We start from the raw sequence: 60,000 nt of genomic DNA, 5'->3' as shown, positions 1-60,000 counted from the left end.
GAAAATGAACTGAAAACTGGACTGACAAAGTTTCAATTTACTAGAACTTCCATGTTAAGCTGTTTTGACACAATCTATAATGTAAAAAAGAAATAAACATGAATTTAATTGAATTATAATCTTCTTACCGAATAACACAAGCTGATGCTGTCAGTTACAAAAAGGGGAAAGGAAAGAGCAAAAGTTGTGTTAATTATTAAAATGGTACTTCAATGTATTGTCCGGAGCCACTTGTATTGTATTATTTTATTTATATCTAATTTTATTTGATGGCGGTTCATTTTGTTGCGGCAACCCCTGACAAATAAAGGGACTGAGCCGAAGGAAATTAAATGAATGAATTTTATTTATTTGTTTTACACTTTTTAGTTTTTTATGAACCACATTTTCAGTGACTAATCTTCTCTTATGTTCTACAGAAGGAAAATGATACCTACATGTTGGTTAACTTGAAGGTAAAACATTTTCAGCAAATATTCATTTTTTTAGGGGATTTCTTCCACTTGAAGTATCCAAAGACTTAAAGGGCCACTGTAAATATATAAATCAGAGCCACATGTATTATTTTATTTATATCTAATTTTATTTATTTTTTGTTTACTAATTAATTCATTTGTTTGTTTATTTATTTTTACACTTTTAGGTGTTTTATGTACCACATTTTAAACCTTCTCTTATGTTCTTCTGAAGAAAAAAGTTCACTTGAAGTGTCCAAAACTTAATGGCCACTGTAAAACTTCTGAAATAAATCGCTATATAATTATACGCGTGTTATTTTACAGTTACACATTTTATAAATGACACGAAACTGTTGGTATAGTCTAATTTAACCTACCAATAAACTGCTTATGGTGTTCCTCGCGAAAGACGCAATGGATACAAGCGTTTGCTAAATGGCTAAATAATTTCAGTAATATTAAAAAACAACATTGAAAACATACTCACACACAATACTAATGTCATGTTTAAATTTCATGACATCGTTTTAAACTACGAAACCAGTGAATCCATGAAGCTTGTTCTTCCCTCTGCGAGCGAGTCGGCGACAGACTGCTGTTTACCACATGTCAGCTCCAGCTGGCCCCCGCTCTCGCGATATTGGACGCGTTCTTGTTAGCGCAATCTTCAGTCTCGCGAGATCTCACCCAGTCGTCCGCCATCGCTGTAGAGACAGAGGGAAAGAGTAAGCTACAGGGACTCAAACCTGGGGGGGAAAGAGGGCGAGATTTGTCCGTGTTTCCCCTCAAAACACCCACCCTAACATTTGTTGATGGCATCGCTCCCTAACCCAAACATGTCCAACCTCAAACCCGGCACGAAGAAGGACACCAAGATGCGGATCCGCGCCTTCCCCGTAAGTATCAGCCGGAATGTGCGCGCCACAGGCGCTCGTGGTGGGGACTCGAGTGCCGGGGATCGAGCAAAGCAGCAGGCCTCCGCATGTTTAGATGTTTTGAGGCTGAGTTTGAGATATTAGCGGAGACTTTTGATTAGGAAATGCGTATAACGCTGTTAATACTAGCGTTAGCGTGTTAAATATGTCGACATGGCTTAATTAATTGAGAGATTAGGGATTTGAAGTATTGAAACAGCCAGTGTGGAAAGTGTTCAAAACTCATTGATTCTTTCGTTCTGGCTTTATCCGTTTTGAACACAAAGCTGTTAATATCATTATCAGTTCATATCCAGCAGATAATATGGGATCTTTTCTTTGATCTGCTTGTTTTGTTTCAGTGTTTTGATCCTTGGGTCTTGTGTTGTCAGACTAGCCGTTAGTGTTTTGTTGTCACTCAAATGGTTGATGTTGTGCATTTTGTTGGACCATGTCTGTGGTGTTGATGGTCGATTTTTTTTTTTAGTACTGTTTTTCTGTCGTCATCGGTGTCCTACATATTTGCTGTAATGTCTGGTTAATTAAGTTCATTGTCAATTAATGACGTTGTGTGTTTTCTTGACACTCTGGTGTTTGTGTGATGTTAAAAGATAAAGTGCTTTCAACCGTTTAGATGCTAACTTTACCTACTTTAAATTCTTAAAGAGTCAATTCATATTGTATAGATAGTATATGTAAATAAATAATTATTTGGAACAAAAAGTTTGCCTCCTTTTGTTTTGTTGCCTATTTCTGCAAAATACTTTTAACTGCACAGCTTTAACCCCCTAGTTCTGCTCACATTTTAAGATTTTATTTGATTAATTTTTTAATTTTAGTAATATTAGATCGTTTCCCAGTACTGGATTGCAGCTGGAAGGGCATCTGTTTTGTAAAAACATATGCTGGATAAGTTGGCAGTTCATTCCGCTGTGACGACCCCTGATGAATAAAGGAAAATGAATGAATATTAGATCCAACTTAAACTGTTATAAAGTAAAAGTTACTATTTGAGTGAAAGTATTTTTTTTTTAAATGCTGTTTTAAAATGTGTTGTATTAATATAATTCCATAACATGTTTTAATCTAAACCGTGCACTACACTCAAAAAATAACTCATTGGATGAACTCAATTTAATTAAGAGCAGAATTTCCATCCAATAAATTTGTTTAGCACCAACTAAAAAATTATTTCCACAATTAAATGCAACTGAGTTGGTCCAACATTATTTTATCAAATAAAAAATGAATTACATTTGTATTTTTATTTAACTTAAAGATCGGATAATATCATGCATGTCTGTTATGTGTTATGTGTTATTCTTAATTAACTAAAAGATAAATTTTTAAGCATATTACATGCATTACATATACAGGTGATTGAGACTTGATCTCAGATCTTAGGACAGTTATTGCTCACTGAGCAAAGCAACAAAAACTGCATTTCTGTTAATTAAGCTGCCAACACCCAGAGCATAGGTGCTTCTGCAAGGTGGAAATCTCAAAACTCAAAGCATTACTTGTAAATCTTCAAACTAAAGTAAAGATTAAACTCCTAACAAGTCTTTCTATTAAGTTTAAACACCTAAGATTACTTTTATCATCAATATTTCCCTCTCTTAATTCAATCCCACTCGAGCCATGCTGGAAACTACAAATCCCCCAACCAGGTGGTTGGACCAACACAATTCCTTCATATTCTCCCAACACAAAACGCTTAAGTTAACTTAATTGTTTACAAATTTAAGTTGATTGAACATAAAACAAATCAATTGGCTAAAAATATTACAATAATTGTTTTGTTTTAGCTCATTTTAAATTGGTATTCTGAACAGGCAACAGTAATCATTTTTTGAGTGTAGTCTAAGCCATGACTTCAAATTTGAAGCTGATATCTCAAAAAAAAAAAAAGATTTACCATAAGATCTTATGTGGATGCATTCCCACATATTTATGTAAGAAATGTGTTTTTTTATTATTTGTAAGGTGTTAAATTGTTGGGGAAGGGGTTGTTCTAAAATAATCTATATATTTATTGAAAGATCTTTGGCAAAGCCCTCGCTTTAGCTGATGTCGATGCTGACGTGCACCTCTCGAAAAATATCTACACTTTGCAGTGACATGAAGCGCAAGCTCTGTGATTGGTCGGCTTGGTAGCTGTGCTGAGTGTGGGTGGTGCATAGCCACGAGCCCAATGGAGTGAGTGTTTACAAGTGTCGAGTTCCATGAAGTAGCTCTTGATGGAAACTTTTGTTTTGCGTTTACCTTTTGATTAAAGTTGTTGCACGTCTCAAACCGAGTTTTAGCTACGTGTACATTAAGGTAGCGTTTAGAAAAAAACAAAACACCCACAAAGAAACTCGACACAGAGGAACATAACCTACTGTCTGCTAGAGTTTTGTTATTGCAGAGCAACACAAACAGCACGCAGAAATATAAATGCAAGACTACGCACAAGGCAGGTCCTGTGGATCACGGCCCTCACTCGACGCAGAACTATAAACATTATAAATTTTAATTTAATTTAAACTTTGAAGGATATTTTATATTTTACTTCAAGTGCCAAACCTGTTTAAAGTTAGTAACTAAACTTTTATTGCGGTATTAATTGTAAGATTCTGTTGAACTGAACAAATTCTGTAAAAAAGAAAAAACACAAACAAAAAACAAAATATTATTGGGGCGAGTTTTTTAGAACAGCACCAAAGGGTTAAGGTTTGTGAAATATCATAGGGCTTGTTTGGTGTTTTCTAGATTATCCCACTGATGATTGACGTCCTGGGCAGCTGTGTTTTTGTGTTTCAATGTCACTGCAGCACATTTTGCATCAGCATGACGTGCATCACTCTGCAATTTTCTGCAGTTTTCTGTTCTTTTATTAGCTCCACTCAGATCAAATGATGTGCATTGCAGGATTGTCCATGGCGGTCTGGTGGAATGAATTAGGTCAGAATAAACTTAATAACAGGCAGGAAAGGAAAAATGTTTGCATGCCGTTTAATTTTCCAAAGTCTGGAAACCCCCTTCCCTTCTTCATCTGAGAGTGTGTGACACCTGTCAGGACATCCACAAAAATACCGTTTTGGTTCAGATAAGCAGTAATATGATAACGCATCACTCTTATTCAAAAGCTACATTTGCTTCTAGGATCAGACATGCCTCACCCTGTCAGAGGAATTCGCTCGAAATCTCACAGCTGCCTTCATTTTTTTCGTCATAGTATCACTCTCTTAATAGTAATACGCATATTCTCATTTGAAACATCTCACGTGCTCTCAGCTCTCATGTAAATTCACACTGTTTGCCAAGTTTCTCGTCAGCTTTGCATAATGTTGGCTTTAGTTTGCTGTTTTTTCCCCCTCAAAAATCCTGGTTTATCCACAACAAGGACTGCACAATATTGGGAAAAAAACGACAGAAAAATAATTATTTGACAATATTGAGACATCTTTTTCAACAAAAGAAAAAAGTATTTTAGGAATTACTGTGAAAAAATGATTGCTCAGTTAAATATCATTTGGACAAAAAAAATTCACAGGAGGGATAATATGTTTGACTTTAACTATCTATTGTGATATGAATGTCATTTTACAACTTGACTATTATAAAAGAATTCATCATTTTTTTACATTGATTGGGATTATTTTGTAAGAGAGTGCATCTGCAAAAAATGTACAAATGTTTACAAAATAAAACAAATTAAAGAAGAGATAAAGACAACAAAATAAAGATAAGAATTTTAAAAAATTAGCTTTTTGGTTTTCAAGCTTCATAATCTAAATAAGGGCTGCACAATATATTGTTTCAGTATTGATATCACAATGTGATCATTTGCAATAGTCACATTGCAGCATATGCAGTGTTGCGTCTGGATTATAATTCGTCATTTGCATGTGTTTTTGGGGCATCAGGATTGTAAAAGCAGTCAGGCATAAGAAATTTTACCCTTTGTGTCTTTAATAATGCTTATTTTTATTGAAATATTTTGTCAGTGAAGACTATGCAGTATTATTTTACACGTTATTATTTAATTATTGTACCTGATTACTTCCAGACTTTTCAGAAAACCATTAATTTCATTTGTAACTTTTTTTTTTATGCTTGTAGGTTGTATTTTTATTTATTTTTTTTAAATGAATGATTCACATTCCATACAGTATCATTTCAGTTAATCTAAAACTGTTAATTCTTTCCTAGTAGAGATATTCAAGTCATCTGGTGAAATTTTATTCGTATTACAGAAAAACAAAATATTGCTATGTTTATTGTTTTTTTTTTTTTTTTGTAATATCCTGCAGCCCTTATCGAAGTAAATAAAGAGTTAATGTTTGTTAAAGTGGCAGACTTCTTAATTTCCTGTCCAAATTGTTTAAATTCAATTGAAATAACTATTAACTATTGAAGATTTGCACATTGTGATATCGATGCTGAAATGATATATTGTGCAGCACAATCCAAAACTAAGCACATTTTGGTTCATTTGTTCTACCTCAAAAACCTAAAACAGTAATTTTTGTGATCCGATTTCATATGGACTTTTAAATCATTTTGTTGACCCACTCTTCGGTTTCAATGAGTCACTTTTACAGGGTTCCTCTTTCATTTTGTAATGTAGAAAGTCTCGGGCTGGAGACAGAAACAAACAAACAAATAATTAACTCCAATTCGGTGAGGATGCAATAAAAAGAGCGAGATTGAGTACAATTACAATGTTACAAAACAGACTTTCAATAAATACGGTTCTTTAAACTATTGCTGAAAGAATCCTGAATCAAAATCAATCAAATTTTAATGAGCATGACATTTTAATGATTGCCAGAGGAATATGCACATTTGCCTTTTTTTTTACCTGGTGATTAATTCAAAGGCAATTTTCGTACACATTTTGTCAGTAAAGCTGGTTCGGGTAAACCTCCAGCATGTCCATTAAATGGAGCAGAGTTTACTACAGAGTTGTTGTTCGCTGATAAGCTACGCAAAATTCATTTATAAAATCAAATTCAATTTAATTAGTCAATGACATCGAGAGAATCATTCTGAGATAACAGATATTTTCGTAGTTTCTCAGTGATCTATGTAGTAAATGCTGCAATGAAATTACCACATATAATAACATGCTTTTACTACAAACTCACTTTATAACTTTAGTTCAGTGCTTGAAATCAAACATTCTGTATGATGATTCCACAGTCTTGTGTTTATTAATCATGCTGAATCATTGAAAGCAGTTAAATATTATGCTTATAATGCAACACTATAGCTTCTTTTAAATTCACGTTAAATATGTCAATACTGATATGATCTGTTTTCTGCTTCAGTTTTTTTTTTTCTCCGGACTTTCTACATCAGGGCCTTTGCATCGACATGACTTGATCCCACAGAAACCCAGTTTAGAAACCTGCTTGCATGCCTGACACACATACGCACGTTTTGCTGGAGGGATTTTTGTTCATAGAAGAACTGGTTCCTCTTCTGTTTTTTTATAGTCTTCTGCTGGGTCCAGTAATTGCCAGAGCAGGTGTGATTAAAGAAATAATTTAGCTAAATTTTGCGCACTCACACCCATTCCTACCTACATTTATAACTGTTATAGCTTTCTAAATGACTTTAATCCACAGACTAGTTTGCACAGGCCTATTAGTCTCAAGACCTGTCTGTCTGAACGCTTAGCAGATAGAGACAGGCGAGGTGTTTTCTGTCTGTGAATCTACAATTGCTACGTTTTCATGCAAAGATGCTAATTGAACTTAAATGCAAATCTGAAATGGCGTGCAACATTTTTATGAATAAAGCACCTTTTGCATCCAACAAGTCCAAGAGAACAAAATCATCACTTCCTGATAAACTGGCATGAAAACATCAAAAAGAAAAATGGAATTTGCTCTAGTTTTAAAAGCCACTTTCGGCCCTTTTTTGATATAATATAAATACTTACACCTCAAAAGACGAAATGCAATGAACACGTGGTGGCTTTTGGAGGTGCGAGAAGCTCTGTTCTGGAGATACTAACACTGAACTTTGACTTTTGACTGTCCATATTCACAGCGCCAGCATCAAGAGCGGCAGAATTTGCACTCTGACAATCGAACGTTTACAGTAGTTCTATCAAAATAAACCAATTAATAGCTGTTTTTGTATCGAGGCTTTTGTTTCATGTTTAAATGCTAGCCTTATTTCAACCTGCTGTTTATAGAGGTTGCTTAATAGCCTTGCTCTTTACATTTATGCTAATATGTGCGCATCCTGGCGACGCAGTGGCGCAGTAGGTAGTGCTGTCGCCTCACAGCAAAAAGGTCGCTGATTCGAGACTATTCTAGGTCAGTTGGTGTTTCTTTGTGGAGTTTGCATGTTCTTCCTGCGTTCGCTCCGGTTTTCCCCACAGTCCAAAGACATGCGGTACAAGTGAATTGGGTAGGTTAATTGTCTGGAATGTATGAGTGTGAATGACTGTGTGTTGATGTTTCCCAGAGATGGGTTGCGGCTGGAAGGGCATCCGCTGCGTAAAAACGTGCTGAATAATTGGCGGTTCATTCTGCTGTGGCAACCCCAGATTAATAAAGGGACTAATCAGAAAAGAAAATGAATGAATGACTGTGCGCATTCTACATTACAGTCTGGTAAACCTGCATAGCAATTATAAACCTCTGCTTTGTTTTGCTTGGAAATGTGTTCAGAACCGATCAGCATGCGATTAGTCGGTTCGCAAACAGCCATTCTGCAATATTGACAGTCATTTTAGTAGCTTCTCAGTGAACTACAGCCTTTTGTAGTAAATTTTGCTAATGTTAAACCTGAAAGCATGTGCAAATACCATGTATAATGATGTATAACTCAGCACCAGACATGGGCTGGTATAAGATTCTGACAGTATGATAGCCTTGGAATAATAAATTGGATATTACTAAGTTGTGATTACTGCTCTAAAATATGCTCTTTTTAAATGTCTCTGTAAAAAAGAAAGTCCCCATTCAACAATATATTTCATTACAGGGAACATTTATAATATTTTGGAGCAGTAAACATGTCAGGCTTAATATTTCAAATAAATCATGGACTTCTGCTGTCTTCATAAGTTTATATATATACATATACATAAAAAAGCTTTAAAAAACCATTTACATACAGTATACCTTAGGAATGGTATAACAGAACGATTTTAATATTTTGAATTTTCCAAACCTTGGTAAACCTTTATTAAACCGTTTATTATCCCATGCCTACTGAGCATGTTTCATAATAGCATTCTAATGTTACCCCACCGCTCCTACACTACCCAACCCGCTCCAAGCTGGCATCGAACCGGCGACTATTTGCATGGGAGTCGATTGCTCTAATAAGGAGGCTAAAGACCATGGCCCCTAGCTTCTGTCACTAGAACACCTTTAGGGTGTACTCTCACATTTCTGAAAACGATTCGAACACGGGCCTTTGCACGGTTCGGATAGCAAAGTGTGTGCTCTGAATCAGCCTCAGGTGTGGTTCACTTGGCCGGCCCTGGCCCAGTTGGAAGAGGTGTGCCAGAGTGCGGTTCACTTGGTGTGAACTGTAGTGTGAGTGCAAAGCGCACTTGACGTGACTTTTCGTATGCATTTATTAATCATTTTTACTGTTCAATGAACGCAAACTGTTATATTTTATTAAAGACGCAAACCCCTGTCTCCATGACAGCTTCAACTTTAGCAAACCTCCTAATTTCTGCCGCACTTTATAATTGTTTATGAGCATCAAAAGTGGCTGATCTGTTTAGCAAAATATTTGACTGCTTGTCACTGCATCTCAAATGACTTAAAACGATATAACTAAAGAAATCTCCCCTGTGCTGAGCGAGAGCGCTTTTGACCAGCACATCATCGATGACGTAAGCCCGAATGCGATGTGAGTGCAGGCTGTCGGTTGAGACGAAGTGTGATTCGGCCCGGTTCAAGGCAACTGTACATAGTGTGAGAATGCCCTTATGCCCCATTTACATGGGGCATCAGCTTCAACGCTTCCCATTCACTTTGAATTGGTGACGTCAGGCGTTGCCAAACTGCATTGTGGATTTATCAGCGCTGCTTCAGTGGCGTTGCTCGCTGCAGAAGTTGGGACTTGCTCAACTCTATCAAGCGTTGACTCTGAAGCCCCATGTGAATAGAGCGTTAGAGGTCAGAGGAGTGAGGTCTACCTGCACAGCACATCACTAGCTGGCCGTCTTCTGTTACACTCATCCCCCTAAACCTCACTCCCATCCTGGTCACGGCACCAATGTAACCCTGCCGGTCCTACACCACCCAACCCGCTCCGAGCTGGGATTGATCCGGCGACTCTCCGCATGGGAGTCGGTTACTCTAACAAGCAGGATAAAGATCATGGCCTCTAGCATAGCCTCGTCGGAGATTTACTACGGATCACATCACCGTACTTTCCTCACACGATGTGCAAGACAATCACGGCTTTTGTCTATATATCGATTATTACGCACCAAATGTAACTTGTTTAAAACTCGTGCTGGAAATGTCCATTGTAATTGATGCATGTTATTTTTTTTCGTAATGGAGAAAAAGTTATTGACGTTATTGCATGTTATTAAAATGTATGTACATCTTGGCATATTTATTTCATCTATTTATTTTTCCAATATTGCGAAATGTGTATAAAAATAGGTGGATGGAAACCTAGCTAATGCATGTTGATCCATCATGACAGACCAGGAGCTGTATATAATGATTATGCATTATATTATAATTAGCATGAGCTGTGCTGAAGTATTGTTTTGACATGCACAATTAGTCACGGCTGTTTCAAAATGTAATTCACACATATGATTAGCCATCAGACCTGTTCTTTGCCAGATTAGCTCTGCTGAGTCACTTGAAGCAATCTGGAGATGTGCTGTAGGTTTGCTCGTAAAGGGAAATCGATTTTCCTGGTCCAGTATCAGCCAGGGGTTGAGCATATGAGCGAGTGACCTGCAGGCACTTTAAATGCACATTAGATTGTTGTAAGTCAGTTATTTAACTTTTAACAAGCCTGAAACAGCCTGCATTTGTCCCTGTTTTGAATAAATCTCCTTTTATGTAATTCCAAGGTTGTGATGGTGGGTCTCGGGGTCTGAAAAATGTATATAAGGCGATACACTGCCTTTCAAAAGGTTGGGGTTTCAGTATAGTTTTGTATAGCAGGGCAGGGGTGTCTACTTTTACTTTTAAAGATCAAAGATTAATGTTTCAAGTAAATGCTGTTCTCTTGAACTTTCAATCCATGAAAAAAGTCTTGGTTTCCACAAATATATGAAACAGCACAACTGTTTTCTACAATAATAATGCTGTGTTTTTGGCACCAAATTAGCTGAATGACGGTGTTTATTTTTTCATGCTGAAGTAAGCTTATTTCATGCTTGCGAATTTCAGTGTTATGCTAACAATGTCTGATCTGTACAAAACGAGTTCTCAATACAATATCCTAATTGTATTGAAATGTAGTATTATAAAGAAGGATTTTAATGTTACACATGCATGCTGTTTTAATTCAAACTGATTGATGTTGTCCAATAGCAAAGATAATTAGTATGGGTCAAAATGAGGAAATAAGGTTTCATTAGTTGATGTTAGATAATGTGCTCACTAACATGAACTAATAATAAATACATGCATTGCATGTATTAATCATTGTTCAACATGTAATAATGCATTTTTAAAATCCAAATTCATGTTTGTAACATTAGTTAACAACATTTTCATTGACAAGCATTAACAAAAATGAATTAATACTGTAGTAATAGTATTGTTTATGTCACATCATGGCCTACTCGATACATTGTAAAGTATTGTAACGTGTAACATAAATATGTATAATAATGACATGGCTATTGAATGGCTACTGTCTATTTTTCAGTTTTATCTCTACTAAAAACATGCTATAAGGCTGCTTAATATTGCAAATTTCCAGTTGGTGGAAAGTTTCTAAGTTATTTTAATCATAAGCACACTGATTTGAAGTGCAAATAATTTTACATTTTCCTATACTTATTATTTTAGTTTTTTCCTTATACTTACTAATGCACATTCACATAGGAAAACAATTCTGCTTTGCAAAATAAGATTATTATGAATCCCTCCAAAAAAGTTTTAATTTTGAGAAATTCCATGTTTTATTAACGGCACCTGTTTAAGTTTTCCTGACCAATTACAATTGTTGTGGTAAGTTTTGCCAATTTGGATTTTCCCTCTAAAAACTATAATTGACAGCATATACAAACACAAATATTTTGTTTTTATTCCATTATACTTTTATTCCATAATTTTTTTTTTTATACTAAAAAATATTTTTCTTTCAAACTACATTTGTAATTTTCCACGGTTTATATATTTTTTCCCTTTTCTTATTTCGCAAAGTACAAGGACAAGCATGTGCTAATAATATATTTTAATAATTGTATGTATAGCTTTTTGCTTTTGTTTTATAGATATTTTGTGAACTTTTTTAGGCAAAGCATCTTAAACCTGACTGGTGTTTTCTCTGTCTAAACGCAATTATGACTGATATGCAAAATTCTAGCAGAATGTTTTCATTTTGAAAAATACCTTAAAAGAAAAATGCTAAAAATGGAGATGTTTAACTGATAGCATAAATCTATCAGAATTCTTAAAATAAGCATCCCTGACATGGAGCAGAGAGTTCAGATTTAATGCTCAGCCGGGTGACAGTTATGAGGTTTGTTCCACCAGATATGTATAGGACATATTGTTCAGATGTTAAAATGCAGCTGTAGGTGAGCACAAGCATCTCTATAACACATTATTGCCTGTGAGGGCTGCACGATACTGGAGAAATATACTATATTAGATATTTATTAAGATATAACATTTCCCCAGTAAAATTCTGTTTTATCTGCTTTTTTTTTTAAATCATTTATTTATTTGACACTATTAAAATAAACAGGTAAAATATGTTTTTCAGATATAATTAATTTAATTCATATTAAAAAAAAACTCAGTGTAGGTGCAAACATTTATTCGTTAAAACACTATGAATGAGTGAAAACTCCTGTCTTGTCTCGACTCCCGCCAGTAGTGTTTATTTTCAGCTTTGGGTCACTTCAGCCAATAGCAGAACAGCAACTTTTGCGCAGGTGGGAAAAAAGATTGAAAGGTCCCATCTGATTGGTCAAATTTAGAATAAAAAAAACATTGCATAAAATATATGTAATTCATATTTATGTCAAAACTGTAGTTCATCATTGTCTGCTCTATATTGCATATATTATTGCGTTAATAATTGTGTTACGATTATATTGTGCACCCTTATTGCCATCACCGCTGCTAACATAACAGACTGGCTGGAGGTCAGGTCAAATCATGCAGAAAGCCATTGAAATCCAGACTCTGGACGGACAATCTTTGCATGTCTATTATTAAAGGTCTCGTGAAGTGCTTTGAAATGTGCATTTTTCATTTAATGTTTGACGTAATCTCAACCGAAACACTAAGGGAGGGTTGGACATAGAGTAGCTCCTCCCCCTTTAAAAAACAGTCAGTAACATTTTGTTTTAGCACCACTCTGCCAATGAGAGGTGCGTTAAATGAGAAGCGTCTTGAAGGGGGCGGGATTCTAGAGAGCATTTGATTGGTCAGGATTTAATGAGAAACTGAAGTATGAGGTGACGTGGTTAAAACCATTGATCAATTTGTTGTAAGTGCCAAATTACAAGCTTTAAATGTTTATATCGGTTTCACACTTGATTATATATATCTTAAAGACTAACAGTACTGATGCTCACGACAAAAGCTTTATTTTAGTTTCATAGGACCTTTAAATATTTTGTTTTTGTCGTTTACGCAGATGACCATGGATGAGAAGTATGTGAATAACATATGGGATCTTCTGAAGAACGCCATCCAGGAGATCCAGCGAAAGAATAACAGTGGGCTGAGCTTCGAGGAGCTCTACAGGAACGCCTACACCATGGTTCTGCACAAACATGGGGAGAAGCTCTACACGGGACTGCGAGAGGTGGTCACCGAACACCTCATCAACAAAGTATGAGCTCCTCTGTCACTCTCACATCTGTCTCAGGGAAGAAATAAAACACGGGGTTTTAGAGATTAGAATGTATCATTTGAGCGCTAATGCAAGACACGACAAAATGCTTTGAGATTTTGAGCTTTTTGCCATTTCATAATGTTTTGTAAGGGAAGGTAAAGAAAATACCCACAATACGCTTACAGATATTTCTTTTGTACTTTTTTCTTTATTTGTCTGTATATTTCGATCACAGTTTATGTTTTTAAAGATGATTTCTCAAAAAGAGTCTTCACTGAGCCATAAATCTTCACAGCATCATAGTTTTTATATATATATATATATATATATATATATATATATATATATATATATATATATATATATATATATATATATATATATTTATAAATAGCTAGATTCTGACAGTTTTTAACCGAGAAAAGAAATTTCCAAAATCCTCTAATACACTGTAGAGATAAAACAAGAATTTTAAAACTAACTTGTATGCAAATGAGTTCATGTTTTTGTTTTATTTATTTTATTTAACAGGGACAATACTCATTAATCAACAGTACAAACTGTTAATAAGCCATAGATTGCCACACAAGCTAATTTTCATCTGTTGCCCCTGCCAGATTTTAAAGGTGCATTATGTAAGTTTGACACCCTGTGGTTGAACTGGATATTGCATTTGTTTTGATCCAGGAATGCAAGTGCAGGTTGCCAGATTATGGACTAACTGGAGCGACCTCGACTTATTTAAATCATGTTCTATATAAAAGCAACAGCACAAGATAGGAATATTTACCACAATAAAAAAAGAGTGTTTTGTTGTAACCAACACCTCAAATTGTTACATTAGAAACTGACAATAATCACCTCAGGTACACCTCATCTGCTTTATTCAGTGTTAAATGCTAATAATGTGAGTTTGAATGCCATTTTACATGACATTTATTGCCATACTACTGAAAGCAGCAGCAGATAGTTCACCTCAGATCTTGTAAATAAATTAAACCATTTGACATTGAACTTTAGAACTGTGACTGAGTGCAAGCCAACACATACCAGTGATTCAGCATCTACATTTAATAATGTTAAAGAGGTTTAGTATGTATTAATTAGATTATAAACCTTACCATTTTGTGATTGAGTACATATTCTGTGCTTCTTAATGGCTGTATTTTAATTTCTATCATGTTTCGTCTAGTGCAAACTAGTGCATCACTGCAAATCCCGTCACGTAGTGTGTTGTTAGGACACGGGGCTACAATGTAACATGCTCACCTAATGTTTACGCTCGTAATATTTATATTATGTGCTAATTAAATAACCTCATGTTATTTAACATGATTAACCTCTGAATCTGTGTCTCATTTCGGAGTCTGCCACTGTCCACCGGAGGTCGCATTTTGGTCATGGACGCATGCTTTGAGAGCCTTTCTAAATGAATGAATGAAATATGTGGTTTTCCAACATGGCAACCCGGTGCTGAAATATAATTGGCTAAACTGGCATTGGGCAGGTAAACGGAACCAAAACAAAGACAGACGCTCCGGCATGTAATGCACATTTTCAAAGCAGAATATGTGACTCAAGTGAATTTTTTTTTCTCAGATAAACATGTTCACTTAGCATGTTTCTTAAATATCTGCAAACATATTACGGTATTTTTATGCTTTAAAGGAGTCAAAAACGTACATACAGCACCTTTAAAAAAGACAACCTTAAATCAAAAACACATTACACACATAATATTAGTAAAATTACATACATTTAAATAATTAGAATAAGCAATTCATAATAATGAAATTATTGTCAATAGGTATATAAATAATAATAGTTTCATTTTAAAAAAATGCAATAATGGCTCATTTTTATATTTAAACATGGCATTTTAGAAAACCTGCAGTTCTTTGTGCTATTATTGAACTGGGGAATTATGTTGATGAATACTAGTTAACTTGAGTTAGTATTTTATTTATGTTCTTCCTATTCACCTGGAGTTTCTTGTCTCAAAGCATTTATTGATTAGATCCTAAATGTTTTTATTAAGCTGTATGCCACAAGAGGCTTTGTCCTAAAGCGATTTCCCCACTGCTTATGGTTTAAAAGACCCTTTAGCTGCATGTGAATTTAGAACAAAGAGATTGTAATGATCAGATCTGTCTCACGTCTTCGCTATACATATATATTTATATATAGCTTAATGAGGACTCTGGGGTTTTGTCTCTGGTGCTGGCTGTTAATGATGTCAGTTCTGGAGGTGAAGCAGATGGTGGAAACCTGCCTGTCCCGGTGGACCTGTTCACAGGGTGATGTCATCGTATGCACAGGTGGATAAAAAAATCCATGTGCTTGAGCTGCTCTTATAACAGCTTGGCTTCTTTTTCCTCTCTTCAGGTTCGAGAAGACGTGCTTCACTCGTTAAATAACAATTTCCTGCAGACTTTAAATCAAGCGTGGAATGATCATCAGACTGCCATGGTCATGATTCGAGACATCTTGATGTACATGGTAAGAGATTTAGTTTTTTATTATTATTATTATTTTTTTTTTGGTAGGGGCTGAGATGTCAACTAATGCCAAAATTAATTAATGTAGTGTAAGAATGAAAAAATGTTTGAGAAGTTTTGATAATGGTAATTAGGAGTGTAATGCTGTGTTCACACCAGATGCAGAAGAAGTGGCAAGCGCAAGTGATTTACATGTTAAGTCAATGCAAACGCGCGAATAGACATCCTGCGGTGCGAATGGCGCAATACGCCCGAATTGAGCATTTTGCGCGAATCGCTCGAGTTCGAAAATCTGAACTTCAGCTGACATTCGCACTGCGTTAACCAATCAGTAGCTTGCTCTTGTGGGGGGCGTGATTATGACGTAGCACCTGTTGTTGGTGTCCCGGGGGAAAATCCTCCTGCACACACCGACAACAGTTCATCAAACTGGGCTCGGCTCAGTCAGACGCACCGCTGAATTCTTCTTTCCTCCAGGTTAAGTTTCTGGAGGAGTTTATGAGCTCACAGAGCTGGGTGCACCTTCGAAAGGATGTAGTGAACATGGCGCCAAACGAATTCACACTGTTTTTCAGCCTTTCTAAAGCACGTAAAGCACAACTTCTGTCTGAATAAAATCCATGTTAGCTATTTAGTAATTAAGCTATCTTCATACCCAAACCATGCCCATGACGCAAATCCGTGTCTATTGTATAGTGAATTTAATGCGGGAATGAAGCGAATTTGACGCATGAATGACCGCGAATAAACTCCAAAGTATTTGATTTATTTGTGAACACGGCATAAGGTTATTAAATATGTTTTCTGTCACTACTTGTATAGCCTGCATTTATAAATTCATTTTAAACCTGCACAATCAATAAAAGATTGGGATCTTAATTCAAACACTCACGCAACATGAATTATAAATGATGACGATTTGCATATTTTCATTAATCCTTCTGTGTGCTCCATTCAAATCTGTGTTTGATCGAGAAAGAGATTCGTTTTTGACACTTTTCAGTTAGTCACAAACAATCAAATAACACAGAAGTACTTGGATAACAGTTTATAGTTGAGATGTTTATGGTCGTATGTTTTTGGTAAAGATAAAAATCACTGCTTAATGCAATTTGACGCTGTTAAAAGTTGTAGCAATTACATTGTTTAACCAATAGATGGCAGTAGATCAACAATAACCAAAAATATGCCACTGAATAAGTATTTAAAAATAAAACGTATAGTAATATAATTTAAAGTTTTATGAGTGAAGTATTGAATCATTAATTGAAAATTAGACAAAAAAATAACATGATATGTTGTACAAGGATTATAATCAAAGCTTGACACCACCTATTTTGATCACCAAGCCACTGTGGCTAGTAGTTTTCCAACGTTACTAGCTCACGCAATTTCAGAGTGGCTAGTAAAAAAGCCACAATTTTATTGTTGGGAAAATATGTTTTATATGCATAAATTTGACTTTAACATGCTAAGATTTCTTGGTTTAAATTATCTGTTATGTCCACATGCCTCCTTAACTTTTTTTTTATTTCACATGACTTTTTAGGGCTCAACAGGCTTTTAGGGGTTTATCTTTTTTTTCTCTGGCCACACCAAACTAATTATTTCCTTGCCACAAATTTTTTAAAAATGCATCAAAACAAGTTAAAAATATCTGTATACATAAACTTTTTATTCAACAAAAACGTTCTTAAAAAAGAATTGACATTTTAAAAAATGTATTCTCATTTATCTAAATCTATACACCGTAGTTTGTCCTGGCTAAAGGTCCAATATCAGCAGGTAGCTATACATAAATTAAGAGTTTATCTCCTATTAAAGCAACGTTACTGTAAAGGGGGATTAAACCATATTAACTGCGTGCAAAAGAAAGCAGCTGCAAAACATTCTGTGTGCGATAGTGATAGGATGATCACGTGCACATGGTTAACATTAGGCCCAGTAATAATCTGTTAAAAGCAAATGCAGCAACAGTTTTTCAATCTATTTCAAACACAAACTATCGCATCAGTTGTGTTTCCAGGCACAGTTCTTTTGCGCAAGGAAACGGGAGCTTTTAAGCACTCTCGATCATGGCAGTGAGCGTGGATCGCTTGTATCTCACCATGCCTACCTGCATTTGACGGGCTGGTGGGCGTTAATATCAAGCTCTGATCATAATGTTAGATTTATACATTTAGCATTATCAGCAAAGATCATTTTTCACAGTATTGAATATTCACTTTTATTTATTTATCTGGTTATTGATTTTTATTTTTAGTTATGTTTGTTAAAATCAAAAGTTTTTTGCAGTAATGTTTTTGTAATAAAGGGAAAGCAAATAATATTTGTTGTCTTTTTTTTTTTTTTTTTGCTGAAATGGTTCGCTCTGTGACTCAAAAACTGTAGTGTGTTCCGAACCATAAGATTTGTGATCCGTTACACCACTAGCGACTGTGTATCGAAGGATATGCGACCGCTCAAAGAAATCGCTGAACCATCCACGCGTATTCGTTGCAGAAGTATAAATCAGCCTACAGACTGAATTTGCACCTTCAAACCTGTATGAAGATTATTATTATTTTTTTTATTATCTTTCTCTTTAGGACCGTGTGTACGTCCAGCAGAATAATGTGGAGAACGTCTACAATCTGGGCTTGATCATCTTCAGAGATCAGGTTGTGCGGTATGGCTGCATCAGAGATCATCTCCGACAGACTCTGCTGGACATGATCGCTCGAGAGCGCAGAGGAGAGGTGGTCGACAGGTCTGTCACCTCTTCTGTTCATCAGCTTTCAGCCGACACATGCCCAGTAGAAGAAGAACTCATTTTTTGTCCTGTTTGTGATGTTTTTTGGCAGGGGAGCCATCAGGAATGCCTGTCAGATGCTGATGGTTTTGGGCTTAGAAGGTCGCTCCGTCTACGAAGAGGATTTTGAAATCCCGTTCTTAGACATGTCTGCTGAGTTCTTCCAGGTGGGTGATGCTTTAATAGCAGCTTTAATCTGTTTGTCATCGATTTGGAAATGACAAAAACGTGATACAATTTTGGTGTTGTATAACTAATATTAGAATTAACCATTTTTTTATTTTAATATATTTTTAAATCAAAGTTATGCATGTGATGAAAGGTAGTTAAATTATTATTATTATTATTATTATTATTATTATTGGTCACTATTACTATTATTTCAACGTTTTATAACATTTATAATAATAATAAATATAATATAATAAATATAATATATATAAATTATATTTATATAATAAATATAAATATAATAATTGTTTTAATTACTGTTAAAGTAAAAACAAATTACATCAGGGCGACTAGCTGAAATAGTGTGTGTGTGTGTGTGTGTGTGTGTGTGTGTGTGTGTGTGTGTGTGTGTGTGTGTGTGTGTGTGTGTGTGTGTGTGTGTGTGTGTAGTTGTTTTTGTGACATATCAGGACATGGGTATGATATAGGTATTACAAGAAGATGGTGAAATATGAGAACATGTTTGATGCTGATGTCTGTTTTTTTCATGTAAAGTAAAACTGTATGCAGTTTTCTTTGAGGGTTGGGTTTAGGGGTAGGGTGGGGTTAGAGCAATACAAAAAACAGTTTGTGCAATAGAAACACAATGGAAATTTATGTCCTCACAATTCACAAAAACATACATGCGTGTGTTTGTCTATGTATACATGTGTATTTGTTTTCCTCTTTCAGTTAAACAAATGATTTAAGCTTTAATGTGCATGAAACTTCTTATTCTAATATACTGTTTTGTTTTTTGTAATGAGCAATTGAATTCCTCTAAAGAAAAGAAACGTTTCAAAGACTTTTAAAAATTAATGTAATTTTTGTAAGAAGTCAAATGAGTTAGAAATGGTATATATACATTTTAATAAAATACATTATTCATATTCTGACAAACAGCTTTCCAGTTGTCATAACATTAAAAAAAAAAACCATAATGTATAAAAAGTAATTCCTGTTGCATAAAAATATTGACTAAAACATCTTTTTTTTCAATTAGACTATTAGATCAATTAGACAAGTGCATCAAAAAATACAGTTAGTCAAAATCAACTACTAACAAGAAAAACTCATTGTTCAGACCTGAATTGATCAATTTGCTTATTTATTATTGGCTGGTTGTTTTGACTGAAATATCTCTGTGTTTCTGTGTAGATGGAAAGCCAAAAGTTCCTAGCAGAAAACAGTGCCAGTGTCTACATCAAGAAAGTAGAGGCTCGGATAAACGAAGAGATTGAGCGAGTGATGCACTGTCTGGATAAATCGACAGAGGAGCCCATCGTGAAGGTGGTGGAGAGAGAGCTCATCTCCAAACACATGAAGACCATCGTGGAGATGGAGAACTCGGGACTGGTCCACATGCTCAAGAATGGAAAAACAGAAGGTGAGCAGCCGCTTGTGCTTTTGGAGCATCATCTATCCCTGATTGAAAGCAGGATTCTGACAGGTCATGGAGTTTTGTGGAATTTTAAAAGATCCATTCTAGACATTGAAAATCAGGGAATTCATTTTTTTTTTTTTTTGTCCAAGTCATGGAATATCAGGGTTTTTGTTTTAATTTTAGTCTCCATTTTTCAAAATTAGGGCAGGGCAAAAAGTAATTGCGACTAATCGCATCCAAAATATAATTTTGTTTTGGCATAATAAATGTTTGTATATTGTATATATTTATTATGGAAATGGGATGCAAACTGTATAAATATAAATAAACATTTTCTCAAATATATGCCTTCGTGTTATTGCCTACGTTTATTTATATATAAAGGTACATAAGAAGTATACACAGTACACACTTAAATTGTCAAAACAAACTTTCATTTTGGATGCGATTAATCTGGATACATTTTTTGCCCAGCTTTAAAATTTGTATTGATTTATGTAACATTTTCTGTTGTTGTTTCATGCCTTCTGTAATGGTTAGTCTATTTTTAGCTCCATTTTAAGGCTAATCAACTTTGAAGTCAAATGCAGTCACCAGACCCTACCTGTACTTAACTAAGCCAAACATGTCAGGGTAATCTACATTTTAGCGGTTTTGGCTTCTAAATGACTACTTCAAGAACTGAGTGTTAAAAAGTATATGAAAGAAAAGCTCAATTTAATGTTTGTAAAACTGCTATAATGCTATTTAACTTTGGAGAGAGAGCATTTCACAACCACGCAAACGGCAAATGCTTAACCAACAATGGTAAAATATCCATTGTTGTTCTCATAATGGCTATAAACATATATTAGAATATTGTGTTTTTGTTTTACTATTGTTTTAATATTATGTAATTATTACAAGCACAACAACAGTCTGTTTTTATGTTTAAGAGATGTCATGGAAATTAAAGAGATAGTTTACCCCAAACATAAAAATGTACACTGTATTTGCTTCAAAACCTTTATGATTTGCTTTCTTCTGTTAAACACAAATAAGATATTTTAAACAGAGCTGAAAACCTGTAACCATTAACTTCCATAGCATGGAAGTCAAAGTTTACAGATTACTAATATTCTTCATTTAAAAAAAAAATCATGAACATTTTGAACTGCTTAAGTCTGAGTATATCAGGGGTGTCCAAACTCGGTCCTGGTGGGCCGGTGTCCTACATAGTTTAGCTCCAACTTCCTCCAACACCCCTGCCTGGAAGTCTAGTATACCTAGAAAGAGCTTGATTAGCTGGTTCAGCTGTGTTTAATTGAGGTTGGAACTAAAATATGCAGGACACCGGCCTGCCAGGAATGAGTTTGGACACCACTGAAGAATATGATGAGTAAATGTACATTTTTGGGTGAACTATCCCTTTCAGATTTTTTAAATGCCAGGGAATTTAATGTTTGGCTTAAAGTGGGAACCCTATAAAAAGAATAATGTGTTTTTTTATTGTCCCACACATTGTGTTTTACTGAATTTGTCTTGTGTTTCTCTCTCAGACCTGGCGTGCATGTATAAGTTATTTGGTCGAGTTCCTAATGGTCTGAAGACAATGTGTGAGTGCATGAGCTGGTACCTCAGAGAGCAGGGGAAAGCACTTGTTTCAGAGGAAGGAGAGGGGAAAAACCCTGTCGACTACATTCAGGTACACATTCACCAACATGAGGACTTGAAAGACTGAACAGAGGGATATTGCACAAAAGCAAAACAAGAAATTACTTCATGATTTATCAACCTATCCTGGCTGTATTTAGCCTCGACACAGTAGCATGTAAGCAGGCTAAATTAAGTTATTGTGGAGACTTATTATTTTTTACTCCAGAGCAGGCTAACAAACAGGCAAGTTCTTGGCTATTTATAAATACTTTCCATTTAAAGAGCCCATATTATGGGTTTTTGAAAATTCCCCTCCATGTAGTGTGTAACACAGCTCTAAGTGAAGTGAAGTATCCAGCTAAGGCTGAAATCTGTAAGAATACAGTGTTTAAAACTGTTGATTCATCTATAAAAGAGTCGATTCATAGTGCTTCAAACGAGTCGCCTTGATACCGACTCATTAGGTGTTTCGCCATGACGTACGAACGAAACAAAGTTTTTCACGTGCACGCGCAAACCCGGGAGATTTCAAACCTGAGGCCCCGCCCTCTGACGCAGTAACCCAGACACACACACACACACACACCCACAAACACACGCACACAAACATGCCGGTCGATTGAAGTCACATTGCAGATAGATATATTGAGTCTCTACCCAAAGATGAAACCTCAGCATTATAGCCAAGCAGTTGGAAACTACTGGAAACTTCTGGAAGCTACATGCTACAAAGAATACTTCATCTGCGTTTGTTAAAGGAAGGATCAGTAACTTACTGATGGACATCAGGATGGGTTTCTTCCATTTCTCAAGTGTAAGTACGTGCGGTTAAAGTTGTTGCCTCGTTGACTCTAGCTTGCAAATGTATTTAGTTGTGATTTGTTACTTGTAACCGAGTGTACTGTATCAGGTTAACTGGCTATATTCTCTTATCGCGTGCAAAGTCACGTTAAAAACGCGACGCGTGCTGCTTTGTTTATGGAGCTCCGTGGTAACGTTAGAGGTGTGCATACCCGCGGCTGTCCCCGCGCCAGATTTCTGCGGCGCGGGAATAAATTTCCGAATAAATCGCCGGAGCGGTCGGTAACGGGTTTGATTTGGGACGGGAGCGGGCTGCCTGAGAAAGAGAAAGATGTGTCTGCTTGGTGCTTGTGTGTTAGTGCGCACGCGCGCGTATGAGAGAGAGAGAGAGAGAGAGAGAGAGAGAGAGAGAGAGAGAGAGAGAGAGAGAGCGAGCGAGCGAGCGAGAGCTTTATGCTTGGTGCTGTGTGTGTGTTTATACAGATTTTCGGTTTTGTTCTCCCCCGCTCTTTAGCGGGATCGGGCGCGGCGGGCAGAATACGGGGCGGGTTCTAAGGCTAAAACCTGGCGGGTGCGGGCGGAAGCGGGAGCGTTCTCGTCCGGAGGTGTGTGTGTGTGTTTGTGTGTGTGTGGCAGCTAAAATCCACGCCTACACTATCTAGCGTGTATGAACTGTGATTACTTTTTAAATTGCTGATTAGCTATTGGCCATTTCACTCTCTGACTGAAGGCAGTCGACCAATCGCGACAGACTGTCATCGGTCCAATCAGCGCAGATTAGCTTCGCGCTAAGGAGGGGTTTGGGAACAAATGAATCACTGAACGATTCATACAGGAGTCGCTGGGATAATTAGGTAAAAATAAATGCAGATTATAAGACCATGAAAGTGTTTTTTGACCTTGCATGCATATTAGACTGTTGTTGGAGACCCTTACAACCAAGATATGACCCTATTTCATGTATAATATGGGCTCTTTAAAATATATATGTTAAATTCTATTAGCAATAATTGTATATATGTTCATATTTATATTTGGCTTTTCAGATTTCTGTATTGAGAGATAAGATGGATAAAATTGATGATCAAACTAATCCAGGATATTTTAAACTAAGTTAAGCCAAGCTTTTTAGGTTATCCTGACTTTTTAAAATTACAAACAAAAACAAAATTATTAAAAATAATAAAAATACAAGTACAAGTGTTTAAATAAATAAATTCATGTGCATACAAATACAATATAAAGGTATCAAAACAATGGTAAATTAATAGCAGGTTATATGGATAAAAGATTCATATCCGCTTTCTACAGAAATCCTATAAAAGGATTCCATATTTTCGGGTTTTCTCTTAACTATATACTTACATTTTTCTAATGTCAAACAATTCTTGCAACGCTTTTATAATTTGACTTTTGTGCAATACCCTACTGAACTGATCTACTCATATCTGCTGTGGTTTAGCAGGTCAGACTTAATAATATAAGGATTGTGTTTTTCTTGTTGGTCATTTAGGGTTTGTTGGACTTAAAGTCTCGCTTCGACCGGTTCCTTCAGGAGTCTTTCAACAATGACAGGCTCTTTAAACAAACTATCGCTGGAGACTTTGAGTATTTCCTCAATCTTAACTCCAGATCGCCAGAGTATCTTTCACTTTTCATCGACGACAAGCTTAAGAAAGGAGTGAAGGGGGTAAGACATTTTCTGTAGATCATCTTTAGCACCTTTAGATAAAAACTTGGTTTTAAAGTTGGTAAATTGGTATTTATGAAATTGCCAAATGAACACTAATTTGCTAGTTTGTCTTGTAAAGTTGGAAATAATGTTATAAATAGTTTATTTTATTAAAGATTGATGTAATGTGTAAAAAATATTCATTATTTGATGAATGTACACACAAAGCAAACTATAAAGTATGTTTTTATTGATGTAGTTTAAAAATGTTCATCAAAATTAAGTTAAAATAAACGATTAAAATCATATTTAAAAGAAAGCTTAATTACAAATGTAGCCTTGGCAATATTTATAAAAAGTTATTCACTGTACAAAATAAATACTGTTATTGTATTTTAATGCTAAATTATTTTAAAAAATTGTGACCTATTTAATTGACACCTTATTATAACAGTGTTATAGTTAATCAAAGTCTTATCTGAAAATAAAGTAAATTAAAAGAAAAATATAATAATAGTGAGAAAAATATAAATATAGCAAAAACATCAATCCTTAAACTAAACTGACATATACTATAATTAAAAATATATTAAATAATAAAATCACATTTAAAAGAAAACGTTATTACAAATGTAGCCTTGGCAGTATTAAAAGTGAAATAAACAGCTAAGTAAAAATATTTGGGATGAAAGTAATAGATGTTCAGACAATAATATATTACAAAAGTACATCAGTTCCTAAAACTTAAACTAAACTGAAATATTAAAAAAAAAAGTTAATCACAGTGCAAAATAAATACTGTAATTGTATGTAATGCAAAATTATTCAAATAAAATTCTGACCTGTTATATACAATAAACTCAGAATTATAAGCCCCTCTTTGTTTTATTTTTTATATTTTCCAAATGATGTTTAACAAAGCAAGGAAATTTTCACAGTATGTCTAATAATATTTTTTTTTTTCTGGAGAAAATCTTATTTGTTTTATTTCAGCTAGAATAAGCAGTTTTTAGTTTTTTCAAAAACATTTTAAGGTCAAAATGATTAGCCTCTTTAAGCTATATTTTTATTCAATAGTCTACAGAACAAACCATCATTATACAATAACTCACCTAATTACCCTAACCTGCCTAGTTACCCTAATTAACCTAGTTAAGCCTTTAAATGTCACTTTAGGTTATATATACGTGTCCTGAAAGTCCTATCTGAATATAAAGTCAATTGAAATAAAATATAATAATAGAGAAAACATGGCAAAAACATCAATTCTTAAAACCTAAACTACATTTAATTATAAGCTAATGCTCATGATAAATAAAAAAAAGACAAGTTATGCACAGTGCAAAATAAATACTGTAGTTATATTTGAATATTAAACAATCAAAATACAATTCTGATACCTTGTAATCACATAGTTATAATTAATACATAAAGTATTGTTAAATGAAAGTAAAGTCACTTGAAAAATATATATAATTATTGAAAGAAACATTAAAAACACGGACACATAAACTGTGACAAAAACTGAACATCTTAAAATCATAAAAGCACAAATAATCTGCTAAAATTCCTCAATGATACTAACACATGACTTTTCGTACTTGTGTTTAGCTGACAGAGCAAGAGGTGGAGTCCATCCTGGATAAGGCCATGGTTCTGTTCAGGTTCATGCAGGAGAAGGATGTGTTCGAACGTTACTACAAACAGCATCTGGCCAGAAGGCTTTTAACCAATAAGAGCGTTTCAGATGACTCTGAGAAAAATATGATCTCCAAACTAAAGGTGAACATCGTCTCCCTCATCATCGCTCTTATTCGCTGGATTCCTCTGTGTATAATATAATATTCTCCCTCTCTCAGACCGAGTGCGGTTGTCAGTTCACCTCTAAGCTGGAGGGCATGTTTAGAGACATGAGCATTTCTAATACAACTATGGATGAATTCCGCCACCATCTGCAGACATCACAGGTGCGTTTGCGCTCACAAACACACACGCACACAGAAACATGCCAGGTTGACTTTTGCTGTTCTTAAGATAAGCTAATTATAGTTGCAGAGCCCCAGAAACAAATGTTTGCTAGTCACACTTGAGTAGCTCTTAGGGCTGTGCGATATGGGCAAAATAAACCTATCACGGTTTTCTTGAACAATATTCAGGGATGTGATTCTTTTGTATAACTACGGATATCCGTATTTTCCAACCTCACTCTCATCCAAGCTTTTCAAGCTCATCTTGAGGTTCATCGTCATTGTTAAGTCCTTTTAGAAGTTAAACTAAGAGTATGTGACATAAAATACAATAGTTTAGTGTGTGTGACAAGCAGATGGAGAAAGAAATGACTTGAAAAAACAGATATCACTGCAATTTGTTTATTGGCCATACTTCCAGTGAAACCAGTGCAAAATATATTTTACAGTAAAAGAAAAATATTTACAATAAATAAATGATGGATTACCTGGGGAAGAGGAAGTAGTTAGATGTGCTTAAATCAAAGAATTCAATATAACAAAACTCAGTTACTGTTTTCAACAAACTAAACTAAATATGAAAACAAAAGCATGAAAAGAAACCTCTTCAACGTACCAAACGTTTTAACTAAACTACTCTGACTAAAATCAAAACATACACAAAGCAGCACATTCTTCTGAACCTAATGAACTAATACAAATATGAATCTCGTTGTTGTATATGTATATCTCGCGACTTACTCCTACACCCTCTCCGAGGTATCACTTTTAAACATGTCAGTTAACTGGACAAGTTCATAAGCAAACATATTGCACATTCAAATCTCAAAACTTTAGACAAGAGCATTAAACATAAGCAAAACACATTCCCTCTGACTAGCCCTCGCAGGAGATACTGTCCTCACAGAGACACACAGAAAGAGTAAGAGCGAGAAGGAGCGAGAGGTGTAAAGAGATATATATAGAGAGAGAGAGATCGCCATTGCAGTTTGGGCTCGGCTTTTAAACGCTACGCCAACCAGCGATTGGTGGCACAAACCCAGCGTCCGCAGCCAACGTCATCAATTCGAAATGCGGATCCTCCAATGCCGTTCGTACCTGTAACACACGCATGAAACGACACACCCACATACAAACAAACGCACACACAAATACCCAAAATACGTTCTGCAAGCGAACGTCATCAATGCAGACGACCTGATTGTTTGTCCCTTCAATGTTTATCATTGTGCACAGTAGTAACTGCTGCATTCCGGACGCCATTCAGGGATGGAATTGTAGATCTACCTAAGCTATTGTGTATATAATTTAATGATAATGTGTAGTCCTATAATGTGCAAATATGACAATCCCGCTGACAACATGCAAGCTTATGAAATCTTTTTAACTGTGGCGGCTGTGCACACGTTTTCTGCACTCACATTTTCATGTCAGGACCACGTGCGCTCTATGTACATTATACCCGTAGATGAAGCCAGGACACACATTTGTTATTATCCTCTGCAAGCCATCTCTTCTTATGTCATTTATTTAGCCCTGCAGCCGGGCACCTCAAATTTAATACCAGAAACCTAATACCTGTCATAAGTTTAGATGATACTACAAATCTCTAAAAATATATTTTGTAATTAATTAAAACTATATATATATATATATATATATATATATATATATATATATATATATATATATTTTTTTTTTTTTTTTTTTTTTTTTTTTTTTTTTGTGAAGGGGGTCTCATCTTCCTCCTTTTTTGTCCTCGGCTGATCACATGCCTGAATATTGCAATTTAGTTTTTTTTACACACAGATGTTTTACAGTGTGAATTTGAAACCAATTTCCAAAGGTTAAAAATTAGATCTTTATCAAATATCTGTAACTGTCTCTAAAACAGACATAAAGCAAAACATTTAATAAAAATCACCTAGTAGATGCGTAATAAATAGTCTCTATAACAGACTTATGGCAAAACAAAAAAAACGGACTACTGTCTGTGTGTGCCCACCGTCAAACTTTAGTTAGGCTCCGATGTTCTGCTTGACCACATATCAGAAGTAGTTGCATGTACTTTTCTACGAGTCCACAGATTTTTTTGCCATGCAAAGTAGGGCTGCACAATATTGAAAAAATCTAACATTGCAATATTTTTTTATTCTGCCATATAATGAATACAATTTCACCTGATTCTCAGCTCCCTATTTGAAAAGAATTTATAATTTTAGACTGATTGTACAATAAAGAAAATGTTACAATTGAAACAAACAGTCTTTTATCGTTTTCTGTTTCTAACAGTATTCAGATACGGTAATTTCATAATAAAAGTTTTTCTTTTTTTAAAGTTACAGTACAATTTCTTGTGCCTGAATGCTTTTAAATTTTATACAGTCAGAGACATCAAAAGCACATGCAAATGACCAATTATAATACAGGCTCAACATTGCAGATCTTGTGATGTGACTATTGTGAATGATCACATTGCGATATCAATGCTGAAATGATAAATTTTGCAGCTTTATTTTTCAGCATAGATAATAGACCTCTTTGTGCTGTGAAATAGCCTGTACATTTATTGCCTGTTTTGCGTGCACAAGTCCATTATTTCTAATAGAGGCGTGCTGTTTGTGTGTGCATATTCAAAGTGACACACCTGCGTATTCCAGGCACAGCCAGTTGAAAATGTCTTTTTTTGAGACAAACTTTAAATTGAACTTTTTAGCATGTTGCATAGCAAGTGCACGTAACAAGAACTGAGCTATCAGCTTCATACTTTGTTGGTAATATTAGGGTTTCTGCAGGGTCTTTAAAAGTCTTAACGTCTGAAATATTGTGTTGTAGGTCTTAAATCTTTTTTTAAACCGGTCTTAATTTTCCTGTTCATGTATTGCTACCCAATCTGGCCAAAACCCATACAATCACCAACAATCACCTCAATAAAACTTTCAACTTTTTATTTAAAAAGGTCAATTTTAACTCTATTTATCATAATGATTTAATTATTTTCCTTACAATAACATTTGTTTAAAAGTTCTCCATGTATTTACTGCTGAGGACACTGACCTGGATTGATCGGTATGCACCAGATTGTTGTGCATAGATTTAGTTTATTATAGTTTTTAAAACTTTTAAAACATTTGTGTAGATACAAGTAGAACTTGCTTGTTTTTACACAATATTTAAAATATTTAGCTAAGAAATAGAGTCTAAAATATTTTAATTGTTCATTATCAATGTATTATTGTATTATTAAATGTCTTAACCATTTTTTGATTTGGCTAATCAAAATCTTTTCCATCTGGGCCATTCGAAAAATTCATTAGCTTTTATCCCTTTATGAGTCTAAAATTTCATTCATAATGATCTTTAAAAAGTTTTAAATTTAACTCTGTGGAACCTGCATAAACTCTGAATATACACATTTCAAGTAGACTAATTACCCTAAAGAAACACAGAACAACCAAACACCCAGTGCTTTTTAATTTGCTCCATATATAAAACTTATCAGAACTGCAGCAATCTTTATTAGTTTATCATCCTCTGAGAAAATAATTGATGGTCGCCGAGCAATGACACGCTTCATGCTTTCCACAAGCTTTTAGATGCAACATATAAATGACTTACAATAACCCAGTTATGCAATACATCAGCTTTCCAGTATCTAAAGTAATCACACAACAAAGATGTTGACTCTTTTGGCACAGAGTCCTCCTGTGGTGAACTTCCTCATCCCTGTTTATGTAATCTATTCAGTCTCCTGTTCTCGCGCTCTGCTTAGGTGCACTGATTGGTTCAAATAGCGTACTGTGAGAAAATCTTTCTTTATGGTGATCGTGCATGTCTAAATTGTGATTTCGATACAATTTCAATTTACCGTACAGCCCTTGTAGTTAATTAAAAGTGAAAAATATTTATTTTAGGAAAATAGTTGCTTATAGAATTTAGCCTCATTTCTGGTGTTTATTCACGACTCATTGATTTGACATTTTATTATTGACAAACTGTAAGAAACTAATCTTAATAGGCCATGGTGATAATGAAGCCCTCTTTTTGTTCTTTTTTCTTTTGTATGACTGATCATTTAGCTGCAAATGGATTCTGTAAATGAAATGAATCATTCCCTTTTGTCCTTTCATGCTAATGCAGAAGTGTGTGTTTTGTCTTCATATTGCAGGTGTCTCTGTGTGGTGTTGATCTCACAGTGAGAGTTCTAACCACTGGTTACTGGCCCACACAGTCGGCCACTCCTAAATGCAACATCCCACCCTCCCCACGCCACGCATTTGAGGTCTTCAGAAGGTACCGCTCACCTTATACCTCTTTTATTTGTACTTTCTATTCAGGTATCTGAAATATACAGCTGAAGTCAATTTATTAGCCACCCTTTGAATTTTTTTTCTTTTTTAAATATTTCCCAAATGATGTTTAACAGAGCAAGGACATTTTCACAGTATGTCTGATAATATTTTTTCTTCTGGAAAAAGTCTTATTTGTTTTATTTCAGCTAGAATAAAAGCAGTTTTTAATTTTTTTTAAAACATTTTAAGATCAAAATTATTAGCCCCTTTATATAGCTATATATTTTTTCGATAGTCTACAGAACAAACCATCATTATACAATAATTTGCCTAATTACCCTAATCTGCCTAGTTAACCTAATTAACCTAGTTAAGCCTTTAATGTCACTTTAAGCTGTATAGTAGTTTCTTAAAAATATCTAGTAAAATATTATTTACTGTCATCATGGCAAAGATAAAATAAATCAGTTATTAGAGATGAGTTATTAAAACTATTAGGGTTAGAAATATGTTGAAAAAAATCTTCTCTGTTAAACAGAAACTGGGGAAAAAAATAAACGGGGCTAATAATTCAGGGGGGCTAATAATTCTGACTTCAACTGTATATTGAATATCATCTCGCACACAAACATTTGTTTTTAAATCTTGTAAGTAAATAAAGTGTTAAAGAGGTGTTAAGGCTTGTAGCTTGGTTTCATGGGATTTTGAACTGTGCAGGTTTTATTTGGCCAAGCACAGCGGCAGGCAACTCACACTCCAGCACCACATGGGTTCAGCAGATCTCAATGCCACCTTCTACGGCCCCATCAAGAAGGTACAGACACTATAGTTTGTCATTGCATTAGATAGCATGTTTGTATGTCTTGTAATGTTTTATAATAGAAATGTTAGTGCATGTATAATAATTTATATTAATTTTTTATTATAAAATGGAAATTTCTTTACAAATTTCTAATGTTATGATTTATAATGTTGTCAAAAGTATTGACTTTCTGTATCAATCAGTACTGAAATTTAAAAAAAGTCAATTTCCCGCTAACATTTGTGCATTGTTGAGTGCATTCGTCATTCATTCAGAATGACCAAACATTGCTGATTGGCCATTGTGTTCAGTATTGGGCAGCCGATGACCCAACAGTGATTATGCATGTTAAATTGGGCCAACAAGCTCCAACGTCTACCCAACGAGAGGCATCATGTGGAACACACCAAACTAGCTAGTCAGGCTGACAGACCCCAATGGCCAACTGTCAGCTTTGTGTGTCCCGGGCCTGATCTTAAAGGGATAGTTAATTGAAAATGAAAATTTAGTCTGAATGTACTCACCCCAAAGTTGTTACGTACTCTAATGTATTTGATTATTCTGATATATGATATGACTAGAGAAGATGTTTTGAAGAAAGCTGGAAACCTATAACTATTAAAGGGCTCAACGATAAGGACTGCCCTATGGCCCAGGATTGGGACAGTGCCGCCTTGTCACTAAGGTTTAATTTGCCTGAGAATATTTGTCAGTTGTACTGAATGCATTTTAAGCTTGTGCTTTTTCAGTCTTAAAATGCTACCTTCTCTGTGATGTCGTAAACACCATATTGCTTTTCGGATCCTCTTATCTGATTTGATTTTTTTAAGCATGCTATTTATTCTGTAACCTGGTAACCACCAGTACAGCGACGAGACAGCAACATGGTGACAACATCAAATTATGAGGCTAAAATAAGATGTCTCTTCATAACGTCTTGAAAGCAGACATTTACATGACAACACAAGGGAAAAAAATGAAGCGATTATTTATTTATTTATTTATTATTATTATTTATTTATTATTTTTCACAATTAAAAGGGCAAGTAAAAATCCCTAGAGTTGAACCCTGCATTAATTTATAGTAGGAAAAAACCATAGATCCTTAGTAGGAAGAACAAATACTATGTAAGTCAATGTTACTGGTTTTCCGTTGTGTTCAACAAACAGAAATACATTCAAACAGGTTTGGAGTAAGTGAAGGATGAGTAAACGATAACAGAATTTACAAGTTTTGGTAAACTATGCCTTTAAAACGGTTTGAATCAGAATTAATAGTTGTAAAGGTATTTGTGAAGGATTTATAATATTGCAAAAGTGTTTTTAAATCATGAAATGTCCTCATCATTTTTATTCAAAACACACTTCTCCCCATCTTTACCACATCTTTGCTCTTCTCTGATTGGTTGAACTGTCATGAGGACAACTTGTTGATCTCATGAAATCCATCATTAGTGCATTTTCAAGCTATCACAGTATTGTGATTACTGCTCTAAAACAAATTAATAAAACCTTTTTCTTTTTTGTACACAATATATTTTAATTTGGTAAGCATTTAAAATATTTTGGAGCAGTAAACATGTCAGGCTGAATAATTCTTTGACTTCTGTGTTTTTGAAACAAAGACAGCAGATTTCTTTACAGTTTAAAACGGCATCCTTAGAGATCTTTTCTGCTGCAGATACTGCTGTCCTAAAAAGAATGTAAATAAAAAATCTTACTCATACCTTAGGAAGGGTATTTTGACGATTTTAAAACCCTAACTTTTCCAAACCGCGGTGTACCATAAACATGGTTATCGTCCCATGCCTATCGATGACTGTAAAAGTCTCTTTCTGTGTCTTCAGGAGGACGGTTCAGATGTTGGTGTCGGTGGTGCTTTGTTAACAGGCTCAAACACACGGAAGCACATTCTGCAGGTGTCGACCTTCCAGATGACCATCCTCATGCTCTTCAACAACAGAGAGAAGTTCACATTTGAGGTAAAACCCACCCACCTGTTCCCTGTCACAACTTTTGAGCTTAAAGGGTTAGTTCACGCATAAATTTAAAGGTGACCTATTATGCAAAAATCACTTTTTAAAAGGGGTTTAAACACAGTTGTGTTGCAACAGTCTGAATATAACCCAGCCTCTAATGGTAAATATTAATTAATATTTATTTATTTAAATAATTAATTTATAATCACATATCATAAAAACACTGATATTCTCCCTTTGTAAATGTTATCAGATGGGGAAAGCCCCGCCCATTAGCGACTGTCTTTCCCTTATTAGCATAAGACGTTAGTCTTGTTTTTGAGTCTGCCACTATGCTGACACACAGGCATTTGTAGCTTCGCTCTTTTTTGAGAATAGTAAATCTGATTTGAATTTAAAGCAACAGTCACCAAAATGGCACAATTTGGGTCAAAGCCTAAAAGGGGCTGATCTAGAGAGTTATCAAACATTATTTTTGGAGTTTTTTTAGCTGAAACTCCACATACACACTGTAGGGACATTAGAGACTTATTTTGCATCTTGTATAAAGGGGCATAAAAGATTTTTTTTTAAATTCTGTCATCATTTAATTACCTTGACTTATTTTTTTTGTGCTGAACACAAAAGAAGATATTTCGAAACTATTTGCAACTTTCTTGTTTCATAGTATTGAAGTCGATGAGCAACCAGCATTCTTCAAAATATTGTTGATAAAAAAAAAATGAATGAACCCAGTCCAGAAGACTCGAACAAGCAGAATTTCTTTGAGATGTGTTGGTTAGTCTAAATAAGTCAACGAGTCTGCAAGAGCCTACAGAAGTCTGCATGTCTGAATTTTACACAAGTCTGAATTGAGTCAATGATGTCATGTCTTAAATGTGTTTTTTTAGGAGGAGGGGAATGCTAGCTGGAGATGGATAAAAAATAGCATGTAAATGAAGTAGATGGGTATAAGAAACCTGCTCAGCCACTGACCACGCAAGTTTATCAATTTAAATCAGTTTCTATGGCCTGAATGGATACACAAAGACAACCCGTGCTCAGGAAGCAAAAGGTTTAATGTCCCTCACACCTGGGCTGCTATAGTTTCAAATTAAGTTATATAATTAAAAAAACAAAGAATATAGCTTTACGGTTATATAAATATCACTGCTGATGTGGAATTACATTATATATTTAAGTATTTCCACAATGTCTTCTTTTGTGTTCAACTGAAGAAAAACAAAAAGGTTTAAAACAGACTTAATCATGAGGTCAATAAGACTTTTGGGTGAACTATCCCATCTAAACTTCTTATTTCAAACAATCCACCTGGTTGATCTGTAACCCTCAGGAGATCCAGCAGGAGACTGATATCCCCGAGCGTGAGCTGGTCCGGGCCCTGCAGTCTTTGGCCTGCGGAAAACCCACACAGAGAGTGCTCACGAAAGAGCCCAAGAGTAAAGAGATCGAGAGCGGCCACGTGTTTACAGTCAACGACCAGTTTACCTCCAAACTGCACAGAGTCAAAATACAAACAGGTATTGGGCCACAAGGGGGCGACACTGACTCATAGTGAAGAGATCTTTTGTAGCAATAGTCAGAAATAATAACTTCATTTTAGAAGGGAACTTGTATGCTAGTGTATTGAAGAAGTAGAGGAAATTTTTAGCAGATACATGCATTATTAAATTACTAAATATATTAATGTCTTGTTTTTGATTCAGTAAAATGCTCCATAGGATGATATTTTTAATTATGAACATAACTTCCCTTTGTAATCATAGAAAATAATGGTCCCTTACTAGATATTATTTTATTAAGTTGCTATTTTAACTTGATTAAATTCACTATCTTTTCTTCTTCATTCCTTTAAAACGTGTTTTAACACATTTTAATCTGTTTTTAATTATTTTTATTATTTGTTGTCTTTATTTTTTTTACCTGTTTCTTTTATTCTTGTTTATGTAAAGCACATTGAATTACTATTGAACGTATAAAATGTGCTATACAGTGGTCCCTCGCTTTAACTGTACATTTATTATGGCCTCGCTGTTTTGTTTTGTTTTTTTTCATGCAATTTGACATGCCTTTTTTCTACAGCGCATTGTGTTCAGCGCTCTGATTCGCGCATTGTGTTCTGCGTCCTGACTGGCTGTAGACCACTGTCAATCAACCTCCGTGCCGCGTCTTCTGTACAGTACAGAATGCGTTCAGCTGTCAAATTTACTTAAGTCTTCAATTGTTAGCAGTGTGACTGATATGCTGAACTGTATTTTTGCAAGTTTTCTCCCCACAATGTCGACGAAAAGTTCTGATTGGTCAAAGGCCCCTGCGATGGCAGTTTACGCGGCTGTAGGACGCCATTACGGAATAAAAAAAAATTAAGATCAAATAGTTTTGATCTTTTGTTTCATTCTCTAATACTGGACTTTTTTCTATGAAGGTTTGAACTTTGAGAGTGTTTAAACAAAAGAGAAAAGTGTGAAAATGTTAATGGCTGCCTGAGAAAAGTATATAAAGTGTGTAGTGAGGGAGTTTTGCAGCCTTAAAGCATCTATAATATTTGTAAAAATAAAACCCATAACTGATTGTGAATTTCTCCTATTGCGGGTTATTTTTTTAGAACGTAACTCCACTGTATAAATAAACTTGCCTTGATTATTACTATTTGGTACAATTTTGAATCATGTTAATTTTGTTTTTATTTTAGTTTACAGTTTGCCAATATATATACACATAAGAAATAACATAATATTAATTATACACACACACACATATATATACACACACACTCACACACACACACACACACACACACACACACACACACACACACACACACACACACACACACAAGGGTGGCCAACCCTGTTCCTGGATAGCCACCTTCCTGCAGATTTCTGTTGCAACCCATCTCAAACACACCTGCCTGTAATTATTACGTGGTGTTCAGGTCCTAATTAATTGGTTCAGGTGTTTTTGATATGGGTCGCAACTGAAATCTGCAGGTAGGTGGCTTTCCAGGAACAGGGTTGGCCACCCCTGATATATAATATTAGAGTGATTTTTGAAGGATCATGTGACTCTGAAGACTACAACAATGAAGCTAAAAATTATAAACAGTTATTTTATAGTGCAATAACATTTCACAATTTTAAAATGTGTACTGTATTTTTGATTAAATAAATTAAGCCTCGGTGAGTGGGAGAAGCTTATATTAAAACAATTAGAAATCACACTGACCCTTAAACTTTTGTATGTATTTGTGTGTGTGTGTGTGTGTGTGTGTGTGTGTGTGTGTGTGTGTGTGTGTGTGTGTGTGTGTGTGTGTGTGTGTGTGTGTGTGTGTGTGTGTGTGTGTGTGTAAGTAAATAAATTATATATATATATATATATATTAGCAAAATGTAAACTAAAATAAAAACAAAATTAACATGATTGAAAATTGTACCTAATAGTCAAGGCAAGTTTATTTATACAGTGGAGTTACGTTCTAAAAACCTAAAATAAAAATTAGTAAAAAAAAAAAAAACTCTCTAAAAAGTAGTAGAGAGTTTACTGTTCTGCTGTCTTTTCATGTAATACATTTTTTAAAGAAATTATTTAGCTTTATTTAGATTTTAGTATTTCTTTTCAGCATGCAGCCTTTTTATCTGTTTCTTTCCTTTTCATATAACATTTGCATGTTTTTTTAAATGTCAGCTTAAATTTCAATAAAAAAATTTTTTCTTTTAATAAAAATTTTGTTTATGAACTAATCTTTTTATCATTTTCAGTAGGAAATTATTATTATTAATTATTACACCAATTATGTACTTGATAAATCCTCTCCTTTGGATTTGAATGTTTGGCATTGATAAAGTTTTTATTGTAAATGAATATTTGTTTCAGTTGCTGCTAAGCAAGGCGAGTCAGACCCCGAGCGTAAAGAGACACGGCAGAAAGTAGACGACGACAGGAAGCATGAAATTGAAGCTGCCATCGTCCGCATCATGAAGTCCAGGAAGAAGATGCAGCACAACGTACTGGTAGCGGAGGTGAGCCTGTCGTAAAAGACTGTAAAAGATATGAAAGTGCAAGGCTAATTATGAAATCCAGGCATAACACTGTATGACAACATTTCAGATGACTGTTCTAGAGCCTACAGCTAATCAATCTGTCAGATTCTGGAGTGCTTCACAGCTCTAAAGAAAAACGTAAATGATAAATGATCTTAAATCAAACAAATACATTTATAGAGATGGTATAAGTATATAATTTCACTCACCTGGGAAATGGAGGTCACATGAATGGTTTGTAAGCACAATTAAGTGCACACAGCATGCCATATCGTCTGATAATTGTAGGAAATAATTCCAAAAAGCAACTGATTGTGTAAAGCCACAAAACAAAAATACGATGTATATGCTGAGTTCAGCGGCTAATCAGCTGGAATGACATGACAGTGACCAGTGAGACCTAGCTGTCACTCAGGTGGCCCCTCCCTTAATTATGCAGATTTAATATAAACAAAACGGATTAGTTATAAAAAAATTCACCCTTCTCACAGTTGTCATGAAGTGATTTTATTAGCTATATACACCAAAATAATTAGTTTTCTGCTCTAAAGTTGACCATTTTAACTGTGGGGTCATTAGAAATTTGCTCATGTTGGAGCCAGAACCAGTGGAATTTCGATGAATTGCAGTTTCAGTTACTACTGTATTAACTTCACGAGAGAGAGTGGGAGGTTGCCGCTTGCTTTTTATATCTATTTTGTTATAATGAAGTTTTAAAATTGGTACCTGCAAATTCTTAATGATCATTTCGGTTGTTTCCTTTTAGGTGACCCAGCAGCTGAGGGCACGTTTCTTGCCGAGCCCTGTGGTTATTAAAAAGCGCATTGAAGGACTAATAGAAAGAGAGTATTTGGCCCGGACGCCGGAGGATCGTAAAGTGTACACGTATGTGGCATAGTGGAACACATGTCTGCACAAAGAGACAAGGAGCGAGCAACATAAAGACAAGAAAAATTACAAAAAAAAAGATTCTGGACTGCTCTTCGCATGGACTGACTGGGAAGTTTCTTTTAACTAAAGATGAACTCTGGGTAGCGGACTTCACTTAAAAACAAAAAGCAAACCGAGAAATCGTAAAGCATTCGATCGGGGAAAATAATCAGGAGGCAAAATAAGAAATCCATAATTGTGTTGTAGATTTTTTTTAATTAGATCACTCCCACTCTTATGAAAAACCTCAGCTTATGAATGGATCCAGCTTTCAGTCTTCTCACCGTTTTACCCTTGTAGAGATCAAAACGAAAAAGAATCCCTTGGGAAAATGTGAATGCACTGCACATGTTGTTGTTGTTTTTTTTCAATACTGTATAAAAGGCAAAATTATTAAAAACCCTAACAAAACAGCCAAAACGTGGCTACGGAAATAAGGCGGAAAACGTTCAATAAAAAATGTTGATATTGAAAAGCTTGCTGATTTATATTTATTTTGATATATTTCGTTTTGGGTTTTCATGGTAACATCGAGTTGTGGATATGAAACAAATGTCGAACATGTCAATATAATTTAATTCTTAGTTTATTAAAGTCTGCATGAACCAGAAGATGCGATCATTTTTTTTTTTTTGGTTGTTTTTTTATTATTATTCATATTGTGACAGTTTCTAGAGAAACTGAATTTTAAATGAGAAAACAGTAGGCGTGGTTTGTTTTTTCTACTGTGAGCTGATTGGATTTAGTAAAGTAGGCATTTCATTCAACAAGATCAGGAAAAGGGTTTGGGGTGAGTTATTACAGCCTAACAGACTCCTCCTCCTCACCATTTCTGTTTGTTGTCAAAACTGTGAGTTGGAGAGGCGTGGTTAAGTATGTAAGCCACGCCCAATACCTCAGGCAGACCAAAGTCTCTTTTAGGCAAGTCATTTCACTCTGTAGCCATCTTTGAAATGCCTCTCGGGCAGTATGCTCGGGCATTCTGTCTGTATGGGGAAACATCAAATTCTCCATAACTGTTAGCCAAGCTTATGATTACATGACATATCTGGAATCACCAATAAAATTAAACAACAACTGTCCTATAAGTTTAGTTTCTAAACGTCCAAATCAAACAAAATCGTCATGTTTCCAGGTTGCCCGAGCTATTGCACATGCACATTGGAAAAGAATGAGATCACGACACCAACCTTATTTATAGTCATATTACACATTATCATCCTCTGGATAATGATCGTCTAATCGCGCTGTTCACAATCAGTAATTCCCAATTTGTTTTTGATGGCGAATGTTCTCCAGAACTTGTTACACGTTTGTAGGCATTTGAGTAGTTGCTGGCATGTGATGTGCATTTAACAGGATGGATTGCACTTTGCGTTTATTTTATACAGATTACAAAACCAAAAAAACTTTGTTTTTTAGTGCACTTAGTTCATTTAAAAGTAGAGATTTCGAGCTATATCAGTCAGTCAGTCTTAATTCATTTCGCGAAGGCAATTTGGTTGCAGCATATAAGCAAATCACAAATAATAGACAAAACACACTAAAATACTCAAATCTACCCTAAATTTAAAAACTTTAAATCTGAGTGGATAAATGAAAGGTTGAACCGATTTGTTTTACTAATAAGAGTTCTGTATTGAATGCCAGAAATAAGAAGATAAACTCATGGTGCATAGTATAAGAATCATCTGACAGAATACTCTTGAGCTTTACTCAAAACTTGTCTATGGTATAACTGAGCCATAGTCATCTGTTTGGATATATTTATATATATGTTTGTGTGTGTATATGTATGTAAATGTAGGTGTACAGTTGAAGTCAGAATTATTAGCCCCCTTTGATTTTTAAATATTTTCCAAATTATTATTAAGGAAAATCTTTTAAATTTTTTTAAAATGCCCCTTTAAGCTATATCGTTTTCTGATAGTCTACAGAACTAACCATCGTGATTCAATACCTTGCCTAATTACCCTAACCTGCCTAGTTAATCTAATTAAGCCTTTAAATGTCACTTTAAACTGAATAGAAGTGTCTTGAAAAATATCTAGTGAAATATTATTTACTGTCATCATGGCAAAGATTAAATAAATCATTTTTATAATTGAGTTATTAAAACTATTATGTTTAGAAATGTGTTGAAATAATCTTCTCTCCGTTAAACAGAAATTGGGTTAAAAATAAACGGGGGGGGGGTAATAATTTTGACTTCAACTGTATTTATTATGTCTTTCCATTTCTGATTGTAATCAAAGCTGACAGATGAAGGGGCGTGGTTAAGCATATTAGCAATACCTAACCAATACCTCAGACTGACTTAATCTGACAATTTAACTGAAAACAAACAGGAAGTGCATTTTCAGGTTTCGATTTTAGATTACAAGAGCAAACTATTGTATTTTTCTTTATGACATGCACAGATGAATTGTTCAACACAAACTAGCAATGTGAGCCAACCAAATCAGTATGGTTAGTTTTGATGTCATCTGGACTTTAAACAAATTGTACACTGTACCATGTGACCGTGACTCCCGAGACGCGTGAAATAAAAAGCAGCCGAATCGCTCTGAGAATTAGACGCTACATCACTATCTCCAATTTCCTGCTATTAAACCTCTAGAAAGCCAGGCTTGAATCATGTGTGGCTCTGCTCCAAACAGAATCAGATTGCTTTAGCAAAGCAGACGATGGCTGCAGCACATGTGCGCAGCGGGAAACAGGTTCGAAGAAAGAGTAACAACATCAGAGAGACTCCCTGATGAAATAAAGGTTAACTCAAAAATAAAAGCAGCAGGGAACAACATCCACAGCCTTGATTTCTATCTGTGTTTACATAGTCACAGACCAAAATATTGATCATATCAGGTATTTTTATGATTATACAGCTGATCTTTTTAAATTAAGAGTAAAATATAAGGTAACACTTTATTTTGATGGTCCATTTGAGTATTAGTAGCCTGTCTGCTTAATATAGGGGTGTCCAAACTCGGTCCTGGAGGGTCGGTGTCCTGCAGATTTTAGCTGCAATTGCCTCAACACACCTGCAAGGATGTTTCTAGAAAGCCTAGTTAGAGCTTGATTAGCTAGCCCAGGTGTGTCTGATTGGGGTTGAAACTAAACTTTGCAGGACACCCGCCCTACAGGACTGAGTTTGGACATGCCTGGCTTAATATGTTAATACTGCTCCTTCTACATACATTTAACTGACTTTAAGAAACATTGCAAGTACATGTCAACTTATACTAACCCCAACCCAACATTCTACTAGTAATGTAATGAGAATTAGTTGACATGTAAAGGCAATGTAACAAACAGACCATCAAAATAAAGTGTGTCCGAATATAAATGTTTTTGATTGATCAGAGCTGCGGGTCATGTTCATTTTAGACTAGCTTTTGAACCGGAAGTTGCTACAGACTTTTATTTTCGAGTGATGTAATTCCAACTAAAGCGAAATATTGAGAAGGGGCGGGGTTTTATTTGTGTGCTCCTCTGTTTTTTCATTCGCAGCCAACTAAAGCTGCGGTCACATTAGAGTTTGATAATGAGAAATGTTATCATGCGGCGCTGCGAAAAGGGGCGGGATTAAACAAGCTTATTAGACAATTTTAAAAGCGAGCGATTGCTCCATGTTTTAAATTTATGTCCAGAGAGGTCGTGTTTTGATCCTTGACGGGTCTCTCACGCAGTCAAGGAATGCGATTTCAGAGTTCTCCAAGCTTGAACTTTGCACTGCAGCAACCTGCGAAACTTGACGCATGACCCTGAGTTTCCGGTCTGACGCATTCACGTTCGTATGAATGGAAGTCTATGGGAGGAAAAGCCCAGTGTGATCGCAGCTTAATAGTTGGAGGGGCGTGACTAGGCATATTTCACTCAATCTGACACTCAATACGCTTATTTCACTCGGCTGCCATTTTAAAACACGAAAGCGAGGCTGTGGTGGGAAAAAACCCGGAAGTATAGGATCAGCACTGTTAACATAGCAGCAACATACTGTGGACTACAACCTCCAGCTGTTGCCGAGATTTCAAAATGCAGAAATGGTGTAAACATCACTTTAATGTCATTTAGTTCAGTTTAATTTAAATAATTAAAAGCATATTAGGCAGAAATAACTGTGATTGGCTGTGAAGGTCATCATTTCACCAGTTGTTACAGATTGCAAATACAGATAGACAAACATTGGAGCCGTGAAGATCAGTCGATTCATCAGCGGATCGCTCGTCTGTGTTTGCACTCGGTAAACAGTGGTGGGTGAGCTGATGACCTTCTGCCAATTACAGTCATTTCTGTTGAGCACGTGAACACAGTGGCAAATCAGTGCTGTTTAAGATTGCCATCATACAGTGCCTTAAATGTTAACGGGAAATGGACAGTTTTTTTTTTTTCGTACCGAAAATTTGTATCGTGGCAAGTCTAATATAGTTAAAGTATTAGTTTATTAACTTAAGTTTGATAAATGGCATCTAAAACGTGTGTTTAGGAAAGAAAACGTTAGCTAACTAGTGCCATTTCTCTTAACTTAGCTGAAAATGAGCTCCGATATGCCTTTTTATTTTCGCTATTCATTCAGAACGGACCTTCGGGTCACTCGGAAGGCGGTGAAATTATAAGTTTGTGTCACGTTCTCTTTGCTGATAAGATATACAGCCAGGTACTTAACATTCCTCTGTGACTCAGGTGATACTTTCGGGTTTCTTCCCACCGCAGCCTCGATTTCCCTGTTTAAAATGGCGGCTGCATGAAATCAGTCTATTCAATTGATCTTTATTACTAAAGAGCTTTTAAAATGTAGATTGTGTCAAATAAGCTTAACATCGAAGTTCTAGTCGATTGAAACGGTGTCAGTCCAGTTTTCAGAGTTGAAGTTACTTCAGTAGAGTGTGGTTTTTCACTGCTGAAAGTCCAAACACTGAAGAGCAAATCCATTGATGCGCAGCGCCACAAGTCCCAAATCAAGTAAGCCAGTGGTGACAGTGGCGAGGAACAAAACTTCACCAACTGGCGAAAGTGAAGGGAAGAAAACTTCAATGAGAAACCAGGCTCTGTTGGACATGACCATTTCTTCTCTGGCCAAACTTCTTGTGTAGAACTGCAGTGTAGGCACCGGGGTTGCAGAACGCTGGACGTCCATCATGGAGAAGCTGCAGGTGTGAGTAGGTTACTGGCGGGAGTTCAGGCTGGCTCATGAGATCAATGCGTCTCAATTGAGCATTGAGACTCGTCTGTCAATGGGGTCTTTCTGTCTCCAGCTCTCCCACTTGTTTGATTAAATGAATAGATGATTTGTTCAATCAAGCAAGTAGACATTTTATGAAAGGCTCATTAACTCAAGTATTTTGTTCACAAACTGGTTCAATTAATATGACAGTGTTCTGAAATGGTGGAATAATTGATTAATTTTGTATTACAGTATCCTGTATTATCTCAGTATTGTGATTAAGAGCTAAAGTATTTACTCTTATTTACTTCTAGGGCCATTTATATTGAAGTTGATATTTAGCCTCACCATGTTGGTGTTTTATATTCGGTGAGCCTGTGTGAATTGTAGCCTCAGTTTCCTGCTCTTAGATGACAGAAGTGGTACCCGGTGTGGTCTTCTGCTGCTGTAGCCCATCTGCCTCAAGGTTGGACGTGTATTCAGAGATGCTTAGCGGCATACCTCAGTTGTAACAAGTGGTTATTTGAGTTACTGTTGCCTTTTCATTAGCTGTACCAGTCTGGCTATTCTCCTCTGACCTCAACAAGGCATTTTCACAGAATTGCCGCTGACTGGATATTTTCTCTTTTTCAGATCACTCTCTGTAAGATGGTTGTGTGTGAAATGCCAGTACATGTAGTATTCTAAAATACTCAGACCACCCCGTCTGGCACCAACAATCATGTCTTGATCACGATCTTCCCCATTCTGATGCTCATTTGAACTGCAGCAGATCGTCTTGACCATGTCTACATGCCTAAATGCGTCGAGTTGCTGCCATGTGATTGGCTGATTACAATTTTGAGTCAATGAACAATTGGATAGGTGTTCCTAATATATTGGCCGGTGAGTGCATGTTTAAACTAAATTACAACATCTATGCTGTAAAAGGAACCCTATAAAATACAAATAAAATAAAAAGTCACATTAACCTTTCACGTTTATTACAAAAGGAAAAACACTAGCTGTGCATACGCCCTATAGAAACTACATTAAGGTGAGCCTTAGTGGATGTGCAGGATTTACTGTTTTAAAAACTAACATGGTTGTTAAACAGACCTTTGTGATAGCAGGATATACAACTAACACCAGTCTACACAGTAGTAAGATGATAATGTATGTTGATGTTTTGTGAATGTGCGTCAGTGTGAGTGATGAATCATTTAGCAGCACCGGAAATGAAGCATTTACATGCGCTTCACCCTGTCAAGTGAGGCCGCTGGGAGAAACACTCACGGAGAAATAATGACGCAGGTGCTTGTGTTTATTATCAATTCAAGAGGCAAAATTGCAGTTTATGAACAACTTGCTATCTAAGTTGTGTTAACTTTATTTTTATGTAACGGAAGTTAATCTGAAGGTTATACAACAAGCGTTGTGTCGGTCACCAGCCATACAGGATGCTTTTGTTAGTATTTTGACTGACAAAGTCAAAAGCCCATTTGTTTTTGTTTTATTATTTATGAGCATTTGGCCTTTATGGGAATGTAGAGTGTGAGGCAATGGGAGAGAGACTGGAATGGGAGCGGAAAATAACGCAGGTCACACATTTATTTATTTCATTATTTTTCGAGTGAAAGTTTCTCTCTATGGAAGGTAAATCCTGCCAATTTTAAATAAATCAAATAAACATTGGAAATAAAAATCAGATTAACAATTTCACTTTAAAACACTGTTCGTGTAACCGGTTCTGCGTTGTGTTTTCTTTGCTTTATTAAGGAATAACCCGTCGGAGATCTGCAGTTGTGACGGCTCTTTACTCACTGGGAATAAATCAAAAAGCACAGCTTTTACAGTGTGTCTTCTACCTTACAGCTTTTCTCTCCCATGCATAATCAGTCCAGAAAGGGAAGAGGCGGAGAGAAAGATAGAACAAAACTCCAAACAATATTAAAAAGTGACAAAACATACCTGGGAATAAATCAAAAAAGCACAGCTTTTAAAGTGTGTCTTCGCCCTTACAGCTTTTCTGTTAAAAGTAAAGTGCAATGCATTTAGCATTCACATGCTTTAGTTAGGCTAAAGTCAATCAAAACTTCAATTTAAGTGATGACACAAAAATAATGAAATATATGTGAAAATAAAGGTATAAATATTATTTAAACATGAAAACTAGCTATAAAAGTTATTTATAAAGTAAAGATGATTAAAGATTAATTGGAGCTTGGCAGACACCCAGAAAGGGAAGAGGCGGGGCGCAAAACAGGAAATTAAACAGTGTGAGCTCCCTTACAAATTTAAAGGAGAAGACACACACTAACAAACACCTCAGGTACACTTACTAACACATTAGATAAAACACATATTTTGTGTAATTCTATACTTAAAGCGAATAATAATTTTCATACCTGTTACACTCGCAAAATATCTGACAAAATTGAAAACGAAATTATTTAATTTTAATTTTCACTTTGACAGCACATCGTCCCTGTCAAATTGATAATTAGTTGCCAAATGCCAATTCAACATTTCATTTTCACTGCATTTCCACGTCAAGACAAGCCAATATTAAAATAAAAAGCCAAACTGAAAAATGAAATGCAAACACAATTTTTACAAAGCATGTTATTAATGTTCACGCTATAATAGTGACACAATTAAATGAAAATGTAAATTTAAGCTTTCCTTTTATTGACACTTTTTCATTTCAGTTTTCATTTTCGATTTCATTTTCAACTTAAAGTTGTTTTGATGGATGGGAGAGCGTGAGTTACTAGTGTAAATACAGTATAACAAAGGTAAAATGGTAAAAACTGTTAGTCAGCTTTGACGTGAACCAGCTGCTGCATTGGTACAGCAAGAGGAACAGGGGACACAGGAGGCCCGCAGCAGGAGCCCCAACCCCTCACCCCAAAAAAAAAGAATCTGGAGCTGTTTAATTCTAAATAAACAATTAAATGATCTGTAATATGTATGATTATTATTTACAAAAGATAAATAGCATACATTAGCAGCAAATAATTTAGCAAACAGTTTAGATTATTAAAATTAATAGTTATTATAAAGAAATAGAATCAACTTATCAAATAAATCTCATTCTTTTTTTCTCCTCCGTATAAATTTTACACATTCTGATTAAGGAGCAACAAATGAATATCTCTTTTATTTAGGTTTTTTCTTTAATTAAATAACAGAGGTGTCACTTTAAAAATGCACACATCTAACGTTATAATAAATAAAAGCATTCGACTGCTTTCCTAACATTTTATATACAGTAGGACAAAATTAGTTGTGTTTGAAAAAAAAAAAACCCACCAATATCGACATCTTTAGATGTTATTATTATTATTAATTATGTGTGTATGTCTATTTAAACACGCACCCAAAACCCAGACTTTTGTATGTACATAATCGGTTTGGGAAACAGCTTCTATTTATCACTATGGAGCGCATTTCACTGACAGTCACGCATTGATATATGATTGAATAGGAGGGGCAAGGACACCTGTAATGAAAAGAAAGGGAATACTGCTGTTTTTATATTTATTTCAAAGTGTTTTCATGCCTAAATAAAGCGAAAGCACAGAAAAGACTCACATTTAAGAGCAAGGGATGTCCCCTGGTAGTTTGGCGGTATGGGTTGCATATAGGGAGGATCGCCTCTTTAATGTTTATTGCCACCCTTTATAGAAAGATTGAAAATATGGTAGAAATATGGGAAAATACCTTTACGCGATAAAACTGTGAAATACAGGAGAATGCCAGGAAAAATGGGGGTGTTGACAGGTATGATTATTCATTTATGTTTGTTAGTTAGTCAAAAGAGGAATTCTCAGTGGTTCAAGCTGCTTTTATTCAGACACAGACTCACTTTTCAGTCAAACATGGATAAAACCACACCCTGACCTACTTTTGTTTAATGTTAATTGATAAAACACACTGTCACTGTATCATATTTCTAAGGCTTCACTGAAGCGTATCTAATTATACCTTTTCTTATCGTTAATACCAAGCTGAATTCTCAAAACTGTCTATAAATGAAATTGAAATATTGATATATTTTTTTATTGCTGATGTTTAAACAGCTGGTAACAAAACCTTCGCTGAGATGATCAGGCTTTTCCCCATTCGTCATTTTATTGTGTATGCTCTACAATAAAAACCATGATAATAAAACTCACATTATTTTATATTGGAATATATAGAGTGACAACTGATATTATATGCAGGATCTTATTGATTATTTTTAATGACTTATTTTTGTTCATTTTAGGCATCTAAATAAAACTAGGGGTGTTTTTTTCTCCCTCATCCATATTCTTACTCATATTCTTACCCCCTCTCCCTCCAACACACACACAAAATCGCTCTAGTTTTAATAGTACAAATGTAGCATTAATAGTACTTGTAGTTTCATTCTGTTATTAGTTGTTACGGTTAATAACTTCCTATTTCATATAATATGGCAATTAGCGTAAATTTCACCTAACGTTACTTGTTCAATTGTTAGTAAAAATACAATTAGAGAGCTCTTTAATTTTATTCTTACTAGTAAAATATAATTAAAGAGATCTGTAATTCAATTCTTACTAGTAAAAATATGATTAGAGAGCTTTTTATTCAATTCTTACCAGTCAAAATACAACTAGGCAGCTCTTTAATTCAATTCTTACCAGTCAAAATACAACTAGGCAGCTCTTTAATTCAATTCTTACAAGTCAAAATACAATTAGTGAGCTTTTTAGTTGAAATTTTACTTGTTAAAATACAAGTAAAGATATCTCTAATTCAATTCTTACTAGTAAAAATAAAATTAGAGAGCTCTTTTACTCAATTCTTACTAGTAAAAATACAATTAGAAAGCTCTTTAATTCAATTGTTACTAGTAAAATACAATTAAAGTGATCTGTAATTAAATTCTTACTAATAAAAATACAATTAGAGACCTCTTTTATTTAATTTTTACTTGTCAAAAGACGATTAAGGAGCTCTTTATTCAATTCTTACTTGTCAAAATACAATTAGTAAGCTTTTTAATTCAATTTTACTAGTAAAAATACTGTTAAAGATATCTTTAATGCTATTCTCACTAGTCAAAAGACAATTAGAGAGCTTTTAATTCCATTCTTACCAGTAAAAAAAAATTAGAGAGCGAAGCTCTTTTAATAATTTTTACCAGTATGATTAGAACTTTTTTTAAATTAAATTTTTAAGAGTAAAAATATAATTAGAGAGCTCTTTAATTCAGTTCTTACTAGTAAAAATACAATTAGAGAGCTCTTTTATTCAATCTTTACTAATAAAATGCTATTAGAGAGCTCTGTAATTCAATTCTTACTATTGAAATACAATTAGAGCGCTCTGTAATTCAATTACTTTTAGTGAAACTAGAATTAGAAAGCTTTTTTTTCAATTCTTACAAGTCAAAATACAATTAGAGAGATCTGTAATTTAATTTCTACTAAAATTTAAAAGCTCCTAAATTCAATTCTTACTAGTAAAATACAATTAGAGAGCTTTTTTATTCAATTCTTTCTAGTAAAATACAATTAGAGAGCTCTTATTCAAATCTTGCTATTAAAAATGATTAAATAGCTCCTTAATTCAATTCTTACTAGTCAAAATACGATTAGAGACCTTTTTAATTAAAACCTTTGTAGTAAAAACACAATTAGAGACATCTGTAATTTAATTCCTACTAAAAAAATACAATTTGGGAGCTCTTAAATTCAATTCTTACAATTAATAATACAATTAGAGAGCTCTTTAATTCAGTCCTTAACAGTAAAAATACAATTAAGCTAATTTGGCTTGCCATAATATCATGGTTATATTTTTTTAAATGAGTTTTGTTTTAATCCTAAATACTGTAAAACATCTGAAATCTTTATATATTATCTCCCTCTGAGTGTTTGACAGATATCGCCAAAGTCTCCAAGCAGCGCATAAATGCTTTGACCTCCTTTCGAGGGCTGTGTGTCCAGGCCAGCGGCAAGTGGACAGAAACCGGCTGACGATCTGCAACAAACAAACCTGTTAGACTGAAACGCATGACAGCAAAAGTGAGTTGTTAACCAACGCACACATACACGTACCTTGGAAGAAAAGGCCACTGGGAAAGGTAATAGTGACGCGCGACATGGCGAGCCAGATCAGTGTATCTGAGCTCTGCTCCGCTGAACGCAGACGATCCCGCATGAGCTGATAAAACTGAGGCATCGCAGAGGCGACAGCTGAACACACAGACAAACAACACAGACCATGAGGGATGAGACTGACAGGTATGCTTCTAAAAACTGTGTTATATAATGTTTTAAGAAAATAGTAGTACTAACTCCTACTGTATACCAATGGAAAAAATTATATATTAGAATTATTAGCCCCCTGTGTTTACCCCCCTAACTTTTGTGTAACGGAGAGAAGATTTTTTTCAACACATTTCTAAATATATTAGTTTTAATAACTGATTTTTTTTTATCTTTTCCATGATGACAATAAATAATATTTTACTTGATATTTTTCAAGATGCTAGTATTCAGCTTAAAGTGACATTTAAAGATAAAAAAATCCATAATTTTACGGTAGTTGGGGTGCCGGAAATGTAGAAGGTTTGTAAAATGACCAGCCTGATCTCACGAGAAAATGTAAGTATTTTACGTTTTGGCAGTTTAGTAGCGTAAGAATTAGCCACTAAATGAAAAAGTTACGAATTGCCGTGAGATTGTGTTAAAATAACGGATAATAAATTACAGAAATTTACCAGAAATTTGAATTTTAAGGATATTTCTGTAATTTAATATCCGTTATTTTACAGTATATTTCTGTAATTTAACAACTGTTATTTTACGCTTTTTTTCATTTTTTTTAACGTTTTTTTTCCCGGAAATACATGAAACTGTAAAATTTTGGATTAATTTTTTTTTTTTTACAGTGTAGGTTAATTAGGTTAATTAGTGCACTAAAGGGTGTCTAAATTTGTTCAAAAGCAGATGATGATTTTTTTTTTTCAAATATTTCCCAGATGATGTTTAATAGAGCAAGGAAATTTAAACAATCTTTCCTAAAATATTTTTTCTTCTGGAGAAACTCTTTTTTTTTTATTTAGGCTAGAATAAAAGCATTTTAAGGTCAATATTATGAGCCCCTTTAAGCTATTCTTTTTCGATAGTCTACAGTACCAGCCATTGTTATACAATAACTTGCCTAATTACCCTAACCTGCCTAATTAACCTAGTTAAGCCTTTAAATGTCAAAATATTATTTACTGTCATCATGGCAAAGATAAAATAAACAGGGGGCTAGTAATTCAGGGGAACTAATACTTCTGGCTTCAACTGTATATATAAATATAGGGAGAGAGAGATACACACACACATTTAGATCAAGTGTATCAATAAATAATTGCTGAATAGCAGCAAACAGTACATGGTGGCAAAAAAAAAAATCTGTTGGTAAACAAAGTGATTATGCTATTATGTGGATAATTACAATGCCAAATAAATCAAGGATATTACACTTGTTGACTTTTAAAATGAGCGATACCTGGAGTGTCGGCCCACCCGGGGTGCATCACAGAGAAGTGAATTTTAGGATATGCTTTCGCCCAGAACTCTGTCATCACTACCTGCTGCCTCTGTGGACACACAAATGCATACACACACACTAGCTCACGCACACATGACGAGTGTTTAGCGAAAGGTCATCATCATTACTGCATCTGATAGTGTTTAATGGAGACGCCACTGCTGGAACTCTGTGTCACCTGTTGCCTGGCAACAGCGGAGAGAATTGTAACCTTCTCATCTCGGTTTAACACAGACCCTTCATGACTTTTCATGAATAAAATTATTCCTTCTCTAATCTTTCTCACACATTATCCCTGCAAATTAATTCAATAAGAAAGTGTCTGCAAACACTTGACTGAAAACAGCCACAGATGGTAAATCTGAGGCCTTTTATAGAAATTATAGTTGCATATCAGGTGGGCTTCCATTCATTAATTCATTTATTTTCATTCGGCTTAGTCCCTTTATTCATCAGGGGTCGGCACAGCGGAGTGATCTACCAACTTATTCAGCTTATGCTTTACGCAGCGGATGCCCTTCCAGCTGCAACTTAGTACTGGGTAACACCCATATACTCAGCAATCACACACATATACTACGGTCAATTTAGTTTATTCCATTCAGCTACACCACATGTCTTCGGACTGTGGGGGAAACCGGAGCACCCAGAGGAAACCCACGCCAATGCGGCGAGAACATGCAAACTCCACACAGAAATGCAAACAGACCGAGCCGAGACTCGAACCAGCGACCTTCTTGCTGTGAGGCAACAGCACTACCTACTGCGCCACTGCGTTGCCTTTTCTGGACTTATATCAGGTTTATTTTATACATTAACATAACACATATCCATACAGCAGTGGATATCAATGTTTATCCTGTCACAATTGCTGTGTGTGTGTTAGCGCACAACTTTATAACAACATTGTGTGTGACTCATCGTTGAAGAAGACTTAAATTAACCTCACAACAAATACATCAAATAATCATTGGACAAGTTCTTACTGTAGTAAGCGAGATCTGCTTCATTCTTGTCTGTCACTGTGCTGTTCATCTATGTGAAGGCTACACACATCAGAGTAAGGGAGAGATCTCTATGGCTCTGACACGCACGTGGGAATGGTGGGCGGGGAAAATCCAGCTCATTTACATGAAGGGTACAGGCAACAAAAACAGCTGCAATGTCATAACAGCTCAGATTTCCCAGATTTAAAAATGTATATTAAATAATCTGATGGGTGTTTTGAACTGAAACTTTACAGACACGTTCTAGAGACACAAACAACTTCTAAATATTGAAGGCCACGTATTTTTAAGGTTTGTAAAATAGGTGGCCTTTAAAGCAAAAAGTTTATTCACCTTTTTGAAGTAAAGTCAACTTGTCAATTTTAACGCAACTGTTTTTTTTTTCTCACTTTATAAGGTAAAACCATCTTAACGCAACCATTTTACTCACTTTTTTATGTTAAGTCAACTTGTCATATTTAACCCAAAGGGTTTACTCAAATTTTTAAGTAAAGTATCACTGTTTATAGTTCAGTTTTTAAAAACACTTCACTCATTGTTTACATGAAGTTACTCAGATAATTCATGCAAAGCCTTATGACATGTAGAAAAAAGGTGAATAAACTTATTCTTGGCGAGTCGTTGTCTAATGTTCTGTTCACTTTTCCCATTTTTTTTGCCCCATTTTTGAAATTGCTGTTTGCTCTTGTTTTCTATTCATTAAAAGTACTTGCTACTCATGGATCTGCCTGTCTTCTCATCCCACCCTCGCCCACGTTAAAACTGACCGTAAAGGATTCAGCTGCAAGTCTTCACAGTGAGCAATTAAAAATAATGATGATATACAGTTGAAACCAGAAGTTCACATAAACTCTAAAAAAAAAGGAACATAACCATTAAAAAAGAAAATGTCTGATGGTCTAAACGTTTACTATTTTAGATCGGTTAGGATTTCATAAATGATTTACATTTGCTAAATGACAGAATAATGAGAGAATTGTTTTAGAGAATTTTTTATTTACAAGACAGTCAAAAGTTTACATACATTTCCTTGGTATTTTTTTAGCGTTGCTTTTAAACTGTATAACTCTGGTCTAATATTTTGGGTATCCTTCCACAAGCTTCTCACAATGGTTTGAAGGAATTTCAAACTCTGGCACAAATTTTTTATAGGAATAAGATCAGGGCTTTGTGATGGCCACTCCAAAACATTTACTCTGTTGTCCTTAAAGCACATTTTAACTAATTTGGCAGTATGCTTAAGGTCATGGTCCCCTTGGAAGACCCATTTGTGGCCAAGTTTTAATTTGCTGGCTGATGTCTTGAGATGTTGTTTTAGTATTTCTACATAATGTTCTTTCTTCATGATGCCATCTATGCTGTGAAGTGAACTAGTGCCCCCAGCAGCAAAACAGCCCCACAACATGATGCTGCTGCCCCCATACTTCACAGTTGGGATGGTGTTCCTAGGCTTGTAAGCTTTCGTCTTTGTCCTCTAAATGTAACACTGGTCATTATGGCCAACCAGTTCAATCTTAGTTCCACCAGACCACAGTACATGTCTCCAAAAATTAGTTTTTTTCCCAGTGTAATTTAGAGAATTGTAATCTGGCTTTTTTTGTTGATTCTGGCTTGTTGATTTTCTCATGTTGTCACACAAGGAAGCAGTGTGTTTGAGGTTTTCCTTAAATACTATTTTACGGTTGTGCCTACAATTAACTCAAATGTTGTCAGTTAGCCAATCAGAAACTTCAGAAACCTTGACACCATCATCTGAGCTTTTTCGAGGCATAATAAACTTAATGAATGCAAAAAGTTATAACAAATTCTCTAAAAATATCTCTCCTTCCCTTTCAGAAGGGGCGGGGGGGGGGGGGGGGGGGGTCAAAATGGTCATGTTCTCTATTGTGTTTATTGTTGGTCAACTGTGGTAGCATCTTTTAATTAGGAAAAAATATTTTATTATTATTATTACTATTTTTTTATTAAAATATTTGCTCTTTTATTGATAATTTTTCTATGTTCCTTTCCTATTATGTGCTTATTGCTGTTTTTACTGTTTAATGCTCATATCATGTGTTTATTTTCTCTCTGTAAAGCACTTTGTGCAGCCCTGTGGCAGTTGGAAACGTGCTATATAAATAAATAGAACTTGAATTTGAATGATTCTGCATTAAGCATAACAGAAACAAATTTGATAATCCAAACTTACCTAAAAAAGAAAAAGTTTAGTCACATTACCATCTGACTTTTGTTTTAAAGGGTTATGTGCCTTTTTATACAGTGTATGTAAACTTCTGGTTTAAACTGTACATACAAAACACTAAATAACAAGTTTGACCAGCAAATTGCTACAAAAATACCTTGTTCTGTGCGTATACCATGGTAGCATCAAACTGAGCTCTCTCCGTCTGCAGGTCATCTGGGTTTAGTTTTTGCACCAGCATCCCTCCTGACGACACCGTGATCTACCAGACACATTATTATCATCATCACACATAATATAACAAAATATACCACAACATCAGAGAGAAACAGCAGCCTCTGTAGATCTGCACCAGTATAAACACATCTATCATAGCTTGTGTCCAAAACACAATAACTGTCTGCGTCATCACATATGCGATGTGAAAGAATGCAAAATCATTTTTAATAAATCATATCACTGAGATTAATGTAATTTCACACTCACAACTCGGGGGTCCCTGCTCTTCTCCAGCAATGGAATCAGACATTTAGTCAGAATGTAAACACCTGCAGTAGACAAAACAAACAAATACTAGCATGCTAAACTCACTGCTTTTAAGGCAATTAGCTGACTTTACTTAAAAAGTGATTAAACCTCTTGCCTTAAAATTAAGTAAATGAACTGTGTAATGAGCTGTACTTTAAATGCAATGGGCCTACTCACTTTTTAAAGTAAACTTAACTATATATTTTATTGCAGAATATATATTGAATAAATAGAAATATGTCCCAAGAAGTCATTGTTTACAGTAATTTTACAGCAGCTAATGGAGGTTAGCTGTTATAAATTCATTATAAACCACAGCTTCATGCGGTTTATTGCTTTTATAAAATGCTAATAAGCAACTGTCATAGGTATGTTTGTTATGTATTTTACAACAGCTTTGAACGCAGCTCAACCAATCAGAATCAAGGACCAGAACTATCTGTTTTATGAAATAATAATATTCACAATCATTCAAAATGCATTCAAAAACATTAGAAGTTGTTCAGCAAAGATATTAAACTTGTTTTAAATGTTGCATTGGCAACATTTTGAGAGCATTAAAGACTGGATAACTTTGAGCATATGGAAAGAGCCTTGCCAGTATATTCTTACAACATTTCCTGCAAGCTGGCATCTAACCAAGGGTATTGGTTGCAAAGTTTTTCTCTGTTCCACAGAGTTCATTTCCCTCAACAGAAGATAAGGTGTGATTGTTATAAAACCCCCTTAGCTGATATAAATTTACTGTAAATTATAGCTTCATTGGGGTATATTGCTTTTATAAAACTGTATATAATTCCATGTAATAGTAATGTTTTTTGATTGTGGCATTGTTACCAAGTAGTGGATACAAGTGATATGTAAGACTGAAGTGTATTTTACAACCGCTTTGAACATGGCTTTAAAAAAATATATAGTTGAAGTCCAAATTGTTAGCCCCCCTGAATTATTAGCAACCCCCCCGCCTTTTTTTTCCCCCAATTTCTGTTTAACGGAGAGATTTTTTTTTAACACATTTCTAAACACAATAGTTTTAATAACTCATCTCTAATAACTGATTTATTTTATCTTTTGCCAAGATGACAGTAAATAATATTTTACTAGATATTTTTCAAGACACTTCTATATAGCTTAAAGTGACATTTAAAGACTTAACTATGTTAATTGGGTTAACTAGACAGGTTAGGGTAATTAGGCAAGTTAGAATAGTTTGTTCTGTAGACAATCGGGGGGTGGGGGGTTAATAGCTTAAAGAGGCTAATAATTTTGACTCTAACATGGTGTAAAAATTTATAACTTGCTTTTATTCTAGCTAAAATAAAACAAATAAGACTTTCTCCAGAAGAAAAAATATTATCAGAAATACTGTGAACATTTCTTGCTCTGTTAAACATTTGGACAGATGTTCTGCTTAAGTTATTACAACCCCAAATGAGAAAACCATGGGACAATATGAAAAATGCAAATAAAAAAAAAGTAGTGATTTCTAAATTTTTTTGATTTTTTTTGGACACTGTTAACATAGGGCTTTTTTGGCTCAGTACAGTTTTAACTTGCATTTGTGGATGTATTGTGGTACATGAAAAAGGTTTGCCAAAGTAGACCTGAGCCCATGTGGTGATATCGCTTATAGATGAATGAAGAGTCTTGATGCAGTGCCACCCGAGGGATCAGAGATCATGGTAGTTCAGCTTAAGCTTTTGTCCTTGTCATTTACGCAACGAAATTCCTCCAGATTCGTTGAATCTTTTAATGATGTTATGCACAGTTGCAGGTGAAATATCCAAATGTCTTCCTGTCTTTCTTTGAGGAACATTGTTTTTAATCATTTCAATAATTTTTCTGAAGTATTTGTTGGCGAACTGGCGATCTTCAGCCCATCTTTGCTCCTAAAGGACTAGACCTTTCTTGGATGCTGCTTTTGTACCAAATAATTACATTCAGCTGTTGACATCACCTGTTTCAAATCACATCATTATTTAACTAATTTACCTGATTTCAAGACCTAAATTACTCCTGTCCCAAATTTTTTTTTGCATTGTGTTGCAGATCTGAATGACAGGAAAAGATGTATATTTACAAATGAAATGAAGGTGACCAGACAAAAATATTGAAATATTTTGTCTTCATATTGTCTGCAATGAAAAACAAGTCAAATTAAATTAGGAAATAACTGCTTTCTTTTTTATTTGCATTTTCCATACTGTCCCAACACTTTCTGATTTGGGGTTGTAGAAGAGCATTCATTAAGACCTTACCAGAACATTCAGAGAACTTTCGGCATCTTACCAAGTGTATTGGTCGCAAAGTTCTTCTCCAGTCCATCAGAGTTAATTTCCCTCTGGTTCACCATACATCCGGCATTATTGATCTGATGGGGATTAGTGTGAGAGACAGAGCACAGGATATTTCTTCATCTGTCCTGCACCTATAACCTTTATATATATATATATTCAATATACTGAGGTATGATGGGAATCTTCAAAAGCAGCTCTCTTGACACTCATACCAAAACATTGAGAGATGTGTGCTCCTTCTTAAAGGCCTCTGCGAACTCCCACACCTTTCTGGACTCGGAGAGATCCAACACATGGACAAAAACCATCTGCAGTACATCAGAAATATGAGCAGAGAAAGATTATCATTTAGGAGTCGCAAACTGAAGAGCAAGTGGTGGGGGGGTGGGGTGTGTTGAAACTTCACAAGGGGAAATCTGAGGTTTACATTCCATCCTATAAAATAGCCTTTAAACACTACTGATTTTCTTTTATTTCTTGTCATTCAGGCGGTTCATTCTGCTGTGGTGACCCCTGATAAATAAGGGACTAAGCCTAAGGAAAATTAATGAATAATTTCTTGTCATTCAAACACTGAAGCTTTGTCAGCAGTAATTAAAAATACTCACAGTATTTCCACTTGCTGAGACTATTTCTTCTCTGGCTCTTTCAGCCTTCTCTTTGTTTCGGCAGACAATATGGACAGTGCCGCCTTGGAAAATAAGAAAAAAATTCAAGGAGCTTGTTGAGAAGAGGTCAGTGTTTTACAATTTTAGTGTTTACCTATCAGTTAGATTACTAGCAAGTCATTGCAACATGATGAAATACATCAGAACAAATGATAATGCACCAAATAAATGCAACAATTATAAAAATATATTTTACATGAGCAAAACCATTCACATTATATCTAGAATAAGAAAAAAATGTAGTTATTGTTATTGTCATTCTAAATTACAGAAAAACACAAAGGAATACAAATAGCTCAGTTTGGCAATGAGAAACTATGCAAAGATTACTTAATAGTGCACTGAAGATCATTCTGCTCTCCAACTGGGGTAAAATGCTAAAATCCAGGTCAGCAATTTATATTTTTATTACGCAAAAGCTATTATATTGGTAAAAACCTTTGCAACAAAGGTTTTATATTTTAATGTAAATTCTTTTTAAAATTCTAATAACTAAAGAAGTTCAACATTTTGCTTTGTTTTGCTTTATACATTTATTTAAACATCCTTTTTAAAAAAAATGTATTTAAGCTTTCCTTTAGCCAGGGGTTGTAATAAATTGGGGGCTCGTCCGGGATTTGAACCTCTTAAAATTTATATATATGAATTCACTTATGAAAAGCACTTTAGAGTAACATGCACATGTATGATATATGAAATTGGCAATAATTTAGTACATTTCATGTCATATATTCTGTCAATGTTTCACGATAAAGTCTGGTGATATCGCTGAACTACGTGGTTGAAAAAGATTATGCTGTAATTAACTCCATAATGTGTTTATATGACTGTAAACCCAGCTAACAGGAAACATTCTCATAACTTTGGGTAACTGTTCTCTCAAAGTTATCCTAAAGCGTTCTTGCATAATGTTTGTAGAAAATTTCCTCAACATTATCTGCAATTAATAATTGTTCAAAAAATTGGGAACATTTTAAAAATGTTAGCATAACCTTTTTTTAACTTTATTCAATTACTTAACTTAATGGGAACGTTAGGAAAATCTTCTTAAAACATTAATATAATAGGGAATGGAGGGTTTTAATAACGTTATAAATGACATTATCGAACGCAGGGAGAACTCCACACAGAAACTCCAACTGACCCAGCCGAGGCTCGAACCAGCGACTTTCTGAGAGGGTGCTCGCTGCAGAGCCATTTGAGCAGAGCTGAGCTCCAGCGAGGGTGAGCATGAGCTCTCGTTCTGCCTTCTGTAAGCTGTTTTAATGCGTACACCAACCCCACCCCTAACCCTACCCCCAGTGACATCACTCGTAGAAGAAGTGCAAAAAAGGTGGAGCTCAAGCTCAAGCTCCCCCTCGCTGGAGCTCAGCTCGCCCAAATGGCTCTGCAGCGAGCACCACTTGGCACTTTCTTGCTGTGAGTTGACAGCACTACCTACTGCGCCACTGCGTCACCCTTATAACCAAACAATAACATTAATACAATGTCAAAAAAACAACGTTTTAATAATGTTTAAACAAAACATTTACGGAAACGTTTTTATAACATAAAATTGTTAACTAGAAAACTGTTAACCTTTTTTAGGTTAGCTTTTAGCCTTTTTAGCTTTTTTCTGGTGATCATAAAGGAACGTCCCACCGTTTATTTGCAATTCATAAGCGTTCTAAAAATGGGAGACATTTTTAAAATGCTAGCATAACCTGTTTATAACTTAATGGGAACGTTAGGAAATGTTCTCAGAACATTAATATAATGAGGAATGGAATGTTGTAATAACGTTCTAAATAACGTTATTTAAACATTTATATAACAAGAGAATAAAATGTTCTAAAAACATTAACGTTCTTATAACCAAACAATAACATTAATACAACGTCAAAAAAAAAACCTGAATGTTTTAATAACGTTTAAAACATTTTTATAACTTATAGGCAACATTACGGGAACGTTTTTTTATTACATAAAATTGTTAGCTGGAAAGTTAACCTTTTTTAGCTATGGTCATGGCTGTGGCCTTCCCAATTCCACTGTTTGCTCCGGTGATCATAAAGGAACGTCCCACCATGGACACATCCAGATCCTTTGCTGCAAAACTCTTGGAGGCATTCTCAAACCCAGACCTGCACACAACATCCAGCAAATGAGCCACATCAGATAGGCTACACAACCAACATGAAACCTCAAGAGCTGT

General features: G+C 35.0%; 2 protein-coding genes and 1 long non-coding RNA gene across 6 annotated transcripts in view; 2 read left to right on the top strand and 1 right to left on the bottom strand.

Annotated features, from left to right (window-relative positions):
• Positions 1 to 1,139: 1,139 nt before the first annotated feature.
• On the top strand, positions 1,140 to 38,869 carry cul3a (cullin 3a). Of its 4 annotated transcripts, none has more exon segments than NM_199691.2 (16): positions 1,140 to 1,354; positions 13,193 to 13,390; positions 15,779 to 15,892; positions 18,480 to 18,640; positions 18,735 to 18,849; positions 20,051 to 20,279; positions 21,815 to 21,960; positions 24,226 to 24,402; positions 25,996 to 26,166; positions 26,244 to 26,351; positions 30,520 to 30,644; positions 31,361 to 31,457; positions 33,293 to 33,427; positions 34,758 to 34,944; positions 37,298 to 37,443; positions 38,231 to 38,869. In NM_199691.2, coding segments are annotated over 16 exon segments (2,325 nt in total). In that variant the 5' UTR covers positions 1,140 to 1,270; the 3' UTR covers positions 38,363 to 38,869.
• An 8,503-nt stretch (positions 38,870 to 47,372) lies between these two features.
• Positions 47,373 to 60,000, bottom strand: part of dhrs12lb (dehydrogenase/reductase (SDR family) member 12-like b) — a 13,257-nt gene continuing 629 nt past the window's right edge. Inside the window, exons 2-10 of the mRNA XM_002660901.7 lie at positions 59,796 to 59,929; positions 57,747 to 57,829; positions 57,351 to 57,446; positions 57,131 to 57,212; positions 54,800 to 54,861; positions 54,471 to 54,575; positions 51,080 to 51,170; positions 49,633 to 49,770; positions 47,373 to 49,555 (exon numbers count right to left, since the gene is read on the bottom strand). Of these exons, the coding sequence (XP_002660947.4) occupies positions 49,425 to 49,555; positions 49,633 to 49,770; positions 51,080 to 51,170; positions 54,471 to 54,575; positions 54,800 to 54,861; positions 57,131 to 57,212; positions 57,351 to 57,446; positions 57,747 to 57,829; positions 59,796 to 59,929 (922 nt within the window). The 3' untranslated portion in view covers positions 47,373 to 49,424. The remainder of the gene's footprint in view (positions 49,556 to 49,632; positions 49,771 to 51,079; positions 51,171 to 54,470; positions 54,576 to 54,799; positions 54,862 to 57,130; positions 57,213 to 57,350; positions 57,447 to 57,746; positions 57,830 to 59,795; positions 59,930 to 60,000) is intronic.
• Positions 49,457 to 60,000, top strand: part of LOC141378895 (uncharacterized) — an 11,034-nt gene continuing 490 nt past the window's right edge. The window contains exons 1-3 of the long non-coding RNA XR_012394419.1: positions 49,457 to 49,818; positions 57,791 to 58,985; positions 59,030 to 60,000. The exon at positions 59,030 to 60,000 is cut by the window's right edge and continues 490 nt beyond it. This is a non-coding gene — a long non-coding RNA (uncharacterized lncRNA). The remainder of the gene's footprint in view (positions 49,819 to 57,790; positions 58,986 to 59,029) is intronic.

This window comes from Danio rerio, chromosome 2, assembly GCF_049306965.1.
Source record: "Danio rerio strain Tuebingen ecotype United States chromosome 2, GRCz12tu, whole genome shotgun sequence".
NCBI lineage: Eukaryota > Metazoa > Chordata > Actinopteri > Cypriniformes > Danionidae > Danio > Danio rerio.
Note: the sequence above shows the minus strand (reverse complement) of the source record. Positions and strands in the feature narration are given on the sequence as shown.